This window comes from Salvelinus namaycush, chromosome 7, assembly GCF_016432855.1.
Source record: "Salvelinus namaycush isolate Seneca chromosome 7, SaNama_1.0, whole genome shotgun sequence".
Taxonomy (NCBI): domain Eukaryota; kingdom Metazoa; phylum Chordata; class Actinopteri; order Salmoniformes; family Salmonidae; genus Salvelinus; species Salvelinus namaycush.
The window spans coordinates 58,677,318-58,748,256 of record NC_052313.1 but is presented as its reverse complement, the minus strand read 5'-3'; the positions used below and the strand labels follow the sequence as shown (position 1 = coordinate 58,748,256).

Here is a 70,939-nt window from a genome sequence, read left to right as displayed (position 1 = left end):
GCAGTGTCTTATACAAGCAGCACCATGGAAGGGTTAACACTTATTTCAAATGTATTTAACCAGGTTACTCTCGTTGATATGAAACACATCTATTTTCAAGAGAGACCTGGAGACAATGCAGATTCTCAGGTTAGAATTGCTATAAAAGAAAAAAGAACAGAAATGAAACAAGTCTTGTCAGAGTACGATGCCTTGTGGGGTTAACTGTGTTCACAATACAGCCTTTATGGTGCACGAGATCACACACAACATTACCATGTATGTGTTCCATGCAGCTCAGTTGGTAGAACATGGCACAAAGAAAGTTTTTAAAATGTATGCACTCACTACTGTAAGTCGCTCTGGATAAGAGTGTCTCCGAAAATGTGCATGATGGTATTGAGAGGTAAAGTGTAACGGCTGTCGTCTTCCTCGTCTGAGGAGGATAAGTTAGAAGGATCGGAGGACCAATGCGCAGCGTGGTAATTGTTCATCTTGTTTTAATAAAGGTGAACACTCAAAATACAAAACAACAAAAGTGACAACCGAAACAGTTCTGTCTGGTGCAGACACACGAAGACTGAAAACAACCACCCACAAAACCCAACACAAAACAGGCTACCTAAATGTGGTTCCCAATCAGGGACAACGATTGACAGCTGCCTCTGATTGAGAACCATATCAGGCCAAACACAGAAATAGCAAAACATAGAAATACAAACATAGACTGCCCACCCCAACTCACGCCCTGACCATACTAAATAAAGACAAAACAAAGGAAATAAAGGTCAGAACGTGACATAAAGTCCCATTACTGGCCTAAACATGCCAGTCAGCTAAGTGGTTCCTGTTTTTTAAATCATGGTGTCAGATGACCAGTGCACCTAGGGTACACCTCATCTACAATACTGTGCTGCAGGAGTGTCAAACTCATTCCATTGAGGGCCTAGTGTCTGCAGGTTTTTGTTTTTTCCTTTCAATTAAGCCATAGACAAGCAGGTGAGGGGAGTTCCTTACTAATTAGTGACCTTAATTTATCAATCAACACGGTTAAAATGAAGTACTTTGTAATGCCAAAACTTGTGGCAACTGAGCTGCCACCAAATTGAAGGAGACGAAACCTTAACGTTGCTGGAGTATTGCAACACATCATCCTGAGATATTTTGAAACACGACACGGTGTGTTGTAACACCACTTAATCAAGTGCTGTGCAACACCTTGCCAGAGACTGAGAGCACTCACAGAAAAGGTTGTAAACACTATTCTGGTGTTTCGAGTCGTGTTTAGTGCAGAATTAGATCCCTTCTGTTTTGGTGCCGTTTCCTCTATTTAAAGCTTCTAAACTCCATTCGGATGTTTTGAATTCTGGCTAGTGCAGAATTAGATCCCTTCTCTTTTGGTGCCGTTTCCTCTATTTAAAGCTTCTAAACTCCATTCGGATGTTTTGAATCCTGGCTAGTGCAGAATTAGATCCCTTCTCTTTTGGTGCCGTTTCCTCTATTTAAAGCTTCTAAACTCCATTCTGATGTTTTGAATCCTGGCTAGTGCAGAATTAGATCCCTTTGTCTGAAGTGTCTTAATGTTTAACGTTGTTATGTATTTGATCATTTGCCTTTTATATACCGTTTTGGGCAGGCATTGTCAAGCACAGTGTTCAAATCCCCAGCAGTAACTGGAGGTTGAACTGCAAAAATGTGGGATTCTACACCACCATTAATAATCTCCACCATTAATAATCTCTCCCATTAATAATCTCCACCATTAATAATCTTGAATGTGGGAATGGGTGCTGTCCTCATTGAACGTCAATTTGCCTGACGGTTTAGATATCATGATCCATTACACTTCATGGCACAAGCTCAATACTAATATAGAAATATACTTGGATTTCATCAAACATGCATAAATCATCGTGTGAAAAAATCATAAAGTATAAAAAAAAACATGATAGAAAATGCAACGTGATTAAAACCAGACTTCTAATGAGTTCAATCACTAATTTTCTCTCTTTGGTTATAGTCATGAAAGATACTGACATTTTGAGCAACATGTTAAATTGGATTTATTCTTACATTATTTTGTTGAAATGAAATTAACAAATCATTGATATGATTGCATACTTTCATATTTTTTGAGGTATTTTTTATTGAGACAGTTATGAAATGACAGAGAGGATACAGATAGGTGGGAGAAACAGATTGAAGGGTTGGAGTGGAGAATTGAACCCCGTTCTTCGTGCTCTGCACAACTTGCATTCATTTTTATTAAGTATATGTATTTGGGGGGGGGGGGGGGGGGTTCAATTTCAATTCCCTCACGAATAATTTCTTACATTTACATTTAAGTCATTTAGCAGACGCTCTTATCCAGAGCGACTTACAAATTGGATGGTTCATACATATTCATCCTGGTCCCCCCGTGGGAAATGAACCCACAACCCTGGCGTTGCAAGATGCAAGCGCCAAGCTCCACCAACTGAGCCACACGGGACCGTGTTGTTTTACAGTGTGGCTGTGTGGGCGAGTGGGTAAAATTCCAACAAAATGTACCGTCTGCCTGCACCTCCTGATTCTAATCTGTCTAAATAAAGCATTGAAAAAAATAAAGGTAGAACTATTATCAATATTATAAAAAAAATATTATCCATAGGTCCTTATCATCAATCAATATTTAGGATTATTAACCATTTGCATTTCTAAACTATTAATTGCATGAGAAAAACAGTTTTTGTGTTTTGATGCTGACTTTTACATGAAAGGGTTTTCACAACACTCTCTTAAAAACACCAAGTCATGTTGATGAACCACTTTGGGTCTTTCAAAGTACTTCACTTCTGTTTTAAAACACATTCTCTGTATTTAAAACACTTTCATTGGGTTTACATTCAAACACCTTCCAAACACCAAATCTCAGTTTAGGTGCACTATTTTCCATGGTTTCGTTACACAATCATGCATGGTGTTCTGAGACATTCTTTTTTTACAGTGAAGTAGAATGGAGGAACAAAAACCCGCAGACACTCGGCCCTCCGTGGAATGAGTTTGACACCTGTGCTGTAAAACAACACAGTCTCAATCCCACCATGTCAGGTGTACTTCACAACACTGTGGTCAGCCCTGTGTTTCCTGTTCAAGGCCCTGTGTCTTTGAGATGGTTAGGAGATCACAATCACATATAGTAAAGCACACACTCATGCAAGCACATAAACACTCACATCCCATCTACTAAATGTGGTTACTTGGAAGTCGGGGGAACGTACATTTTTGGTTTCCCATTGCTTCTGCGAAGGAAGCCATACGTTTCCTGACCGGTAAAACAGAAAACTTTCTGGGAATGTTGATATTTAGCTTACAGGGAGGTTCTGAGAACGTTTACCATGGTTCCCTGAACGTTTTGGAATTAGTCCACTGCGTCACCAAGATGGAGCTAGCGTTCACAAAGCCGTTCATTTTAGTCTATTCAAACAGACCCCATTTCTAAGGAAACAAGCACCCATTAAGATCAACACACCTGAACACAGAGATAGAGGACAGAGAGAGTTTTGTTGATGTTGAGAATGGAATGTATATGTTTCTAAATAACATTCTTAGAATTTTACTAATGTTTGCTTGTGCTTTTTATGGAAAGTTTTCTTAATGTTCTGGGAACATGACTTTAAAGTAAAGATTCACCCATTTTGAATGTTATAATGTTTTTGTGCATCTCTGAGTGATGTTCTATCGATTCCCTGGGTCATTTCATGTGTGTCTGAGTTATTGCCGTTCAAGCAGGCAGAAATTCTGCCAGTATGATGTAGCATTGTGTTAAAGTGTCTCTCACTACACTGGAAGTTAATAGGAATATGGCTTTTACATCTTTAAAACGTCTATCATACATGTCAGATTCTAATACTGGCCGATGTCATAACGTGGAAGGATGTCTTCTCTCCAATGAGCCATTGACCATATTTTCATGATATTCCTACCTCAAGAAATGTGTAATTTAACAGAGGGTCTAACACATTTCTCCTATTTGTCTGCCTCTTCAGTCCAGGGTGCATTGCATGGGGCCGTTGCGAATGTCAGACTCCACTCTGTGAGGCACATCAATCTGCAGGTTAAACATGGTGAGATTGTAGACTCCTAAATTGATATTGCAGTTTGTTTAGGCAATTCTAAAGCTAACTACCTACTTCACATGCTGATATTGACTTTGGAATTATTGTGTGTAGCTACGTTTGCTCAGCTAGCTACTAGCCAGCCAGCCCATACATTGCATTGTGTTTTTTTTTGTCATTTTGAGCTGCAACAGATTTCCACATTGATTTTCACATTGCTACCAACTTTATTATAACGACAAAATGAAAAATGTGTTCACAAAAAATATTGTTCTCACATACTAGTGTTATGCAACACTGTAAATTATAGGAATGAGTGGTTTTGGGTGGATTTTTCCTTTAAATAGAACCATGAGGAAACCTGCAGAAAACATTATGCTGAAGTATGGTTCTTAGAACGTTATGTGCTAGCTGGGTATCCTGCACCATTCCCAGAACATTGTGGGAAGGCTGTGTGCAAAATAATCATAGGACAAACATACTCTCACCAAGGTCTAAGAAATATATGGTTCTCAGAACATTATGTGCTAGCTGGGATAACACATGCAAACACACATGCAGGAACAGTAGATCAGGCATGAACACACACACACACACACACACACACACACACACACACTGAAAGCTTCTCACTGCATCACAGGATATGTAACCGTGTGCTGCAGCATGTGGGGTTTTTGGTTTGTGTAGCACAGGAAACCTCCTAATCACATCCCAGCACAAGAGGTAAACTGCAAAACACCCTGCATAACGACAGTAACACCTCAACTAAACCCAAGGCCAGGGGATTGTCATCACTCACAGTGATTTCACTGAAACTGGTTGATTACAGTAAGGAATGGAGAATAGTAGCATTGCAGTGAAAATTATATTATAGTGAATCAAATCTGATTATTTGTTTAAATAGGAAACATGCAATCACAGACAAATGCATTAAAAAAACAATCAATCACAGTTACATTCACAGTCAACTGATGTTCACTTGATTACAGTGCAGTGGAATATTTGTTGTGGGCCTCAAGAATCAACCTCTGTCAGAAAGTTTTACCCAAAAGGCCATAGCTAAAACTGACGTTATCATTGGTGGAAGTTCAAAGTTCAGATGCAGTCAGCTGATCGATTTCTGTAATACCAAGTATGGGTGTCTGCAGCCCAATATGGCGACCGAAGTATGGGAGAGTGGGTGAATGGAAAGTGAATCAGCTAATTGGGCAGATTTGTTGCCACTGAATACCGTTTTACGTGGCTGATTGGGCTGCAAGACGAGTCGAGAAGCTGGACCAGTGCACCGGGGTTGTATCGACATGCCTGCCGACTTGCTTCCTACTGGGTATCATGCAGTGGAGGCTCCTCAGAGGAGGAAGGGGAGGAACATCTTCCTCAGTGAATTTCATAAAAATGTATATAGTAAAACATTTTTAAGAAGTTAGCCTTTTTAGATAAAACTATACTAAATGTATTCACGTCACCAAATAATTGATTAAAACACACTGTAGGTCTACAGTAGCCTAAACAGCACCATGGTGTAGCTTTCATTCATAGGTTGTAGCAACCTCATGATGGGTATAGGGAAAAATGTTGTATCATGTAGTAGCCTACACCTATCGATGTTACATTGAGCTGGGTGAATAGAATATGAATGACAGTCATCCAATAAGCTGTAACAGAAATAAGGCCATTCTCATCCCTCATCGGGGCTCCCGAGTGGCGCAGCAGTCTAAGGCACTGCATCTCCGTGCTTGAGTCATCACTACAGACATCCTGGTTCAATTCCAGGCTGTATCACAACCGGAGGTGATTGGAAGTCCCATAGGGCGGTGCACAATTGGCCCAGTGTCGTCTGGGTTTGGCCGGTGTAGGCCGTCATTGTAACTAAGAATTTGTTCTTAACTGACTTGCCTCGTTAAATAAAAATAATCTTAAACGGCACCACTGGTGTCATGTCGCAGGCGGCAGCTAACGTGGCAATGTTTTCTCTCAAATTATTTTATTTCAAGGAGGATAGCAGCCTACAGAAGAAGTAACTAGTATTGATAACCATCTAGATGTCACCTTGATACATACAGTACATACAGTCTACTACTCAATGGGGAGGGCACGCATGAAAAACAACAACACCGGGACACAGTACCATTCGCTCCCGCTTGACAGGCACTACTGTCTGGCAACGGCATGGGAAGTAGCTACCTAGTAGCCAATATCAGAGTGGCAGTCACAGTAATATATCAGTGACAGTCACAGTAACATATCAGTGGCAGTCACAGTAATATATCAGGGTGACAGTCGCAGTAATATATCAGAGTGGCAGTCACAGTAATATATCAGAGTGACAGTCACAGTAACATATCAGAGTGGCAGTCACAGTAATATATCAGGGTGACAGTCACAGTAAGAACATGTGTACAACCCATAAAGCAACAGTACACCCATCAATACCTGACATTTTTTACAGTGGGTTAACTGCGTTGTTCGGGGGCAGAACGACAGACTTGTACCTTGTCAGCTCAGGGATTTGATCTAGCAACCTTTCGGTTACTGGCCCAACGTTCTAACCACAAGGCTCCCTGCCGCCCCAATAAACAATCTTCAGTTTGAAACTGAAAAATGTACAATTATTTATGTAAATCTAACACTCAGACTCATCCTCTGGCTTAAAAACAGAAGTCCCAACTCTCGCAGTATGGTAGCTCAATGTGAGGTACACTCGTAGAAAAAAGGGTTCCAAAAGGGTTTTACGGCTGTCCCCATAGGAGAACCGTTTTTGGTTCCAGGTAGAACTGTTTTGGATTCCATGTAGAACCCTCTGTGGAAAGGGTTCTTCATGGAACCCAGAAGGGTTCTACCTGGAACCAAAGGGGGTTCTTCAAAGGGTTCTCTTATGAGGACAGCCAAATAAACCCTTTTTGGTTGTAGATAGCACCTAGTTGTGTGTCACAGTCTGGTTGAGTGGCAAGAAACGGAAGAGAAAAATACAGCTCAATCAAAACCGTCTGACCTATAGCAGAGCGCTTTGACACACCCACTCCTTTCCACACGCCCACTACTTCCCTTTCGACACACCCACTCGCCCATACTCCGGTCGCCATATTGGGACACAGCGACCCCCTTCCTGTAATCAGGGAGAAACAAAGACCAGTAGGACTGTGGCCCTCCGGGAAGAGGAGTTTTACTTCCTGGTTCCAGGGCTCAGGACACTCGTATGGCTGCGTACTCTGAGCCCTCCTCCTGAGGCTGTGCCGGGCGCGGCGCGGCTCGAGGCTTTACCTGATGGTTGAGCGCTGCGTACATGATATCACTCTCTTCCTCTTTCTCCTTCCCGCTGCTATAGGTATCGTCACTGTCCACTGAGACAGCTACCTGATTGGCTGCAGCTTGGACAGGTGCCGGATGAGTGCGACGTGGGCCCCTGGTAGGTGCGTTGTCATAGATACAGTCCGGTGGTGGGGTGGGCTGGGCTTGTGCCTGGGCTTGTGCCTGGGCTTGGGGCCGGGGCTGGGCTTGGGGCTGGTCCTGGGCTTGGTGGGATCGGATGCTTTGTCTGTGGTGGGGTTGGGGGTTGGGTCGTGGGAATGCTTGCTGGGTCATCGGTATAGCCATATACTGCAACAACAAGTAAGCAACTTTAATACTCTGTGTATTTGCTAACCCCACCATTGATTATAGTGGGCCACACCTGGGACTGACAGACAAGGAGCACACCAAAATACTCCACCATGTTACATACTGTAAACACATTAAAGACCATTCAGAATCTGTACTAATAGTACTAATACAGGACTAAATGAAAGGGAGATGTGTAGTGTATATCTGTTTGACCTGGTTCTCTGTTTGGTCCTCTTCCCTTGACTTCCTGGCCGGACAGGCATCTGCAATTTCAAGGGAATCATGAACAAAACATTGAAATTAGATGTCATGTCCTAGATATAAATGTCTGTATGAATATACTACGGTCATCATTACTCTGTATGAATGCACTATGGTCATCATTAGTCTGTATTAATGTGATATGGTCATCATTAGTCTGTATTAATGTACTATGGTCATCATTAGTCTGTATTAATGTGCTATGGTCATCATTAGTCTGTATTAATGTACTATGGTCACCATTAGTCTGTATTAATGTGCTATGGTCATCATCAGTCTGTATTAATGTGCTATGGTCATCATTAGTCTGTATTAATGTGCTATGGTCATCATTAGTCTGTATTAATGTGCTATGGTCATCATTAGTCTGTATTAATGTGCTATGGTCATCATTAGTCTGTATTAATGTGATATGGTCATCATTAGTCTGTATTAATATGCTATGGTCATCATTAGTCTCTATTAATGTACTATGCTCATCATTAGTCTGTATTAATGTGCTATGGTCATCATTAGTCTGTATTAATGTACTATGGTCATCATTAGTCTGTATTAATATGCTAAGGTAATCATGAGCATCTTACCTTTACAGCCATGCATTGAGAGCATGGATATGGTTATCACCACGATGACAAACACCATAATCCCAGCCGAGGAGTAAACATAAGGCCACACCCACTCCAGGAAGCTGTCCCTCTGACTCAGTGTACTGTCTATAAGAGAAAGAGGCCTAATTTCCACTATGAACAGGGGGGGAAATGTCCCCCCACCCCACATTTGAATTCATAAAAGCTATAGTCCCAAAAATATAAAAATGCAGGAAATTTGTTTTCAATGGCTAAATAATTCTGCCTAATTACACACACACACATTTCAAATCAAAATTAAACTCCTGAAGAGGTTTGTCTCAACATGGATACTAGGTTGCTAGTATAACTGGCTGTTAGGGTGTTACTGGTTACCACAGTGTATCAGAGCTAGGTGTGACATAGCATTGTGGTGTGTCTTGATGTATATTCATACTGCAGCACCTTTATGTCCTGTGTGCAATGCATGCTGAGCTATGAAGAGTCAAAATCTCCTCTTACTGGTTGTTTCGTTCTTCTGATACACATCTGTGGTGTCTTTGACTCTCTCTGAAATACATACAAAACCAGAACCCAGTTGCAGGAAGGTTTTGCCTCCATGAATACCAATTGCAAATTAACTAATCTAATGAAACTAAATGTAATAACTTGCTTACCTGAGACAGTTACATTGATAGAATGACTCACAGTGGGTCCATAATTACACCGATATAGACCTGCATCATCTACGGATATGCTTGTGAAAATCAGAAAAGACGTCCCCTCTTTGTCACGTCTACTGTTTGTCGAATCTCTCCACTGTGTTTCAATGTGGCCAGTTGTGTTGACAGGAAAGCAGTCATTTGCGTAATTTGATTGGCCCAATTTACACCACGAGACAGGTGATGGTGAGTTGGTACAGAAAGCAACAGAACAGTTAATCTTCAGGTGATCTCCAGATGAAGCCCTCCATACTGTGTTCCGTTTCAATCTAATCTCTGCGCAGGTAGCATTCTCTTGTCCTGGAGAGAAGGAAAAGGAATGAACATTAAACAAATCACAGACTGATGAATAGGTTCCCATATGTTCACGTTCCATGAATATCAAATCTTCCACAAACAGAAAACCAAACATATTTTCGTTAATAACAGCTATGAGATCAGCCTCAGACAGATCCTGTGTGTGGGAGAATACATTTTACTAGATGAGAGGATGTGATGGCTAACAGGAGAAAATCAAATCCCCCCTTGCATCATTCTGATGACTAACAGAAGGGAAAGACACAAAAAGTGACAAAAACATTTCACATCCTGAAGAGTTGGAACTCAATTAACATATGACAGAGGGGATACAGGTTCTAGGGAACTGAAATTCAACCCCACCTGTGCTTATTCAGAGTTGCATCCTCCCTCAGACTAAAATACACTATACTGTATATACAAAAGTATGTGGACACTCTTTCAAATTAATGGATTCGGCTATTTTATCGGCAGTAGAATGGCCTTACTGAAGAGCTCAGCTTTCAACATGGCACCGTCATAGAATGCCACCTTTCCAACAAGTCAGTTTGTCAAATTTCTCCCCAGCTAGAGCAGCCCCGGTCAACTGTAAGTGCTGTTATTGTGAAGTGGAAACATCTTGGAGCAACAACTGCTCAGCTGCGAAGTGGTAGGGTACACAAGCTCACAGAATGGGACTGCAGAGTGCAGAAGCGCGTAGCGCGTAAAAATCGTCTGTCCTCGGTTGCAACACTCACTCAGCACAAATACTGTTCGCAGGGAGCTTCATGAAATGGGTTTCCATACCATTGGACGCTGGAGCAGTGGAAACGCGTTCTCTGGAGCAGGTATTCCCAAACTGGAGTACGTGCAATGCCGTCGGAGGTACGCCAAATAAAAATGTGATACACTTTTTTTTTTAAATAAATAAATCACATTTTCAAACAGTCCATTTATATTTTCCAACGGGGCTATACATTTGGTTGAGTTTTTTTAATCACTTCACTGCCAAAAATAAAATGAAACCATCTAGTGTTCAGCGAGATAACAACACAATGTCAAATACAGGTAGCCTAGTCAAATAATTAACATCCAATCACATTAACTGTTACTCTCTCGTGGGAATTCCACTAACGGTCCGTATGTAGCCAAACGTCCATTCCATTTGCTCAAAAATGGTTAAAAAAAAGTAAGGCCGGCATCCACAGAGACACATACCAGCTCTACTGGAAGTACTGCTACTACCAGCAGTACTACACCTGCACCTGTCGATGACACAAGTTGTTCTGCTTCCACGAGCACATCCAATGCTAGCATCAGTAATTCTACATTTGTTGTTAGCCCAGCTAGCATGGACACTGACAGTTGGGAATCTGATGCAGCCGAAGAGCTACTGCCCCCTTACCCGTGAAAGCACCGAACAACAGACAGGGACGTTGGACCTAAGTCCTCCACAATAGTATGGGGCTTGCCTTTCCTAGCCACTCGGTAGCTCACCATATAGACCCTTCTTATTAATGGTATCTGTTGCTTTTATACATGTCTTACTACTCGAAAGTTGTCTTAATTATCGATCAAAAAACTCCCGTAGCTTATTGGCACAAATATGATGAGAACTACATTGATTTGGGGTTCACTTATACTGGGAGTAGTGCATTTCCTCAGCCACAGCGTGTTAAATGTGAAAAAGTACTATCTCACTCGATGAAACCTTCACTCTTGCGCAGACATTTAGAAACAAAACATGCCAATTAAAAAAATAAGCCACGGGAGTTTTTTGACCGATAATTAAGACAAATTTTGAGTAGTAATACATGTATAAAAGCAACAGATACCATTAATAAGAAGGGGCTAGAAGCATCTTATATGGTGAGCTACCGAGTGGCTAGGACAGGCAAGCCCCATACTATTGTGGAGGACTTAATTCTTCCTGCTGCCACGGATATGGCTGGGACAATGCTGGGAGAAAAGGCCCCAAAAAATATACAGACAATGTCTTCCTCAAACAACACTGTTTCACCACGCATCAGTGACATGGCAAGAGATGTTTTGAAACAATTACTGCTTCGCATACAAGCCAGTGAATTCTATGCACTACAGCTGGATGAGTCAACAGATGTGGCAGGCCTGGCACAGCTCCTGGTACATGTCTGTTACATTTATGGGGGGTCAATTAAGGAAGACATCCTCTTCTGTAAACCACTGTAAACCAGGACAACAGGAGAGGATATTTATTAAGTACTGGACAGCTTTGTGACATCAAATAGACTTTGGTGGTCAAGATGTGTTGGTATCTGTACTGATGGCGCAAAAGCCATGACAGGGAGACATAGTGGAGTGGTAACGCGCGTGCAAGCAGTTGCTCACGACGCCACTTGGGTACACTGCAGCATCCACCGAGAGGCTCTTGCTGCCAAGGGAATGCCTGACAGCTTGAAAGACGTTTTGGACACTACAGTGAAAATGGTTAACTTTGTTAAAGCAAGGCCCCTGAACTCCCGTGTATTTTCTGCACTATGCAATGATATGGGCAGCGACCATGTAATGCTTTTACAACATACAGAAGTGCGCTGGTTATCAAGGGGCAAAGTATTGACACGTTTTTTAAAATTGAGAGACGACACCAAGGGTGGCTATTTTGAAGAATCTAAAATCTAAAATACATTTTGATTTGTTTAACAGTTTTTTGGTTACTACATGATTCCATATGTGTTATTTCATAGATTTGATTTCTTCACTGTTATTCTACAACGTAGGAAATAGTGAAATAAAGAAAAACCCTTGAATGAGTAGGTGTGTCCAATTTTTTGACTGGTACTGTATATACCAAAGGTCTCAGTTTAACTCAGTATAACTGACCATCAATGAATTACGAATGTCAATTAGTGGCAAGGAGTGTCAGACTTCTCAGTATCAATGAGAGAACAGTAGAGGTGAAAAAACAATAACATCATACAGCTTGACTGTAGGCCTACCACACACAGCTCAATAATACCCTCCGACCACAGGAAAGCCACAGCAGTGTTATATTAATAGAGACCATGGGTGTGTTCACACAGAGAGATCTGACAGATATTGAACAACTCATACTCTGGTTAATAACAATCACTGACTGACTGAGGAAAAACCGGGCCCATATTTTCATCATGATCAAGTTATGATAAGTTAACTTTAATTCACACATGCCCTCATGACTGTTGTTGAAATCATATAAATTACAATACATGACAGAAGTATAACTGAGATGTGCAACCCAACAACAAAAAATTACGTTCAGTATGAGTAAGCTACAGTAGTGTATCTCTGTAATGTAAATTGAAAAATATTGATGTTGTTGATGGATTCAAAATGCCAGTGTGAAATGTATATTTGCTATTCAGTGGAAACAAAATGGAAGCCAGAAGTTAGAGCGATTTGTTTCAACAACAACAACTGGAAAACAGGGACGAGAACATTAATAACAAATTATTAATCTATAAGTAGGAGGATGGGGCGGAAATTAAGACAGAAAAAAGTGACTTTCGACTAATTTTCCTACCCCGCTAATCTCTTATTTTTTGTCCCCTAGTTTTTTTCTTCAACGGGATATCTCTTTACCTTCATCTAGGTCTCACACACACCTTTTTGCAAGGATGACAAAAACTGAAAGTCTTGAATATGAGGATGACATTTCAGATATTTACCAAAATGTTCACTCAAAGAGAACCACAATTGTTCTTCTACTTACCAGCAACACTTCTCTTACTATGTGATGAGACTGAACCAACCACAATACGCTGTCCTTTAATCATAAAAATGTTTCTAAATATGTTTTTTTTTCTGGGTCTAACTTACCATGGGCATCCTGGGGGAAGAGAAGCACAACCAGGATGGTGAGAGGTAGGCAGGTCCAGGACCAGCAGTCACGGGGCCCCATGGTGACTTGTAGCCCACAGGCCTTCTATAATCAACAGGTTACACCAGAGGTGGTTTAGGAAGACAGCCACAGCATTGGTAGATGATCATCTCTCTGTGTGTTTGTGTGTGTGTGTGAGAGTGAGTGAAATACACTGTCTGTTCTCTCCCTCTCGCTTCCTCAATTTTAAATGTCTCTCACATCAGTCTTAACACGCCCCAGTATCATAGTCTCTCCGTCACTGCACAAGTGTTTGTGGTAACATTTCTTCCGTTTTACTTCCTTTACCTACTCTCTCTTTCACTCTTTCTCTCTCCCCCCATGTGCTTTATCCTCTCTCATCTACATAAAATTGACTGTGGTGATCACTATAGATTAGATTAGGTTTATTAGTCATATTCACAAGGTTGCAGATATGATAGCAGGGTACAGTGACATTCTTCAGCTCTGAGCTCCAACAGTGCTGGTCAAAGAGAAGTGGATGAAACAATAATACAAATAATAATAATATATACATATTTACAACTGTAACAATTATAAATGTCCATTGGGGGGTGGGGGCAGGATAAACATCAGTTGGGGACACACAGGGGTAGCAGGTAGCTGACTAGTGGTGGCTATTCATCAGCCTGATGGTCTGGCGGTAGAAGTCTGACAGTTTTTGCCATGATGTACCTATACTGCCCACGTCTGAGTGATGGAAGCAGGGAGAACAGGCCGTGGCTCGGGTGGCTGAGGTCTTCTTATCACATACGACACCTGGTGTTGTAGGTGTCCTGGAGGGCAGGCCGTGGCTCGGGTGGCTGAGGTCTTCTTATCACATACGACACCTGGTGTTGTAGGTGTCCTGGAGGGCAGGCCGTGGCTCGGGTGGCTGAGGTCTTCTTATCACATACGACACCTGGTGTTGTAGGTGTCCTGGAGGGCAGGCCGTGGCTCGGGTGGCTGAGGTCTTCTTATCACATACGACACCTGGTGTTGTAGGTGTCCTGGAGGGCAGGCCGTGGCTCGGGTGGCTGAGGTCTTCTTATCACATACGACACCTGGTGTTGTAGGTGTCCTGGAGGGCAGGCCGTGGCTCGGGTGGCTGAGGTCTTCTTATCACATACGACACCTGGTGTTGTAGGTGTCCTGGAGGGCAGGCCGTGGCTCGGGTGGTTGAGGTCTTCTTATCACATACGACACCTGGTGTTGTAGGTGTCCTGGAGGGCAGGCCGTGGCTCGGGTGGCTGAGGTCTTCTTATCACATACGACACCTGGTGTTGTAGGTGTCCTGGAGGGCAGGCCGTGGCTCGGGTGGCTGAGGTCTTCTTATCACCTACGACACCTGGTGTTGTAGGTGTCCTGGAGGGCAGGCCGTGGCTCGGGTGGCTGAGGTCTTCTTATCACATACGACAACTGGTGTTGTAGGTGTCCTGGAGGGCAGGCCGTGGCTCGGGTGGCTGAGGTCTTCTTATCACATACGACACCTGGTGTTGTAGGTGTCCTGGAGGGCAGGCACCCAATGGTGCGTTCGGCTGAGCGTACCACCTTCTGTAGAGCCTTGCAGGCTGTTATCTAGCCGACAGTATGCTCTCGATGGTGCTCCTGTAGAACACTGTGAGGGCCCTCGGGAACAGGCAGGATTTCTTCAGCCTCCTGTCAGTGTGGTTTGAAGAGTCGCTGTCGTGATTTCACCACGGTGTCAGTGTGGGTTGATGAGTCTCTGTCGTGCCTTCTTTACCAGGGTGTCAGTGTGGGTTGAAGAGTCTCTGTCGTGCCTTCATCACCAGGGTGTCAGTGTGGGTTGAAGAGTCTCTGTCGTGCCTTCATCACCAGGGTGTCAGTGTGGGTTGAAGAGTCGCTGTCGTGATTTCACCAGGGTGTCAGTGTGGGTTGATGAGTCTCTGTCGTGCCTTCTTTACCAAGGTGTCCGTGTGGGTTGAAGAGTCGCTGTCGTGCCTTCTTCACCAGGGTGTCAGTGTGGGTTGAAGAGTCTCTGTCGTGCCTTCTTCACCAGGGTGTCAGTGTGGGTTGAAGAGTCTCTGTCGTGCCTTCTTCACCAGGGTGTCAGTGTGGGTTGAAGAGTCTCTGTCGTGCCTTCACCACGGTATCAGTGTGGGTTGAAGAGTCTCTGTCGTGCCTTCTTCACCAGGGTGTCAGTGTGGGTTGAAGAGTCTCTGTCGTGCCTTCTTCACCAGGGTGTCAGTGTGGGTTGAAGAGTCTCTGTCGTGCCTTCTTCACCAGGGTGTCAGTGTGGGTTGAAGAGTCTCTGTCGTGCCTTCTTCACCAGGGTGTCAGTGTGGGTTGAAGAGTCGCTGTCGTGCCTTCTTCACCACGGTATCAGTGTGGGTTGAAGAGTCTCTGTCGTGCCTTCTTCACCACGGTATCAGTGTGGGTTGAAGAGTCTCTGTCGTGCCTTCTTCACCAAGGTGTCCGTGTGGGTTGAAGAGTCTCTGTCGTGCCTTCTTCACCAAGGTGTCCGTGTGGGTTGAAGAGTCTCTGTTGTGTCTTCATCACCAGGGTGTCAGTGTGGGTTGAAGAGTCTCTGTCGTGATTTCCCCAGGGTGTCCGTGTGGTTAGACCATTTCAGTTCCTCTGAGATGTGTACCCGAGGAACCTGAATCTGTTTGACCCCCTCCACGGTGGCCCTGTTACTATAAATCAGCTATGATCATGAACAGATAGATACAGAATGTGTGACTGGTTATACATTAAATGAAACAAATGTACATTACAGTAGACTAATGTTATACACATTATAGTAGGCTAAAATTATACACATTAGAGTAGGCTAAAGTTAAGCACATTACAGAGTAGGCTAAAATGCTACACATTACAGTAGGCTAAAATGATACACATTACAGTACACTAAAGTGATACACATTAGAGTAGGCTTAAGTTATACACATTAGAGTAGGCTAAAGTTATACGCATTAGAGTAGGCTAAAGTTATACACATTACAATAGGCTAAAGTGATACACATTACAGTAGGCTAAAGGTATACGCATTACAGTACACTAAAGTGATACACATTCAGTAGGCTAAAGTTATACACATTACAGTAGGCTAAAGTGATACACATTACAGTAGGCTAAAGTTATACACATTACAGTAGGCTAAAGTTATACACATTACAGTAGGCTAAAGTTATACGCATTAGAGTAGGCTAAAGTTATACACATTACAGTAGGCTAAAGTTATACACATTACAGTAGGCTTAATATCTCATACAATATCTGTCAGATCTCTCTGTGTGAACATACACATAGTCTCTAATATAACCCTGCTGTGGCTTTTCTGTGTGGTTGGCGGGTAATATTGAGTCATGTGCCAACATTGTGTGGTGGCTTTAGGATCTATACTGTTGTTGTTTAGTCAGCTTTACTATCCTCTCATTGACTGATACTAGGAAGTCTGAAACCCCTTGCTACTAATTTACATTATGAATGGACGTTAGACAATGAAGTCATCTTCTTCTTCTTCTTCTTAAAACTTCTTCCCCTTCTTCATTCAGCATAGCATACATGCAGATATTTTCTACAGGGCCCTAAAACAGATGAAAGGGCTTCGGTTATCATAATCTTTGGCCCTATTCATGAAACCAAAATGGATGCAATTGCGCCCCCATGAGAGTATTAAGGGGATAGAAAGACAAGATAAGAGCGTATGCAAACGACAATGACGAAGAGCACAACTTTTGCCTCTATCAAAAAAGCGGCAAGTGTTGAATACATGACGTGGAGCACAGTTTAGTTGACAAACCGAAGATGGCGGAGTACCTGGCCTCCATTTTCGGAACAGAGAAAGACAAGTAGGTTATTTCGTCTTTTTGTGAAACTGCTGAAATAATAATGCTAGTAAAATGCCTCTTCTGTAGAACGTGCACGTTTTAACCCAACAAGCTACCAATTTACTTACAAATACGACTGCTGCTGCACCCGTTGCTTTTCATTCAGCCTTGTGTGGCTAGCTAGCGTAGCTTCCTGACTATACTGTAGAAGGCTAGTTAACTTGCTTGAATGGAGGAGGCGGCGGCTTGGTTTGAAAATGTGGCATGTGCTGCGTCGCGTCAGTATCCCTCCAAATCGGCCAGACTAAGCTAAATCAGTCTTTATTTTCTAGATTAATTTAGTATCAAATGTTTTACAAGTCAGTAGGTAAATAGTTTGCTAGTTAGTATAACCTCAAAGTTTGGCTTGCTAAGCTAATCTGCAGCTAACTAGCGTGCTACTGTAGCTAGCTAACTCTTTAGCATTGTCTCGAGACGACTCCAGTGGCTAGGTTGGCTACTGCACAAGCACATACCGAATTGTGTTTTTGTTTTCCATTGTAGCTAGCTAGATGCAGAAACAAAACTATACAAAGCAAACACTAACCTAGACATTTATCAACATCTAATTTGTTTACTTTCTTGTCCATGTTCAAGGGTCAATTGTTCATTCTACTTTAAAATTGGAGCGTGCAGACATGGGGACCGCTGCTCTAGGTTGCACAACAAGCCAACTTTCAGCCAGGTAAGCGTACCTTTTATGTCTTGAATATGATTAGCTAGCTAGGGTTTTATGGCAAGCAATGGCCCGATGCTTGTGATATAGCCCACTAGAATGTATCAGGACTTCCTTAGGTTTCTTTGTTAGCTAGCTCGCGTTACTGATTATACTCACATTTGATTGTTTACTTGTTTGTGTGGAGATTGGATTTAACCTTGTGTAGGATCAAATAATCATTCATGAAGTACTGAAACACACAGTGTTGTCAATTAGCCCTAATTCCATTCACGTTTGCAATGTTGCTTCCATGTTCCAATGGGCCTAGGTACATACTGCAATAGCATCATGTGGAAGAACAGGTTGCTGAGCAGATGTAAAGTAGACCTAAATGTTTGCTGATCTGTTTCCACTAACCCTGTGCACGTTTGCATTTCAGATTCCACGATTGGCTTACCTACAGAAGTGTGTGTGTATATAACGTTGTGTTCTGTTGCCTTTCAGAGAACCTGCATTATGATTGATGAGAATAGGGTTGGCAGCATGTCAATGCTTCTCAGTCAATATTTATCATCAGAAGAGAAGCAACTGCTGTTGGTAGGGTGACCACATTTCTTTAAATACCCAAATGCGAGACAACAGGATGATTTTGCGAGATGTTCGTGGGACAGTGTAGCATACATGAATACATGTTTTTTTGCAGCTGCACCAGGGTAATTGAAGCGCATGAAGCCTACTCTTTTTCCGGGCTCGCACAAAAGTTGGTGACACACAAGAGACCACATGTGTGGCTGTTATGAAAATCAGGGAATATTTGGCCAAGGAACCATTTCTGGTTTGTCAGAGAATTTAATACAGTTAGGAAGGAAGACTTAAAATGGGATTGAGTGAAGTAGCAGCAATTACGTTGAATGAGCAACTGAGTATGGAGTGCCTTACAAGTGTGACAAAATTACCTTAACTGTCAGTCTAATATTTACTCTTGTAGCTATTCATTTTTGTAAGTAGTTTACTCACTGTCAGCTGCAAATCCCGAAAGGATTTGGCAAATGTGATTTTGGTTGAAAATATGACATTGGCTTAAGTCTCGTCTTGCGCTGTGCAGAATATCAGAGATCCTCAACGATTGCAGAAGTGTTCAACGTTACCAGTACCACGGCCTTATAATATATCTTGTCAAAAGTGCAACATGTCTACAAAAGAGACGGGTAAGAATGTCAATTCTCATCATGAATAGGACATCTGACTAAAATACAGACATGTACCTTTTTTGTAAATTAGTGGTGTTTTCATTTAAATGTGGGATTGTCCTGCACAATCCGGGATATGTGGTCACCCTAGCCACTGGTAGGCTAATGCTGATTATGGAATGCATGATGCAATGGCAGATGGCACAACCTTGATGAAATGAAGTAGTGTTATCCTGAATGGTATATATTTTCCTCCAACCTGGGTCTTTTGACTATGCTCACAAGGACATGCGGCCAACCTGCTCCCCTCATTTAGTGACGGCTTGCCTGGCTCTTTGGTAGACATTTGATAGACACGATGGCAGCTCAATTCCCCTGTCCTTGTGCTTCATTAAACAGCTCAGCCACTTCATATCGAAAGACTCAATCTGACCCAACCCTAGGTTTCTCAGGATAGTTGTGCTTGGCCCTATGCCGAACCATGAGAAACAAAACAAAGCTTTCTATCAGTAGACTGATTGGATGATCCTCTACCAGAGCATGTGGGCGGAGTTGAGCCGGTCAGAAATCCCGCTCACGGAGTGGTGCTTGCGTGGCCATCCACGTCCTTTCCAATTGCTCCTCTAAAAAATGCTTCGCAGACACAGAAGAAGAAAGACAGCCGCTCCATTCGTTTAAATCACAATTTAACAAATAATCCTATCAAAATGGAAAGCTCCTTGAAAGAGGTAATATGCCAGACCTATTGGGCCAAAATCAATTATGGCCTATTGTATAGATAATAGAACCAAAGTGAACAAAACTTAGTTTATAAATACTTTGCTACAATGACACTCTTAGCTAGCTACCCACCTCGTTCCTTTCTGTTAGCATGTGCACGTAGTAAGTTCCCCATCGTGCTTTCGGGATTCCACAATGATTATTTTTTTGGTGTAATTTTTACCCCCTTTTTTCTCCCTGATTTCGTGTTCGCCATTTTGTCTCGTCGCTGCAGCTCCCCAACGAGCTCGGGAGAGGCGAAGGTTGAGTCGTGCGTACTCCGAAGGATGACCCGCCAAGCCGCGCTTCTTAAATTAACACCCGCTCGCTTAACCTGGAAGCCAGACGCACCAATTTGTTGGAGGAAACCCCGTTCAACTGATGACTGAAGTCAGCCTGCAGGCGCCTGGCCTGCCACGAGTCACAAGAGCGCGATGAGCCAAGTAAAGCCCCCCGGCCAAACCCTCCCCTAACCCAGATGACGCTGGGCCAATTGTGCACTGCCATATGGGACTCCCAGACACGGCCGGTTGTGACACGGCCGGTTGTGACACAGCCTGGGATCGAACCCCAGGCTGTAGTGACTCCGCAACACTGCGATGCGGTGCCTCAGACCCGGGAAGCCACCAAAATGATTCTTTAGTTGTGGACACTACATCACTGCACTCTCTTGGTCCTCCTTGTCTTTGTAAGTCACCTTGATTATTATTATTATTATTATTTATTTATTTTTGGAAATATGTAGCATACTTGATGACAGTAGCTTAAGCAAGGGGCTATAGCAGCACACAGGTAGACTACAAATGCATGCTGGGCTGGGCATGCCCTGAGCTCGGGAAGTGAGCGCTATTGGAATCGGGTGAGAAGGCTGACGCTCCAGCCTTTGGAAACTCGCTGCACACTCAAGTCAAATTGGGCTCGCTCCGTTCACATTCTGTCCTCTACCCCAACTTCTCTGAAATACAGCCCATAGATTCAAAAGCGAGATTCAACTCCTAAGTCAGTAAACACAGTGTATTTACGTCAATATTCAGGGACCTAGACTCATTTGGCGATTTACACAAATTGAATGATTTATCTCTTGTATTCTTGTCATCCCCGGCAGACCATCTTGATTCAAAACATCTACCGTAACCCCCAAAACAGTGCACAGACGGCCGACGCCTCTCGCTGTAAGTCCAAAGATCTGTTAGCCTCAGGGGTTCAGAAATCCCTCCTTTTCCCCCCTGCTGCTCCCCATATGTAGGTCACGTAGCAGCTGAGCTGTGAGGGACTGCCTCAGCACTGTTAGCAGGGAACCCAACGTTACAGTACCTCTCACACTTCGGCTACTGTAACTGCTCCTCCCAGTCCCCACCCTAAATGGCAAACCATTACTACCAGATAAATAAACAGGATGCTCCTCAATCTCTGTTTTGTATCGTCAAATATTTCTGTTTCCTCTGCCTCAGTCTTTGCCCTCTCATACACAATCTCTCAGCCACTCAAAACAAAAACATATTCTGTTCTGTTATAGGCTATGTTGACCAATTTTTAAATCCCAAACTACCTTGAGCACAAGTCCTATAGTTGGGTAGACCTAGTTGTAAACTTCTACTGTGTGAGCAGTACCTAGTGTTGAGCCCTGTCTTACCAGAGCTGACGCCTCTCCTCTCACACAGGTAGGTATGGCTGTGGACTCTCACAGGAGACTGTCTGGGCCACGGTTCTGTTCTCTTCTGATAACAAGGACCTCATAACTAGCCAAACACCTCCCTCCCTCCATAGCCCAGAGATGGCTTCACATGTGCTTACTTAGATAGCTTTTGTACTGTGACCTATTCACAAACAGCTATTACCTTTGGGAAAATGTGTTGGATTGAATGATCAACACATGAATACACCAGAGTCCTTGCTACTTCTCCAGTAACACTTGTCAGTAATGTCTCTTTTTAACTGGCATTACTTAGATTCGTTCAGAGTTCCTTGTGATTGCAGCCTCCTGTGAAGCCCTGGCAGAGACGTCTGTGGTCAGGAGACACACCGTTACCTTCTCTTTCAGCATTTCAGATCACACCATGCACTCTTTTGTTCAGAGCAGAGTTCCATAGAGGGGACGAATGAAGCTAGTTATGGCTTCAAATGTGTCCATTGAGGAAGTATTAGCTGACCCTCGTGTGTTCTCTTCAGGGCCTGTTGTAAGGAGCATGATACTGTATCTAATTTAACTTTCTTCCCCCAAAACCCCATTTCTGCTTGACCTGTATCACAAAAATGTCTGTTTTGTATTTCAGACCATTGCCCTCTTGAACATTTACCGTAACCCTCAAAACACTGCCCAGTCTGCCGATGGTATACGCTGTAAGTTCCCCCTACATTTGCAAGGCCCTGCGGCATGGACTACTCATTATATTATACTGTTATCTGGTGTACACCTACCTACACTACAACAACACTCCCATTATATTATACTGTAATCTGGTGTACACCTACCTACCTACACTACAACACCCCCATTATATTATACTGTAATCTGGTGTACACCTACCTACCTACACTACAACACCTCCATTATATTATACTGTTATCTGGTGTACACCTACCTACCTACACTACAACAACACTCCCATTATATTATACTGTAATCTGGTGTACACCTACCTACCTACACTACAACACCTCCATTATATTATACTGTTATCTGGTGTACACCTACCTACCTACACTACAACAACACTCCCATTATATTATACTGTAATCTGGTGTACACCTACCTACCTACACTACAACACCTCCATTATATTATACTGTAATCTGGTGTACACCTACCTACCTACACTACAACACCTCCATTATATTATACTGTAATCTGGTGTACACCTACCTACCTACACTACAACACTCCCATTATATTATACTGTAATCTGGTGTACACCTACCTACCTACACTACAACACTCCCATTATATTATACTGTAATCTGGTGTACACCTACCTACCTACACTACAACACCTCCATTATATTATACTGTTATCTGGTGTACACCTACCTACCTACACTACAACACTCCCATTATACTGTTATCTGGTGTACACCTACCTACCTACACTACAACACCTCCATTATATTATACTGTAATCTGGTGTACACCTACCTACCTACACTACAACAACACTCCCATTATATTATACTGTAATCTGGTGTACACCTACCTACCTACACTACAACACCTCCATTATATTATACTGTTATCTGGTGTACACCTACCTACACTACAACACCTCCATTATATTATACTGTTATCTGGTGTACACCTACCTACCTACACTACAACACCTCCATTATATTATACTGTTATCTGGTGTACACCTACCTACCTACACTACAACACTCCCATTATATTATACTGTAATCTGGTGTACACCTACCTACACTACAACACCTTCATTATATTATACTGTAATCTGGTGTACACCTACCTACCTACACTACAACACCTCCATTATATTATACTGTAATCTGGTGTACACCTACCTACCTACACTACAACACCTCCATTATATTATACTGTTATCTGGTGTACACCTACCTACCTACACTACAACACCTCCATTATATTATACTGTTATCTGGTGTACACCTACCTACCTACACTACAACACTCCCATTATATTATACTGTTATCTGGTGTACACCTACCTACCTACACTACAACACCTCCATTATATTATACTGTAATCTGGTGTACACCTACCTACCTACACTACAACAACACTCCCATTATATTATACTGTAATCTGGTGTACACCTACCTACCTACACTACAACACCTCCATTATATTATACTGTTATCTGGTGTACACCTACCTACACTACAACACCTCCATTATATTATACTGTTATCTGGTGTACACCTACCTACCTACACTACAACAACACCTCCATTATATTATACTGTAATCTGGTGTACACCTACCTACCTACACTACAACACCTCCATTATATTATACTGTAATCTGGTGTACACCTACCTACCTACACTACAACACCTCCATTATATTATACTGTTATCTGGTGTACACCTACCTACCTACACTACAACACCTCCATTATATTATACTGTAATCTGGTGTACACCTACCTACCTACACTACAACACCTCCATTATATTATACTGTAATCTGGTGTACACCTACCTACACTACAACACTCCCATTATATTATACTGTAATCTGGTGTACACCTACCTACCTACACTACAACACCTCCATTATATTATACTGTAATCTGGTGTACACCTACCTACCTACACTACAACACCTCCATTATATTATACTGTTATCTGGTGTACACCTACCTACCTACACTACAACACCTCCATTATATTATACTGTTATCTGGTGTACACCTACCTACCTACACTACAACACTCCCATTATATTATACTGTTATCTGGTGTACACCTACCTACCTACACTACAACACCTCCATTATATTATACTGTTATCTGGTGTACACCTACCTACCTACACTACAACACTCCCATTATATTATACTGTTATCTGGTGTACACCTACCTACCTACACTACAACACTCCCATTATATTATACTGTTATCTGGTGTACACCTACCTACCTACCTACACTACAACACCTCCATTATATTATACTGTTATCTGGTGTACACCTACCTACACTACAACACCTCCATTATATTATACTGTTATCTGGTGTACACCTACCTACCTACACTACAACAACACCTCCATTATATTATACTGTAATCTGGTGTACACCTACCTACCTACACTACAACACCTCCATTATATTATACTGTAATCTGGTGTACACCTACCTACCTACACTACAACACCTCCATTATATTATACTGTTATCTGGTGTACACCTACCTACCTACACTACAACACCTCCATTATATTATACTGTAATCTGGTGTACACCTACCTACCTACACTACAACACCTCCATTATATTATACTGTAATCTGGTGTACACCTACCTACACTACAACACTCCCATTATATTATACTGTAATCTGGTGTACACCTACCTACCTACACTACAACACCTCCATTATATTATACTGTAATCTGGTGTACACCTACCTACCTACACTACAACACCTCCATTATATTATACTGTTATCTGGTGTACACCTACCTACCTACACTACAACACCTCCATTATATTATACTGTTATCTGGTGTACACCTACCTACCTACACTACAACACTCCCATTATATTATACTGTTATCTGGTGTACACCTACCTACCTACACTACAACACCTCCATTATATTATACTGTTATCTGGTGTACACCTACCTACCTACACTACAACACTCCCATTATATTATACTGTTATCTGGTGTACACCTACCTACCTACACTACAACACTCCCATTATATTATACTGTTATCTGGTGTACACCTACCTACCTACACTACAACAACACCTCCATTATATTATACTGTAATCTGGTGTACACCTACCTACCTACACTACAACACCTCCATTATATTATACTGTAATCTGGTGTACACCTACCTACCTACACTACAACACCTCCATTATATTATACTGTTATCTGGTGTACACCTACCTACCTACACTACAACACCTCCATTATATTATACTGTTATCTGGTGTACACCTACCTACCTACACTACAACACTCCCATTATATTATACTGTAATCTGGTGTACACCTACCTACCTACACTACAACACCTCCATTATATTATACTGTTATCTGGTGTACACCTACCTACCTACACTACAACACCTCCATTATATTATACTGTTATCTGGTGTACACCTACCTACCTACACTACAACACCTCCATTATATTATACTGTAATCTGGTGTACACCTACCTACCTACACTACAACACCTCCATTATATTATACTGTAATCTGGTGTACACCTACCTACACTACAACACCTCCATTATTATACTGTAATCTGGTGTACACCTACCTACCTACACTACAACACCTCCATTATATTATACTGTTATCTGGTGTACACCTACCTACCTACACTACAACACCTCCATTATATTATACTGTAATCTGGTGTACACCTACCTACCTACACTACAACACCTCCATTATATTATACTGTAATCTGGTGTACACCTACCTACCTACACTACAACACCTCCATTATATTATACTGTAATCTGGTGTACACCTACCTACCTACACTACAACACTCCCATTATATTATACTGTAATCTGGTGTACACCTACCTACCTACACTACAACACCTCCATTATATTATACTGTAATCTGGTGTACACCTACCTACCTACACTACAACACCTCCATTATATTATACTGTTATCTGGTGTACACCTACCTACCTACACTACAACACCTCCATTATATTATACTGTAATCTGGTGTACACCTACCTACCTACACTACAACACCTCCATTATATTATACTGTAATCTGGTGTACACCTACCTACCTACACTACAACACCTCCATTATATTATACTGTTATCTGGTGTACACCTACCTACCTACACTACAACACCTCCATTATATTATACTGTTATCTGGTGTACACCTACCTACCTACACTACAACACCTCCATTATATTATACTGTTATCTGGTGTACACCTACCTACCTACACTACAACACCTCCATTATATTATACTGTAATCTGGTGTACACCTTCCTACCTACACTACAACGACACTCCCATTTGCCAGGAAACAGTAGCTATTCCTTAGATATTTTTCCTGGGAAACATTTAGTTTGTTTTTAGTAGCCTGGACCTGAATTCAATGTGCATTCATAAAAATTTGTAAAATACTTATTTGCATAAAATGGACAGAAACCAGTCTCAAAATCAATCAATCAATAGCGTTTATTCTCGAGAGTACTGATCATAGTACAATTTACATCAGGTTATATAATAAAAATGACGTCATAGGATTTAAAATGTCCTTCCTCCTCTCGGATACCATGGTAATATAGTTCACCAGCCTTCTCACATTGTCTGCCACCTGTTAAACAATCTACCAGCAGCCCAAGGTCTCTCCCCTCCCTGGGTAGAGACAGAATGTCCTGTAAGGATCACAGCATTCCAGCCTGTCTGACGATAGCTCCATTCGTTTCTAACAAGGAACAGACAGTCCTTGTTCTAATTCTTGATTAATATTACACATTATATTCAGCACTATGATTAGAATAATGTTCATACATCCATACAGTAACATAGTATTCTGTTTAATTATAGTTATAAGCTGAATGTATACATAATTGAGTCATTATTCATCAAAATCCTATAAGTTGGCACTCATTTTCAGCACCAGCCAGCTCCACTGTCATGCTAGCTTCGTTGGCACTCAATTTCAGCACCAACCAGCTCCACTGCCAGTGTTCTCAAACACCGTCATTGAAGCTGGCTTGTGCTGAGACACCGTCATTAAGGTTGTTGTTCCAAAGTGGTGTCATCTTAATGTATACACAAAGTTGGCTTAATTGATACAATTCTAATAGATTACTGGCCTGATTTACTAAGCTGTTGCACCATTGTAATGTTTATTTGGTGGTTTCCAAGGGGGATAAAGTAACAGGAAGTTAAAATGGTGGCTATAGGACAAATGTGAAACGTACACAAAGTTAACTTGTATGTTAGTTTCATGGTTTAGCTTGGTATGTTGTCTATATGTTCTCGTAAGTCGTTGGATGTGAAGTTGCACTGATGCAGATGCTTAGTGACTCTGCCTCCGCCTAGCTGCTTTCTGATTGGTTATTTGTTCATGGTTTTAGGTGCCGTCAGCGACGTGGAGATGCAAGAGCACTACGACGAGTTCTTTGAGGTGAGTGACCTCGGCATGAGAGACTTGTGATGTTTCACCTTATCTCTGCCGAACCTGCCTGTTGTGCACGGTATCAACTTCCTCTCTCCCATTCACTTTTCACAACAGGATCAATACTGCTGTGCCAATATTGTCCCTGTTCACTGATGTGAAAGGGGCAGTATTTGTACAGTAGAGGATATGTAGTTGGGTAATGGAAAAGACTCTCAGTGAGTCTGTCAGCTGTGTAGAAACCATGGGTATGTTCCACATTGCAGCTGACTTTGAAGGCGAGACGTGATAACGGGTCTAGTTATTAATGGATCTCTAAATAAAGTGTTGGTTTCATGAGCTGAAATAAAAAATCCCAGAAATGTTCCACACGCACAAATTTCTTTACAATTTTGTTTACATTCCTGTTGGTGAGCATTTCTCCTTTGCCAAGATAATCCATCCACCTGACCGGTGTGGCATATCAATAAGCTGATTAAACGGTATGATCATTACACAGGTGCACCTTGTGCTGGTGACAAAAGGCTACCGGTACTCTAAAATGTGCTGTTTTGTCACTCGACACAATGCCACAGATGTCTCAAGTTGGGGGAGTGTGCAGTTGGCATGCTGACTGCAGAAAATGTCCACCAGACCTGTTGCCAGAGAATTGAATGTTAATATCTCTCATAAGCCACCACTAACGTTGTTTTAGAGAACTTGGCAGTACTTCCAATCGCAGACCACGTGCATGGCATCGTGTGGGCGAGCGGTTTGCTGATGTCAGCGTTGTGAACAGAGTTCCCTATGGTATGGGCAGGCATAAGCTATGGACAACAAACACAATTGCATTTTATCCCTGGCAATTTGAATACACAGCAATACGTGACAAGATCCTGAGGCCCATTGTCGTGCCATTCATCCACTGCCATCACCTCGTGTTTCAGCATAATGCACTGCCCCATGTCACAAGAAGCTGTACACAATTCCTGGAAGCTGACAAGTGTCCTAGTTCTTCCATGGTCTGCATACTCACCATACATGTCACCTGTTCAGCATGTTTGGGATGCTCTGGATTGACGGGTACGACAGCGTGTTCCAGTTCCCGCCAATATCCAGCAACTTCGCACAGCCATTGAAGAGGAGTGGAACAACATTCCTCAGGCCATAATCAATAGCCTGATCAACTCTATGAGAAGGAGATGTGTCGTGCTGCATGGGGCAAATGGTGGTCCCACCAGATACTGACTGGTTTTCTGATCCACACCCCTACTTTTTGTTTTTAAAGGTATCTGTGACCAACCGATGCATATCTGTATTCCCAGTCATGTGAAATCCATAGATTAGGGCTTAATTAATTGATTTCAATGACTGATTTCCTTATGTAAACTGTAACTCAGTATAATCTTTGAAATTGTTGCGTTATGTTTTTGTTCAGTGTAGTTATTAGTGGATCTTTAAAGTGGGTCTCCATGGTGCTGCTTTACTTATCAATCAGTGATTGTTTTGTCACCCATGACCCTAACCCCATCTTCTGGCCCTGACCCTAACCCCATCTTCTGATCCTAACCCCATCTTCTGGCCCTGACCCCTACAGGAAGTCTTCACAGAGATGGAGGAGAAGTACGGAGAGGTGGAGGAGATGAACGTGTGTGACAACCTCGGAGACCACCTGGTCGGCAACGTCTATGTGAAGGTGAGGGTCAGAGATCCCATGTCAGCTATGTTAAATTCTCCCTGCATCCATCTTCAGTGTGTTGCGTTATTAATCTGTCTGGAGAAACAGGAAAAAGTCCTGTTTTATAGCCGCTCGTCTTTGGGTTCATCGACCTTCATCAGAGCATAAATCTGTCTAAAACATGGCCTCTTCTTCTCTCTCTGTGTGTATAGTTCCGTCGGGAAGAGGATGCGGAGAAAGCGGTGATGGACCTGAACAACCGCTGGTTCAACGGTCAGCCTGTCCACTCAGAGCTCTCCCCCGTCACTGACTTCAGGGAAGCCTGCTGTCGGCAGTATGAGATGGGGTCAGTGTCGATCTCTCTTTCTGATGAATATCTATACACTGCTGTGTGTGACAGTCGGTGTACCTGCAACAATAACAGACGCCTTGTTTCACCACTGCATCCCACCATATTTGTACAGTTCCACCATGTAATCAGTAGTTCTGAAACTGTTTTCAACGTAAACCATTTACACCAAACGTAAAACGTTTTACACCGAAAACTAGAGTTTGTATTGGACAAATTCAGAATCCTCTGTTTTGTTCCATTTCTTTCCTAGTTAATACACACCTGGCTTAAGGCTTAAGTTGCCACCTCTTATCCGACGGGAAGAATGTAGTCTTGTTTCCCTGCAGCATATAACTCAGGCAGTGTTGGGAAATGGCATCCTATTCCCTATGGGCCCTGGTCAAAGTAGTGCACTATATAGGGTGTCATTTGGGATGGTATCTCAAGTGTTTTTCCATTGGAACTACCCATTGTTTGCTTAGGCTACAGTTGAACTGTTTGGCTAACTCCAGCAGGAGAGATACATGTAGCTAGCTAGGCCTCTGCTTTGGAGTGTAGGGTGGTAAATGTGATTAGTCAGTGGATACAGGTGGTGATTGGAGAAGCTTTTCTCACGTTAACAGTATTAACCCTCTGCTTGCCTACCATCCACAGAGAGTGCACCAGAGGAGGCTTCTGTAACTTCATGCACCTGAAACCCATCTCCAGGGAACTTCGCCGGGACCTGTATGGACGCCGCAGAAAAGGGTAGGACACATTCTAGGGAATGTTTGTATTCCAGGAAGACCTTGTTCTGTGTCACTGTCAACGTTTGACTGTTTGAAGGGATTTAATGGTGACGCATCCAATACTGTACTTGGCAGTGGTGTAAAGAACTTAAAGTACTACTTAAGTAGTTTTTTGGGGTGTCTGTACTTTACTATTTATATTTTTGATTACTTTAACTCCACCACATTCCTAAAGAAAATAATGTGCTTTTTACTCCGTACATTTTCCTTGATACCTAAAGATACTCATTACATTTTGAATGCTTAACAGGAAAGTTGTCTAAATCACGCAAAGAGAACATCCCTGGTCATCCCTACTGCATTTGATCTGGCGGACTCACTAAACACAGATGCTTTGTTTGTAAATGATGCCTGAGTGTTGGAGCGTGCCCCTGGCTATTCGTAAATGTAAAAAAACAAGAAAATCGTGCTGTCTGGTTTGCTGAATATAAGGAATTTGAAATGATTTATACTTTTACTTTTGATACTTATGTATGTCTTAGCAATTACATTTACTTTTGATAAGTATATTTAAAACCAAATACTTTTAGACTATTACTCAAGTAGGATTTTGCTGTGTGGCTTTCACTTTTACTTGAGTCATTTTCTATTAATTAAGGTATCTTTTACTTTTACTCAAGTATGACAATTGGGTACTTTTCCCACCACTGGTACTTGTGTAGTTGACTAAAGTAAAAGCCTCCTTTTTAGTTGAGGTTTTTGAGTATTCTCTAGGCTGGTTAAGTCATGTGCTGCTGTTATGTGGTTCAAGCATTTTATTTCTCCCTTTCTAGCAAAGGAGGAGGTGGCGGAGGAGGAGGACACCGCTCTCGCTCGCGATCCCGGGAAAGGCGTTCTCGCTCCCGAGACCGTGGCCGTGGTGGCGAAGGCGGTAGAGGTGGTGGACGGGACCGCGAGAAACGGAGGTCCAGGGACCGGGAACGTTCTGGAAGGTTTTAAGATGAGCCAAGACCTAATTATCCCCCTCTTCCACCCCCTTGTCGCCCTCCTCCTACCTCTCTCTCCCGTGATGAAAAATGTGTGTAACATGTTGGAATCGTCGTTAATTTCATTTCTTTTATCCCTTTTTTTAAAGACACAAATACAAGCTTCCGTTGCTTTCTCAATAAAACAGACTTTGTAGTGATTCTCTGCTGTGTCCTCTTTCATTGCTGCAGCTGGTCGGTGTTGGAGTTACAATCTAGCAGGGATAAGACTGGGTGAAAGGGTTTACTGCGTAGGCCAGGGCTCGCCAACCATGTTCCTAGAGCGATACCCTCCTGTAGGTTTTCGCTCCAACCTCAGTTGTAACTAACAGCTTATCAACCCAGAGGAAGTTAGCGCTCTAGGAACAGGGTTGGAGAGCTCTGGCATAGGCAATGAGCTTAAGAAATCCCTCTGCATTTGCCACGTTTGAATGTAATGTATGCAGGGTTTCCCAAACTCGGTCCTGGGGCCCCATCTGGGTCCATGTTTTGGGTTTTTATCCTAGCACTACACAGCTGGACAGTTTGGGCCTAATGTCTGCTGGTTTTGGGGTTTTCCTTTCAATTAAGACCTAGACAACCAGGTGAGGGGTGTTCCTAATTAGTGACTTAATTCATCAAGTACAAGGGAGAAGCGAAAACCCGCAGACACTTGGCCCTCTGTGGAATGAGTTTGACACTTAGAGTAAAGCTACTGGGCATGTAAGAGCCAAACTTAAGCTCACTGACGTCATGATTTGACCTCGTATTTTTCAGAGTTCCCAGTTTTGAATGGAGCATTTGAACTTGGAAAAATATGAGGTCAAGTCATGACGTCATTTGGAGCTCTAGAAAACGGCCTGAGATCCCGGAGTTGGCTCGTTTTTTCCCCCCAAGTTCCCAGTTATTTTGAACGAGCCACCAGTTGTCTTGAACGCACCAATAGTTAAGTGTGTCATGAGTTGTACAGTTGCCCCATTCAAAACAACTGGGAACTACTGCAGTGTTTTCAAAACACCTGGGAACTCGGTGGGGGGAAAACGAGCTCCGACTGGGAAAAATCTTTTGAACGGTCATCCAACTCGGGAACTCGAGCCTCTATCTAGACTCCGACCTGAAGATCACTGACGTCATGATTTGACCTCGTATTTTTCGAGTACCTAGTTGTTTTGAACTCAGCAAATGTTATGACCGTGTACCCAAAAGTATCCATCCGTATTATGTCTAATGGTTACGCATGGACGAACAACTCCATGGAAATTACCTTGGACAACCAAGATCACCAGTTTGAAAAATACATAGTCCTCACAAAGAATAGTGACCTAAAAAAAATACGTATTTACGACCATAAACCATGCGTGAAAGGCAAGTTAACGCATTGAATGGCACATGGGATGCGCGAGTTGCGTTTAGGCTCCGATGTTTTTGAAAATAACATTTGAGAAGGTTTTTAACTTTTTGAAAGTGAATATAAATAGATCCCTGTTAAACCCCTAAACGTTTTCGCCATGTACTAACTTGTTTCACCAAATCTCCATCTCTTATTGGAGGAGGAGCTGAAATATACTCCCTCGCTGCAGCCTATCAAAGTGCGCCATAAACATGCATTCTTCCCCAACGATTGGCTAACCTCGCGCTGATAGCCCTCTTAATAATCTCACTGTTGTGCAAGTCTCTTTCTATCGCCGGAGGAAGATTCTTTACCTCTCCAGATTCCCAGACCATCAGACCATAGGTAAATTGAAACTGATCGACCACTTCCATGATGATGTTAGTGCTACTTTTTTTATGCACATTTATTTTATGCCATGTTCCATTCATCGAAATAAAGTTCTGTGTTCTTGTATAGTTTTATAATTATGCTGTACCTACCTACTGAGTCATGGCAATCAAAATAATAGTAAGAGGTGGGTATTACAATGACAGTTGGTGTTTTTAACAAGCACATGGTTTATTTCCGGGGGTCCATAAACCCCCGACCATATGGGGTCATGGCTAGAAGGGATCCAACGTTTGTCAGATATGTGGCTTTTCGTAGTACAGTAGGCTAGGATAATTAGGGTACATTTAGGAAAGGGGTTTGGGTTAGTTAAAATGCACACACAAACATCTGCCTTTGACTCACCATATGGAAATCTCTGGGTCCTACTGTCTACCAGTTACCTGAGTACAAGATCGCATTGTGTTGAGAAATGAAGTTATAATTTGCAGTATTGAATGAATTTACCTGTGAATCATCCATCACATTTGTTGTCTCTTTCTGTTCTGGTGACTGAGGGCTGCAGGTAATGAATTTGAGCTGCATTCTTAGTTCATTTTGCCCATCACAATTTGCCATAGTTGAGTGCACTCTTGTGCCATGGCCCTGATAGCTGACTAAACCAAACATATGTTTCTAGTATGGCCCTGAGAGCTGACTAAACCAAACATATGTTTCTAGTATGGCCCTGAGAGCTGACTAAACCAAACGTGTTTCTAGTATGGCCCTGAGAGCTGACTAAACCAAACGTGTTTCTAGTATGGCCCTGAGAGCTGACTAAACCAAACGTGTTTCTAGTATGGCCCTGAGAGCTGACTAAACCAAACATATGTTTCTAGTATGGCCCTGAGAGCTGACTAAACCAAACATATGTTTCTAGTATGGCCCTGAGAGCTGACTAAACCAAACATATGTTTCTAGTATGGCCCTGAGAGCTGACTAAACCAAACATATGTTTCTAGTATGGCCCTGAGAGCTGACTAAACCAAACATGTTTCTAGTATGGCCCTGAGAGCTGACTAAACCAAACATATGTTTCTAGTATGGCCCAAAAAAGACATTGCCCAATGTCTGTCATAACTATTCAGAGGCAGAGCCAATCTAGTCAGAGCTAATTCCACAAAGCCTGATCTCTGCTCCACTCTGGTGGAGTCATCAGGAACCTCCTTCACCATGGAGTTTAGTCCACTCTCTGCTCCACTCTGGTGGAGTCATCAGGAACCTCCTTCACCATGGAGTTTAGTCCACTCTCTGCTCCACTCTGGTGGAGTCATCAGGAACCTCCTTCACCATGGAGTTTAGTCCGCTATGGGCTTGATGGCTCTGAATAGTTATGACAGGCGTTATTAGACACTGTCTTTTTAGGGCAGTTTTAAGTATTATTATAGGGTTGTAAATATTGACCTTTTTGTTATTTTACCAGTGTTTTTAGCCAGGCTAAATGTCATCACACACTATCTTTTAATTCCACAACTTTTGGGAAATAACATACTTTTTGGTAGAAGGTATTGAGAATATCTGTTGAGAGAAGCTCCAAAGGCAGTTTATCTCATGTAGTAACTGTTACAACCGGTGGGTTGGGTCTGGAGGGCGTCTGCTCAACTGGTTTGGTTACACACCCAAGGCCAGCTGTGACGTAACTCAACACTCTGAACATTTCAGCCTCAACTCAGCCTCATTGCCACTCAGTGAACCTGTCTTCAAGGGGGATCAGATTGCAAATGAACTCACCCAAGGAACAGTCAAACATCTGCTCCCATATCTGCCATAGCAGTAGTTAGACAGACGCTGTAACAGCAGTAGTTAGACAGACGCTGTAACAGCAGTAGCATGACCAGCAGTAGTTAGACAGACGCTGTAACAGCAGTAGCATGACCAGCAGTAGTTAGACAGACGCTGTAACAGAAGTAGCATGACCAGCAGTAGTAGTTCCATTAAGAAATGTGCCGGCTCAGAAGGGAACATTTCCTTTGGTCTCTCTCTGTCTCCAACCGTACGTTGTTTTCCTAAGGACACAATGCTCTCCGGTGGGTTTATTGTGTGCTGGTCATTTGGTGTCAAGCCACTCAGGCGAGGTTTGTGTCTTCAGTGCAGTTCAGAAAGAGGTCCATTTGAACAGCTGCTTGGAAGTGTACACTGTCTATTAGTATTAGACAGGGGCAACCAAACGGACTGAACTCTCTGTCTGGGAATCCAAATAATTAGTACCATTTAATACGTTAGGGACAGTATGTTGTCTTGTTAATACATTAGGGACAGTATGTTGTCTTGTTAATACATTAGGGACAGTATGTTGTCTTGTTAATACATTAGGGACAGTATGTTGTCTTGTTAATACATTAGGGACAGTATGTTGTCTTGTTAATACGTTAGGGACAGTATGTTGTCTTGTTAATACGTTAGGGACAGTATGTTGTCTTGTTAATACGTTAGGGACAGTATGTTGTCTTGTTAATACATTAGGGACAGTATGTTGTCTTGTTAATACGTTAAGGACAGGACGTTGTCTTGTTAATACGTTAGGGACAGTATGTTGTCTTGTTAATACATTAGGGATAGGACGTTGTCTTGTTAATACATTAGGGACAGTATGTTGTCTTGTTAATACATTAGGGACAGTATGTTGTCTTGTTAATACGTTAGGGACAGTATGTTGTCTTGTTAATACATTAGGGACAGTATGTTGTCTTGTTAATACGTTAGGGACAGTATGTTGTCTTGTTAATACATTAGGGACAGTATGTTGTCTTGTTAATACGTTAGGGACAGTATGTTGTCTTGTTAATACGTTAGGGACAGTATGTTGTCTTGTTAATACGTTAGGGACAGTATGTTGTCTTGTTAATACATTAGGGACAGTATGTTGTCTTGTTAATACGTTAAGGACAGGACGTTGTCTTGTTAATACGTTAGGGACAGTATGTTGTCTTGTTAATACATTAGGGATAGGACGTTGTCTTGTTAATACATTAGGGACAGTATGTTGTCTTGTTAATACATTAGGGACAGTATGTTGTCTTGTTAATACGTTAGGGACAGTATGTTGTCTTGTTAATACATTAGGGACAGTATGTTGTCTTGTTAATACGTTAGGGACAGTATGTTGTCTTGTTAATACATTAGGGACAGTATGTTGTCTTGTTAATACGTTAGGGACAGTATGTTGTCTTGTTAATACGTTAGGGACAGTATGTTGTCTTGTTAATACGTTAGGGACAGTATGTTGTCTTGTTAATACGTTAGGGGCAGTATGTTGTCTTGTTAATACATTAGGGACAGTATGTTGTCTTGTTAATACATTAGGGACAGTATGTTGTCTTGTTAATACGTTAGGGACAGTATGTTGTCTTGTTAATACGTTAGGGACAGTATGTTGTCTTGTTAATACATTAGGGACAGTATGTTGTCTTGTTAATACATTAGGGACAGTATGTTGTCTTAATACATTAGGGACAGTATGTTGTCTTGTTAATACGTTAGGGACAGTATGTTGTCTTGTTAATACATTAGGGACAGTTTGTTGTCTTGTTAATATGTTATGGACAGTATGTTGTCTTGTTAATACATTAGGGACAGTATGTTGTCTTAATACATTAGGGACAGTATGTTGTCTTGTTAATACGTTAGGGACAGTATGTTGTCTTGTTAATACGTTAGGGACAGTATGTTGTCTTGTTAATACGTTAGGGACAGTATGTTGTCTTGTTAATACATTAGGGACAGTATGTTGTCTTGTTAATACATTAGGGACAGTATGTTGTCTTGTTAATACATTAGGGACAGTATGTTGTCTTGTTAATACATTAGGGACAGTATGTTGTCTTGTTAATACATTAGGGACAGTATGTTGTCTTGTTAATACGTTAGGGACAGTATGTTGTCTTGTTAATACGTTAGGGACAGTATGTTGTCTTGTTAATACATTAGGGACAGTATGTTGTCTTGTTAATACATTAGGGACAGTATGTTGTCTTGTTAATACATTAGGGACAGTATGTTGTCTTGTTAATACATTAGGGACAGTATGTTGTCTTGTTAATACGTTAGGGACAGTATGTTGTCTTGTTAATACGTTAGGGACAGTATGTTGTCTTGTTAATACGTTAGGGGCAGTATGTTGTCTTGTTAATACATTAGGGACAGTATGTTGTCTTGTTAATACATTAGGGACAGTATGTTGTCTTGTTAATACATTAGGGACAGTATGTTGTCTTGTTAATACGTTAGGGACAGTATGTTGTCTTGTTAATACGTTAGGGACAGTATGTTGTCTTAATACATTAGGGACAGTATGTTGTCTTGTTAATACGTTAGGGACAGTATGTTGTCTTGTTAATACATTAGGGACAGTTTGTTGTCTTGTTAATACGTTATGGACAGTATGTTGTCTTGTTAATACGTTAGGGACAGTATGTTGTCTTGTTAATACGTTAGGGACAGTATGTTGTCTTGTTAATACGTTAGGGACAGTATGTTGTCTTGTTAATACGTTAGGGACAGTATGTTGTCTTGTTAATACATTAGGGACAGTATGTTGTCTTGTTAATACATTAGGGACAGTATGTTGTCTTGTTAATACATTAGGGACAGTATGTTGTCTTGTTAATACATTAGGGACAGTATGTTGTCTTGTTAATACATTAGGGACAGTATGTTGTCTTGTTAATACATTAGGGACAGTATGTTGTCTTGTTAATACGTTAGGGACAGTATGTTGTCTTGTTAATACATTAGGGACAGTATGTTGTCTTGTTAATACATTAGGGACAGTATGTTGTCTTGTTAATACATTAGGGACAGTATGTTGTCTTGTTAATACATTAGGGACAGTATGTTGTCTTGTTAATACGTTAGGGACAGTATGTTGTCTTGTTAATACGTTAGGGACAGTATGTTGTCTTGTTAATACGTTAGGGGCAGTATGTTGTCTTGTTAATACATTAGGGACAGTATGTTGTCTTGTTAATACATTAGGGACAGTATGTTGTCTTGTTAATACATTAGGGACAGTATGTTGTCTTGTTAATACGTTAGGGACAGTATGTTGTCTTGTTAATACGTTAGGGACAGTATGTTGTCTTAATACATTAGGGACAGTATGTTGTCTTGTTAATACGTTAGGGACAGTATGTTGTCTTGTTAATACATTAGGGACAGTTTGTTGTCTTGTTAATACGTTATGGACAGTATGTTGTCTTGTTAATACGTTAGGGACAGTATGTTGTCTTGTTAATACGTTAGGGACAGTACGTTGTCTTGTTAATACGTTAGGGACAGTACGTTGTCTTGTTAATACATTAGGGACAGTACGTTGTCTTGTTAATACGTTAGGGACAGTACGTTGTCTTGTTAATAGATTAGGGACAGTACATTGTCTTGTTAATACATTAGGGACAGTACGTTGTCTTGTTAATACATTAGGGACATGACGTTGTCTTGTTAATACATTAGTGACAGTATATTGTCTTGTTAATACATTAGGGACAGTACGTTGTCTTGTTAATACATTAGGGACATGACGTTGTCTTGTTAATAGATTAGGGACAGTACGTTGTCTTGTTAATACATTAGGGACAGTACGTTGTCTTGTTAATACATTAGGGACATGACGTTGTCTTGTTAATACATTAGGGACAGTATATTGTCTTGTTAATACGTTAGGGACAGTATGTTGTCTTGTTAATACATTAGGGACAGTATGTTGTCTTGTTAATACATTAGGGACCGTAGGTTGTCTTGTTAATACATTAGGGACCGTAGGTTGTCTTGTTAATACATTAGGGACCGTAGGTTGTCTTGTTAATACATTAGGGACAGTATGTTGTCTTGTTAATACGTTAGGGACAGTATGTTGTCTTGTTAATACGTTAGGGACAGTATGTTGTCTTGTTAATACAGTAGGGACAGTAGGTTGTCTTGTTAATACATTAAGGACAGTATGTTGTCTTGTTAATACATTAGGGACCGTAGGTTGTCTTGTTAATACATTAGGGACAGTATGTTGTCTTGTTAATACATTAGGGACCGTAGGTTGTCTTGTTAATACAGTAGGGACAGTAGGTTGTCTTGTTAATACATTAGGGACCGTAGGTTGTCTTGTTAATACAGTAGGGACAGTAGGTTGTCTTGTTAATACATTAAGGACAGGACATTGTCTTGTTAATACGTTAAGGACAGGACATTGTCTTCTATAACCTTGGGTCTTTAGGCAAGACAAATTAGCTGGGCACACAAGTTCACTGACTTAAACATCAAACGTGATGAGGTAGTGCGTCTGCCTGAGTAATTTGTAACTGAACTGTGGGGCTCCCAGTACCACTCTTCAGAGGGACATACAGCATAGCATGGGGGTGTCAGGTGTGCATGTTAATATGCACCTCACTAGGCCTCTTGGGGTCAAACGTTTTAGATTTATTGTGTCATTTTTGTCAGGAATGTTCTTAATGGCTTCCTGGCTGTAATTAGTTTGAAGTCTTCAGTCTGTCCAGCAGTGTGTAGTATAAAACAGACAACAGCAGCAGCTCCTCGAATCCCTCAAACATTCTGAAGAGTGGCCTTTTGCTGCTCCTGTTCCTCAGACCGCTAGGTGGTGTTGACGTCTGAACGTTGGACTCTTAAGTAGCCCCAAACCACGGATACAGGTTCAGATCACTTATTGTCCCGCTAACGGTTACAATTAGGACTGGGGTCAGGGGAATCTGATCCTAGATCTGTGCTAAAGAGCAGGACAGAGGCTATGTACCATTTACTAGCCCATGTGCCATTTACCTTCTTAGGTGAGACATGCCTGTGGTCCCCTCCCTTAAAGACAGCAGCGTCCTGGGCCCTATTGGCCCTGTGTGCCCGCACGTTGCCAGGCTACGCGTCACCAACGGCAATGGGGATGCCAACGGATCCTCCAAGATCCAGGAAGGGCCGTTACAACTCCCAACCAAGGGGGGCGTCAGAGACAAGCTAGAGGTGGAGGACGTGACTGAAACCATCCAGGCGGTGGGGGAGAGGAAGTGGATCCGTCCCGACCTGCCCAGCCGGTGCACCTGGAGGCTGGGGGGCAGCCACGTCGACTCCCCCCACACCCATCCTCAACAGTAAGACTGGTAACCCTAACCGTAACCCTCAACAGTAAGACTGGTAACCCTAACCGTAACCCTCAACAGTAAGACTGGTAACCCTAACCCTCAACAGTAAGACTGGTAACCCTCAACAGTAAGACTGGTAACCCTCAACAGTAAAACTGGTAACCCTAACCCTCAACAGTAAGACTGGTAACCCTCAACAGTAAGACTGGTAACCCTAACCGTAACCCTCAACAGTAAGACTGGTAACCCTAACCCTCAACAGTAAGACTGGTAACCCTCAACAGTAAGACTGGTAACCCTAACCCTCAACAGTAAGACTGGTAACCCTCAACAGTAAGACTGGTAACCCTAACCGTAACCCTCAACAGTAAGACTGGTAACCCTAACCCTCAACAGTAAGACTGGTAACCCTAACCGTAACCCTCAACAGTAAGACTGGTAACCCTAACCCTCAACAGTAAGACTGGTAACCCTCAACAGTAAGACTGGTAACCCTCAACAGTAAAACTGGTAACCCTAACCGTAAGACTGGTAACCCTCAACAGTAAGACTGGTAACCCTAACCGTAACCCTCAACAGTAAGACTGGTAACCCTAACCCTCAACAGTAAGACTGGTAACCCTCAACAGTAATACTGGTACCCCTCAACAGTAAGACTGGTAACCCTCAACAGTAAAACTGGTAACCCTCAACAGTAAGACTGGTAACCCTCAACAGTAAGACTGGTAACCCTAACCGTAACCCTCAACAGTAAGACTGGTAACCCTAACCCTCAACAGTAATAAAGGTAACCCTCAACAGTAAGACTGGTAACCCTCAACAGTAAGACTGGTAACCCTCAACAGTAAGACTGGTAACCCTAACCGTAACCCTCAACAGTAAGACTGGTAACCCTAACCGTAACCCTCAACAGTAAGACTGGTAACCCTAACCCTCAACAGTAAGACTGGTAACCCTAACCCTCAACAGTAAGACTGGTAACCCTCAACAGTAAGACTGGTAACCCTCAACAGTAAGACTGGTAACCCTAACCCTCAACAGTAAGACTGGTAACCCTCAACAGTAAGACTGGTAACCCTAACCGTAACCCTCAACAGTAAGACTGGTAACCCTAACCGTAACCCTCAACAGTAAGACTGGTAACCCTCAACAGTAAGACTAGTAACCCTCAACAGTAAGACTGGTAACCCTAACCCTCAACAGTAATCTGATAACCCTCAAAAGTAAGACTGGTAACCTTTTATGTTATTCCTTCCACCTGTCTCCTCCTTCTCTACTCATTTCCACTTTGTTCTATTATCCATATTGGAGTCAGATTCATGTCAATGTGGTATGAGCATTGATCATTCATCAACGTCAATGAGATGTCAGTGACATCTAAACTCCCTTCTTCCAGGACCAAAGCTCCTAAAATCCTCACCAACATCCTCCGGAGGATCGGTGACACCCCGCTGGTGCGCATGAACAAGATCCCCAAGACCTTCGGCCTCAAGTGTGAAATCTGTGAGTTTATCAGGGAGTCTTTTCTCAGAACTGTTTTGAGATGAATGGAGAAACCTTAACTTGCTACATGGGTGCAAATGTTTCCCACTCAATGTTTCAGCCTTGTTTGTGCACTTTTCTCACGGAGAGTTACCAATTTATCTGTTGCCACCACGATAAAACCTTTCCTTCACCCATTTATTCCTGCCACCATGATAAAACCTTTCCTTCACCCATTTATTCCTGCCACCATGATAAAACCTTTCCTTCACCCATTTATTCCTGCCACCATGATAAAACCTTTCCTTCACCCATTTATTCCTGCCAGCATGATAAAACCTTTCCTTCACCCATTTATTCCTGCCAGCATGATAAAACCTTTCCTTCACCCATTTATTCCTGCCACCATGATAAAACCTTTCCTTCACCCATTTATTCCTGCCACCATGATAAAACCTTTCCTTCACCCATTTATTAGTGCCACCATGATAAAACCTTTCCTTCACCCATTTATTCCTGCCACCATGATAAAACCTTTCCTTCACCCATTTATTCCTGCCACCATGATAAAACCTTTCCTTCACCCATTTATTCCTGCCACCATGATAAAACCTTTCCTTCACCCATTTATTCCTGCCACCATGATAAAACCTTTCCTTCACCCATTTATTCTTGCCACCATGATAAAACCTTTCCTTCACCCATTTATTCCTGCCACCATGATAAAACCTTTCCTTCACCCATTTATTCCTGCCAGCATGATAAAACCTTTCCTTCACCCATTTATTCCTGCCACCATGATAAAACCTTTCCTTCACCCATTTATTCGTGCCAGCATGATAAAACCTTTCCTTCACCCATTTATTTGTGCCACCATGATAAAACCTTTCCTTCACCCATTTATTTGTGCCAGCATGATATGCTTGAACCTTGCATTATCTGCCAGTTAGACGTAGTCCAGAAAACACTGTTCAGACAGTATTCAAGGCTGTCTTCCCCTCCACGTCTCTTTCTGTTGAGGCAGACATAGAACACAGGCAGTCCAAACCTTTTTCATTGGTCGGTTTAAGAAGTCGTGTGAATTGGATTTACTTTGGGGCGTCTGTGTTCATCTGACGTCTTTGTAGAATTCTTCATGCTTGACTCCATAATCCCATTTAGGATTTATTGACAGTTATATTGTATCCAATGTAACAGTCTAATTATATTGTTGGCTTAGGACTTTTGCACAGCAAATGACCCCACTTGTGCTTCATACATTTGATGGTACAATGGAACCAATGGACTAGCTCCAAAAGTGCAAACTCTAAACTAATTGAAATGAACATGTTTGACCCAGGTCTGGTTACATTATCAGTTGTTTTCAGACAAGGTGGTATTTTAATTCAGAATTAAAAACATTGTAATCTGTGTGTGTGTGTGATCCAGTGTGATAATCCAGTGTGTACCATTCTGTTTTGTCTCTGTGCAGTGGCCAAGTGTGAGTACTTCAACGCGGGCGGCAGTGTGAAGGATAGGATCAGTCTGCGTATGGTGGAGGATGCAGAGAGGGCAGGACATCTCAAACCAGGAGACACCATCATAGAGCCCACCTCAGGGAATACAGGTAACTGTGTTACCGCAGTAAATGAATAGGAATGTCTCACTAGTAGTAGATTCACTGATTAATACCTGTGTGTGTGTGTGTGTGTGTGTGTGTGTGTGTGTGTGTGTGTGTGTGTGTGTGTGTGTGTGTGTGTGTGTGTGTGTGTGTGTGTGTGTGTGTGTGTGTGTGTGTGTGTGTGTTACCTCAGTAAATTAATAGGAATGTGTCTCATTAGTAGTAGATTCACTGATTAATACCTGTGTGTGTGTGTGTGTGTGTGTGTGTGTGTGTGTGTGTGTGTGTGTGTGTGTGTGTGTGTGTGTGTGTGTGTGTGTGTGTGTGTGTGTGTGTGTGTGTGTGTGTGTGTGTTACCTCAGTAAATGAATAGGAATGTGTCTCACTAGTAGTAGATTCACTAATTAATGTGTGTGTGTTTGTGTGACAGGTATTGGTCTGGCCCTGGCTGCAGCTGTGAAGGGTTACCGCTGTATCATTGTCATGCCTGAGAAGATGAGCATGGAGAAGGTAAGACTGCTGTATGCCTGCCTCATCAATCTTCCCTCTGGGAATTTGACAGGACCTATTTGATTGTGAAATCTGCACAAATGATCATGAGTACGCTGCCTGTCTGTGTGTTTGCATGCACCCAGGTGGATGTTTTGAGAGCCCTGGGCGCAGAGATCGTCCGTACGCCCACCAGCGCTCGTTTCGATTCACCAGAGTCTCACGTGGGCGTGGCTTGGCGTCTGAAGAACGAGATCCCCAACTCTCACATCCTGGACCAGTACCGTAACCCTAGTAACCCCCTGGCCCACTATGACACCACAGCAGAGGAGATACTGGAGCAGTGTGATGGTGAGACAGACTTCCTCTCGGCTCCCTCCCTCTATTCCTCCCTCTCTTGTTCTCTCTTTCCTTCTCTCTTGTCTTGCTGGCATTCTCTATCTCTCACTCTCTCTCTCTATCTCTCACTCTCTCTCTCTCTCTCTCTCTTAAAATACTGTGATTGAAGAAAAATTGTTGAGAGATTAAGTTATTTAGAGATGTAAGTTCATTATTTCTACACACTTCTACCTGGTTTAGGTTCAGACTGGACTATTTTTTTTCATAGAATAAGTAATAATAAAAAATATATAAAAAACACGTCTTTTCTTTTACTCAGACACCCGCAACCCATTCAAAACCTCATCGTCATCCACTAGCTGAGAATCGCTGTTATACAAGCGTGTGTGTCTGAATAAGGTTTAACTCATGGTTTTGGTCAACAACAAAGCATTGTCTGAGCAGTTGTGTGGGCTTGTATCCCTCACATATGACCTAACCTGACCCCCTCCACATCTGTGACCTGGCAGGGAAAGTGGACATGCTGGTGGCAGGCGCTGGCACAGGCGGCACCATCACTGGCATTGCCCGCAAACTGAAGGAGAGGTGCCCCAACATCAAGGTGAGTGAGCTCTGGGTGTCCACCTGGAATCAATTCCCATCCCCAGGTGCCATCTGACTAAGGTTGGGGACAGTTCAATTGAAATTCCTATTCAAGTATGGAAAGATCCATACAAATAGAATCAGTCTCAAGTTGGATCTTCACATTCACTACTTCAACATGACTGATTAGAAACGGTTCTGGTTCTGATCAGAGGCTATGGCTGTCCTTACTGGGTGTTAACTTGTATCTGGCGTGGTTCTGTGTGGTGTGGTTCTGTCTGGTCTTGTGTGGTTCTGTCTGGTGTGGTTCTGTCTGGTCTGGTGTGGTTCTGTCTGGTGTGGTTCTGTCTGTTCTGGTGTGATTCTGTCTGTTCTGGTGTGGTCTGTCTGGTCTTGTGTGGTTCTGTCTGGTGTGGTTCTGTCTGGTGTGGTTCGGTGTGGTTCTGTCTGGTCTGGTGTTGTTCTGTCTGGTGTGGTTCTGTCTGGTGTGGTTCGGTGTGGTTCTGTCTGGTGTGGGTCTGTCTGGTCTGGTGTTGTTCTGTCTGGTGTGGGTCTGTCTGTGTGTGTGGTCAGATCATCGGTGTGGACCCTGAAGGCTCCATCCTGGCTGAACCAGAGGAGCTGAACAAGACAGACAAGACCCAGTACGAGGTGGAGGGCATCGGATATGACTTCATCCCCACTGTACTGGACAGATCAGTGAGTCAGATGGACACACACACACACACACACACACACACACACACACACACACACACACGTACACGTACACGTACACGTAAACACACACACACTACCTCACCAGTGTGTGTCTACCTGTAGGTGGTGGATAGCTGGTACAAGTCTAACGATGAGGAGTCCTTCAACATGTCCCGTATGCTGATCAGAGACGAGGGCTTGCTGTGTGGTACGTTTGTCACCGTTCTGTCTCTCTGTCATTCATCTCACTGTCACCAGTGTGGACTCTATGGCTGTGTTCTCCAGGGACGCTGGGATATCTGCACATTCCCACTTCAATGAAGACCACCTAGAACATGTTGTCATGTTCTATGTCATGTTCTGATTTGTGGGTTGACCTGGCCAAGGGTCATCATGCCAACCAGTGTGCCCGTCTCTTGTCTCCTGTGCCAGGTGGCAGCTCGGGCACGGCCATGGCAGCGGCGGTGAGGGTGGCCAAGGACCTGAAGGAGGGCCAGCGATGTGTGGTCATCCTGCCAGACTCCATCCGCAACTACATGTGAGGAACCAGGGTCTAGAATATACTGTTATATTATGACTATAATATACTGTAGTCCTATAGTGAATCTAATGATCTGTCAGTGTTTAGCTTAGCCTGACCCCTTGTGGCCATGTCTGAATATTGCAGCTGTTGCCTCATGTGGGTATCACTGATTCATGATCCCCTCTTTAATCTGAACCTATAACAGCTGTTCCCAGTGGATGAAGTAACTAACAACCCTTCTCTTTAATCTGAACCTATAACAGCTGTTCCTAGTGGATGAAGTAACTAACAACGATCTCTTTAATCTGAACCTATAACAGCTGTTCCTAGTGGATGAAGTAACTAACAACCCTTCTCTTTAATCTGAACCTATAACAGCTGTTCCTAGTGGATGAAGTAACTAACAACCCTTCTCTTTAATCTGAACCTATAACAGCTGTTCCCAGTGGATGAAGTAACTAACAACCCTTCTCTTTAATCTGAACCTATAACAGCTGTTCCCAGTGGATGAAGTAACTAACAACCCTTCTCTTTAATCTGAACCTATAACAGCTGTTCCTAGTGGATGAAGTAACTAACAACCCTTCTCTTTAATCTGAACCTATAACAGCTGTTCCTAGTGGATGAAGTAACTAACAACCCTTCTCTTTAATCTGAACCTATAACAGCTGTTCCTAGTGGATGAAGTAACTAACAACGATCTCTTTTTTTCAGGACCAAGTTCCTGAGTGACAAGTGGATGTTCCAGAAAGGCTTCCTGAAGGAGTCAGACATCATGGTAAACAAACCCTGGTAGGTCTGAACAAACTCTGGTGGGTCTGTGTCTCTGAACAAACCCTGCTGGGTCTGTGTCTCTGAACAAACCCTGGTAGGTCTGTGTCTCTGAACAAACCCTGGTAGGTCTGAACAAACACTGCTGGGTTTGTGTCTCTGAACAAACCCTGGTAGGTCTGTGTCTCTGAACAAACCCTGGTGGGTCTGTGTCTCTGAACAAACCCTGGTAGGTCTGTGTCTCTGAACAAACCCTGGTGGGTCTGTGTCTCTGAACAAACCCTGGTAGGTCTGTGTCTCTGAATAAACCCTGCTGGGTCTGTGTCTCTGAACAAACCCTGGTGGGTCTGTGTCTCTGAATAAACCCTGGTGGGTCTGTGTCTCTGAACAAACCCTGGTGGGTCTGTGTCTCTGAACAAACCCTGGTGGGTCTGTGTCTCTGAACAAACCCTGGTGGGTCTGTGTCTCTGAACAAACCCTGGTGGGTCTGTGTCTCTAAATAAACCCTGGTGGGTCTGAATAAACCCTGGTAGGTATGTGTCTCTGAACAAACCCTGGTGGGTCTGAACAATCCCTGGTGGGTCTGAATAAACCCTGGTGGGCCTGTGTCTCTGAATAAACCCTGGTGGGTCTGTGTCTCTGAACAAACCCTGGTGAGTCTGTGTCTCTGAATAAACCCTGGTGGGTCTGTGTCTCTGAACAAACCCTGGTGGGTCTGTGTCTCTGAACAAACCCTAGTGGGTCTGTGTCTCTGAACAAACCCTGGTAGGTCTGTGTCTCTGAATAAACCCTAGTGGGTCTGTGTCTCTGAACAAACCCTGGTGGGTCTGTGTCTCTGAACAAACCCTGGTGGGTCTGTGTCTCTAAATAAACCCTGGTGGGTCTGAATAAACCCTGGTAGGTATGTGTCTCTGAACAATCCCTGGTGGGTCTGAATAAACCCTGGTGGGCCTGTGTCTCTGAACAAACCCTGGTGGGTCTGTGTCTAAATAAATCCTGGTAGGTCTGTGGGTCTGAATAAACCCTGGTGGGTCTGTGGGTCTGAATAAACCCTGGTGGGTCTGAATAAACCCTGGTGGGTCTGTGTCTCTGAGCATGTCTTCATCTAGTGCTCCATTGTCTATTTGTTTGTAGTTTTCTCTTAAAGGTGCAATATGTAGCTCTATGGGCTACCTGACCGAACTCACATAGAAATGTGAGTTATAGATCTGTCATTCTAATTGGAAGAACGTCTAAGAAGCAGTAGATCCAGTCTATGTGCTATTTCTGTGCTTCCTGTCCTTAAGTGTAGTTTTGCGTCTTTTTACTTTCGGTTTGGTACACCAGCTTTAAACAGTTAAATACTATATCTTTTGTTAAATGAAAATATGTTTCACAGCGGTTTAGATGGTACAATGATTTTGCACATTGCTTGTTTTGTCACAAACTGTTATCAGGCGTAAATTGTAGAATTTTAGCAACCAGGCAATTGTGTGGTGATTTCTGTATAGTGTGCCTTTTTAAAGGTTGTATTTTGTTTTTATTTATTTAATTGGTTGTCTTTCTCTCTCTCTCTCTCCCTCCCCAGGTGGTGGAACCTGAAGCTGCAAGGGTTGAACCTCTCTGCCCCTCTGACCGTCCTGCCCACGGTCAGCTGTCAGAAGACCATCAAGATCCTGAAGGAGAAAGGCTTTGACCAGGCCCCTGTAGTGGACGAGGCTGGGTGGGTGTCCTCCTTCACTGTCTCATCTCCTGCCTCTTTCATTAACCAGAGGCTGTATCCCAAATGGCACCCTATTCCCTTCATAGGGCACTAATGTTGACCATGTAGGGAATAAGGTGCCATTTGGGACGCGTCCATTATCTTTGTGTCGTTTACTAGTTCATGGTGAAGAAATGAAATTATTGTAGAGAATCTGAAGATAACTTCCATAGAAATAACACTGGAATTCAATTCATTAGTATTGTTGATTTGTAAATGTTGTAAACCCATGTTTCACTTCTGGACACTGACCATCTGATTCAAGTCCTTCAACTGTTCTGGTGACATAATCCATGGGTTAGTGTTGTTCTGCTGCTAAAATAACTGTGTGTGTGTGTCCGTGTGTCCGTGCGTGCGTGTGTGTGTGTCCCTGCGTAGGCTGATCCTAGGAATGGTTACTTTGGGGAACATGCTGGCCTCTGTGCTGGCTGGGAAGATCAAACCCTCAGACCCAGTCAACAAGGTGATCTACAACCAGTTCAAACAGGTCAGTCACACACACGTGTTCGCAAGCACACACTTTTTCTGGAAGTAGTGCAAATAGGTGTCACACACACTGAAATCACCCATGTTTGTTTATATGATGAAACGGTCCTCTCTGTCATACGTCTGACTGATAACCTCACGTCTCATCCTATTCTCAGATCCGTTTGACTGATAACCTGGGGAAGCTCTCTCGCATCCTGGAGACGGACCATTTTGCCCTGGTGGTACACGAACAGATCCAATGTAAGTCTTTCTGCCTGCTGTAATGGTGGAGAACATGTTGCGATAAGAGGAGTGAAGGTTCATTGACCTTTTCTGAAGGCAGTAACAAGGTGGCAAGGTGGCTGGTCTGAACCCATTTTAAACCAGCCCGGTGTAATGTCTGCTGTGTGCATGTGACTGGTATACAGTGCAAAGTATTCAGACCTCTTGACTTTTCCCACATTTTGTTACGTTACAACCTTATTCTAAAATGGATTAAATAAATAAAAGTTCTCATCAATCTACACACTATCTCATAATAACTGAAAACCGGTTTCAAGAATTTTTAGCACATTTATAACAAAAAACAAATACCTTATTTACATAAGTATTCAGAGCCTTTGCTATGAGACTCGAAATTGAGCACAGGTCCATCCTGTTTCCATTGATCATCCTTGAGATGTTCTACAACTTGATTGGAGTCCACCAGATCTGGAATGACACACACCTGTCTCTATGTAAGGTCCCACAGTTGACAGTGCACATCAGAGCAAAAACCAAGCCATGAGGTTGAAGGAATTGTCCGTAGAGCTCCGAGACAGGATTGTGTCGAGGCACAGATCTGGGTAAGGCTACCAAAAAATGTCTGCACCATTCTTAAATGGAAGAAGTTTGGAACCACCAAGACTCTTCCTAGAGCTGGCTGCACGGCTAAACTGAGAACCTGATGGTCACTCTGACAGAGCTCCAGAGTTCCTCTCTGGAAATGGGAGAACCTTCCAGAAGGACAACTATCTCTGCAGCACTCCACCAATCAGGCCTTTATGGTAGAGTGGCCAGACGGAAGCCACTCTTCAGTAATAGGCACGTGACAGCCCGCTTGGAGTTTGCGAAACAAGATTCTCTGGTCTGATGAAACCAAGGTTGAACTCTTTGGCCTGAATGCCAAGTGTCACGTCTGGAGGAAACCTGGCACCATCCCTAAGGTGAAGCATGGTGGTGGCAGCATCATGCTGTAGGGATGTTTTTCAGCGGTAGGGACTGGGATCGAGAGAAAGATGAACGGCGCAAAGTACACAGAGATCCTTGATGAAAACCTGCTCCAGAGCGTTCAGGACCTCAAACTGGGGCGACGGTTCACCTTCCAACAGGACAACGACCCTAAGCACACAGCCAAGACAGCGCAGGAGTGGCTTCCGGACAAGTCTAAGAATGTCCTCAAGTGGCCCAGCCAGAGCCCAGACTTGAACCCGAGCAAACATCTCTGGAGAGACCTGAAAATAGCTTTGCAGCGATGCTCCCCATTCAACCCGACATAGCTTGAGAGGATCTGTAGAGAATAATGGGAGAAACTCCCAAAATACAGGTGTGCCAAGCTTGTAGCGTCACACCCAAGAAGACTCAAGGCTGTAATCACTGCCAAAAGTGCTTCAACAAAGTACTGAGTAAAGGGTCTGAATATTTATGTAAATGTGATTTTAAAAAACAAACATTCTTAGCAAACATTTATTAAAACCCTGTTTTTGCTTTGTCATTATGGGGTATTGTGATGTCATTATGGGGTATTGTGTGTAGATTGATGAGGGGGGGGAAACGATTTAATACATTTTAGAATAAGGCTGTAACGTAACAAAATGTGGAAAAAGTCAAGGGGTCTGAGTACTTTACGAATGTACTGTATGTGCCAGTCTCAAAGTCCTCAGTTGTTTGGTCCCAAAATTGATTTGGGCCTGCAACCAACCATAACCCCACCCTCCCCTGGTCCAATGATGGCTGTAGGAGGGAGCTAATTCCACCCTCTCTATCCTTCCCTCTCTCCTACTCTCAGACTTGACGGACGGCTCCCCCAGCCTGAAGCAGATGGTGTTTGGTGTGGTGACGGCCATCGACTTGCTCAACTTCGTCACGGCCAGGGAGAAGAGGGAGAGGTCCTTCTCTGAGTGCAGTGACCTGTGACCGTGTCCCCGTGACGGCTGGGTCATGTGCGCACAAACACCTCGTGTACACACACCTCGTGTACACACACTTGGAACACATTAATTAAACATACAGCTCACAACCATACACAAACACACTGTGACATTAATGACAATATAAAGAACATGAGGTCGTATGAACTTGATTGGTGGACAAACTGTTGTTGCTGCTTTCTCATGACATGTGAGTCATTTAGCAGATGCTCTTATCCAGAGCGACTTACAGATAGTGAGTACATACATTTTCATACTGTTTCCCCCCAGCTGGTCCCCCGTGGGAATCCAACCCACAACCCTAGCGTTGCAAGCAAAATGCATTCATATGAAAGTCTTAAATCTTTGCTATATTTTTCTAGCTTGATCATAGAATGTAGACACTGCCTACAGAGGGAATTGCCATGTTGCTCTGTAGTGTTTATTTAAATGATCAGACTGTACCTCTTCCCATGTACTGAATCAATAATTGTGAAGCCAATCTTTACTGGGGGAAAAAACGGTTTTAATTGTGATCAATCAATCAACTCATTTTAACGCTATGCATAATGACGTAACACTGCACAATTACAAAAAGGTTTGGGAAACAGACCTGTATGTAGATGTATTTTTAAAGGTCCAATGCAGCTGTTTTTATCTGGATATCAAATCATTTCTGGGTAACAAATAAGTATTTTACTGTGATTGTATTCAATTGAAACAAGTAGCTTCTTAGCAAAGAGCAATTTCTCAAGCAAGACTTTAGCTAGGACAGTTTGGGAGTGGTCTGAGTGGGGAGGGGAAAACTCAAAACTAGCTGTTGTTGGAAGAGAGATTTGACTTTAGCTAGGACAGTTTGGGAGTGGTCTGAGTGGGGAGGGGAAAACTCAAAACTAGCTGTTGTTGGAAGAGAGATTTGGAACATTTTGCTGTTGGTCTATTTAAAAATGTAGCGCATGACGATGTCACCATGGAAAGTCGAAACTCCCGCCCATGCTAACCTGCTGATTAGAAGGTCCTGTGTAGATTACATTTTCAACCAGCAACTATCAGGAAATAACACTAATAAAATGTCTTCACATTTTTACAGTGTCAGTTTCATCATGTATGATATAAATCACAGGAAAAACTGCATTTTCAGACAGTGTTTTTCCTGTGTTTACATGCTGTTGCACCAAAACAGGCTGGAATTTCAGGCGGCCTTTTCAAACAGCTCTGACACTAAAAGGGCATCAGAATTTTAGCAATTTACATTTGAGTTATTTAGCAGACGCTCCTATCCAGAGTGATTTACAGTAATGAGTGCATACTTTTTCAGTCAATCTAATGTATTTATAAAGCTCTTTTTATATCTGCAGATGTCACAAAGTTCTTACACAAAAAACTCAAAGAGCAAGCAATGCAGATGTAGAACATATTAATTGTACTGTACTTTTCAACGTCATACTTAATGAAAAATCTGAAGTTTTGTTTCTGGAATGGTCAAATATGTCTAGCTAGTAGCTACCAAAATATCATTTTTTACAAGATCATATGAAATTAAATAGTATGATTCATATGCCAGTATAATACAAGGTCAGAGATAATTTGGTGTGCCAACAATGTATTTGTACGGTTGTTTATGCTTTTCACTTTGGATGTATCAGAGTAAAAAGTCTTATCGGGATTTGTGTACTATAAAATCACTTTATAATCTTATGAAAAAATAAAGTTGTTAAAACATCTCTGAATTTATATTTGCTATGCAATCATTTTATTTGTTTGTATAATGTGTATAGTGAAAATGCATGAGCTTTTAATAGTAGTTTGAGATTCCATTGTGATTAAGATAAATGGTACTCTAATTATGTTGACCTTAAGCCATTACCTGTTTAAAATGTACAAAGTGGCTGCGTGGCCGAATTCTCTGGACATCTCTTCTTGATAGCTAAACAACCGAACCTTCTGTGATAAAATGTATAGCCGAGCTGTGCATATGAATAACAGTATCAGCAGTTATACCACCCTACCACTAGGTGGCAGTGGAAGAGCATAGATTTGGTTGGTCTAACGTTCCATGTATGACTGCTCTTGAGTCTGCTTGGGCTTGCAACAATTCATTATTTAATGTACTGTTTAGGGTTTTAAAGGGTACATCCATTTTTGGACTTTTAATTAGTTACATTTCTTGAATACAACTTATAAATGCCCCATGAGCTTAGTTCAACTGACACTCTACCAGGGGTACTCAACTCTGACCCTACGAGGTCCGGAGCCTGCAGGTTCTCTTTTCTACCTGATAATTAATTGCACACACCTGGTGTCCCCGGTCTAAATCAGTCCCTCATTAGAGGGAAACAAGGAAACAATGCAGTGGAACCAGCTTTGAGGTCCAGAGTTGAGTTTGAGGGTCATATATCATCCAAACACGGTTAAAACCATAATATTGATATCATGGATGGTGAGTCCTCGCATAATTGTCAGTCTTGTAGGCTAGAAATTTCCTTCAACCATGAAAACAGCATCTCTCGCAGACAGAAAGCTGTTTAGTTATTACATGTTAACACATTATGACCAATCCAAATCACACTTCAAATATCAATGGAACATATAAACTCAATGATCATTTCAACCATTGAAATATAGACCGCTCCTTGAGTTTTGAATAACAGTGACTTATTAATGCCTAAACTAGTCAATTCCTGAAGTATTTTAGCCACTGTACAACTAGGTAGAGTAGGGTAGGCAACACTGCTCCTGCAGTGCCACTTTATATTTTTGATTTAACCAGCCTGGAAGATCAGGTGTATTGAAGTTAGGCCATCACTGAACTGACCAATTAGCTCAGTTGGCCAGGTGTGGTGTCAAGCTGGAACACCATCCTGCAGTACCTGCAGCCTCCAGGAACAGGGTTGCCTGCCCCTGAGCTAGAGCAAGCACACTACGCAAGGCCTCTAAAGGCTTCCTTCTTTCCTTATATCTATCCAGCCTTCCATCCTTCCTTCTTCCCTCCCATCTTTCCTTCCATCCTTCAGTAATGGTGGTTCAGTGAATCACACTTGTGTGGTGAGTAACCTTTCCAGAGGCCCAAACCCCCAATTTAGCTCAGAGTGCTAAAACAGTCTTGTTGTGCACAGGAGACCTGGATTCAAACCTTGTCTACCACATTTCCTTCCTTTCCTATTTCCCTACTCACTATCATTTTGTGATCACCTAAAGGAAGGAATACAAATCAGACTGTATTGGTAGCGTACACAGTCGGCATGTATTAAAGGTGCAGTGAAATGCTTGTGTGCTAGTTCCCTCAACATTCCAGTACAATAATCAATATCCCCAACACCCTCAGGTTAGCCCCAGGTTAGGTTACACACCGATGTTCCAACCAGAGCTGACGATGAACAGCCTGACCTGTCTAGCGTACTGAAGGATATACACAGACCAGGGCTTCCATTGTCTGACCCATTGATAAAACCCTCTCTGCCCCTAAACCTGCTGACAGGGCTGTAACAAGCCACAACCCCCGCTGCGTCCGGCACCCCCATCCCCCCTCTGGCCTCCATCCAGCCCTACAATGTCCCCTAAGCGCTCGGCCCTGGCCGAGGCCGGTTGGTCTTGGCGGGTGAGTCTGTGGGCTGGAAAAAGGGCCTGGCTGCTGCTTTGTGTAAGTCTCTGTGCTGGACCGGGTGAAAGCCCAGCGGGATTAGGTTAATACAGCAGTGAGCGAGGCCCGGAGGGAAGTCACCGGGAGAGGGATCAGAGCCATGGGAACTGGGGGTGGGTGCAGGGGGCGTGGAGGGGTCTGTTTGGGTGCATAGCTCCTCTCTCTGAGTTCTTAGGCTTTAATACACACACACTGGTTCAGACACACACACACAATGGTTCAGACACACACACACACACACACACACACACACACACACACACACACACACACACACACACACACACACACACACACACACACACACACACACACACACACACACACACAGGTTCAGACACACACACACACACACACACACACAATGGTTCAGACACACACACACACACACACACTGGTTCAGACACACACACACAATGGTTCAGACACACACACACACACAGGTTCAGACACACACACACTGTTGCTTTAGAAATGATTTTGCACGCTATTTCACACAAACACAATGATACAGACACACACAGATCAGACAGACATAAACAAAGAACGGCTCTCTCTCTCACGCACACACACACACACACACACACACACACACACACACACACACACACACACACACACACACACACACACACACACACACACACACACACATCAATAGAGACAGAAACTGTAAGAAGGCTACTGTATTTATTCATGTACATGACCCATGATACTGTAGGCTACATAACCCTGGGCCTAACATCACCCATGATACTGTAGGCTACATAACCCTGGGCCTAACATCACCCATGATACTGTAGGCTACATAACCCTGGGCCTAACATCACCCATGATACTGTAGGCTACATAACCCTGGGCCTAACATCACCCATGATACTGTAGGCTACATAACCCTGGGCCTAACATCACCCATGATACTGTAGGCTACATAACCCTGGGCCTAACATCACCCATGATACTGTAGGCTACATAACCCTGGGCCTAACATGACCCATTATACTGTAGGCTACATAACCCTGGGCCTAACATCACCCATGATACCGTAGGCTACATAACATTGGGCCTAACATCACCCATGATACTGTAGGCTACATAACCCTGGGCCTAACATCACCCATGATACCGTAGGCTACATAACATTGGGCCTAACATCACCCATGATACTGTAGGCTACATAACCCTGGGCCTAACATCACCCATTATACTGTAGGCTACATAACCCTGGGGCCTAACACGGCCGATGACACTGTAGGCTACATAGCCCCATTCAGTTGCACCCATCCCCTGCTGTTCCCCTGCTGTTTCCCCTGCTGTTTCCCTGCTGTCTCCCCTGCTGTTCCCCTGCTGTTTCCCCTGCTGTTTCCCTGCTGTCTCCCCTGCTGTTCCCCTGCTGTTTCCCCTGCTGTTTCCCTGCTGTCTCCCCTGCTGTTTCCCTGCTGTTTCCCCTGCTGTTTCCCTACTGTTTCCCCTGCTGTTTCCCTGCTGTTTCCCTACTGTTCCCCTGCTGTTCCCCTGCTGTTTCCCTGCTGTTTCCCCTGATGTTTACCTGCTGTTTCCCCTGCTGTTTCCCTGCTGTTTCCCCTGCTGTTTCCCTGCTGTTTCCCCTGCTGTTTCCCTGCTGTTTCCCTGCTGTTTCCCCTGCTGTTTCCCTGCTGTTTCCCTGCTGTTTCCCCTGCTGTTTACCTGCTGTTTCCCCTGCTGTTTCCCTGCTGTTTCCCCTGCTGTTTCCCTACTGTTTCCCCTGCTGTTTCCCTGCTGTTTTCCCTGCTGTTTCCCCTGCGGTTTACCTGCTGTTTCCCCTGATGTTTCCCTGCTGTTTACCTGCTGTTTCCCTGCTGTTTCCCCTGCTGTTCCCCTGCTGTTCACTTGCTGTTTCCCTGCTGTTTCCCCTGCTGTTTCCCTACTGTTTCCCCTGCTGTTTACCTGCTGTTTCCCTGCTGTTTCCCCTGCTGTTTACCTGCTGTTTCCCCTGCTGTTTCCCTGCTGTTTCCCCTGCTGTTTCCCTGCTGTTTCCCCTGCTGTTTCCCTGCTGTTTCCCTGCTGTTTCCCCTGCTGTTTCCCTGCTGTTTCCCTGCTGTTTCCCCTGCTGTTTACCTGCTGTTTCCCCTGCTGTTTCCCTGCTGTTTCCCCTGCTGTTTCCCTACTGTTTCCCCTGCTGTTTCCCTGCTGTTTTCCCTGCTGTTTCCCCTGCGGTTTACCTGCTGTTTCCCCTGATGTTTCCCTGCTGTTTACCTGCTGTTTCCCTGCTGTTTCCCCTGCTGTTCCCCTGCTGTTCACTTGCTGTTTCCCTGCTGTTTCCCCTGCTGTTTACCTGCTGTTTCCCCTGCTGTTTCCCCTGCTGTTTACCTGCTGTTTCCCCTGCTGTTTACCTGCTGTTTCCCTGCTGTTTCCCCTGCTGTTTCCCTGCTGTTTCCCTACTGTTTCCCTGCTGTTCCCCTGCTGTTTACTTGCTGTTTCCTCTGCTGTTTCCCTGCTGTTTCCCTGCTGTTCCCCTGCTGTTTACTTGCTGTTTCCTCTGCTGTTTCCCCTGCTGTTTCCCTGCTGTTTCCCCTGCTGTTTACCTGCTGTTTCCCCTGCTGTTTACCTGCTGTTTACCTGCTGTTTCCCTGCTGTTTCCCCTGCTATTTAGCTGCTGTTTCCCTGCTGTTTCCCCTGCTGTTTCCCCTGCTGTTTCCCTGCTGTTTCCCCTGCTGTTTCCCCTGCTGTTTACCTGCGGTTTCCCCTGCTGTTTCCCCTGCTGTTTCCCTGCTGTTTCCCCTGCTGTTCCCCTGCTGTTCACTTGCTGTTTCCCTGCTGTTTCCCCTGCTGTTTCCCCTGCTGTTTCCCTGCTGTTTCCCCTGCTGTTTCCCTACTGTTTCCCCTGCTGTTTCCCTGCTGTTTTCCCTGCTGTTCCCCTGCTGTTCACTTGCTGTTTCCCTGCTGTTTCCCCTGCTGTTTACCTGCTGTTTACTTGCTGTTTCCCTGCTGTTTTCCCTGCTGTTCCCCTAATGTTTCCCCTGCTGTTTACTTGCTGTTTCCCTGCTGTTTCCCCTGCTGTTTCCCTGCTGTTTCCCCTGCTGTTTCCCTACTGTTTCCCCTGCTGTTTCCCTGCTGTTTTCCCTGCTGTTTCCCTGCTGTTTCCCTGCTGTTTACCTGCTGTTTCCCCTGCTGTTTACCTGCTGTTTCCCTGCTGTTTACCTGCTGTTTCCCCTGCTGTTTCCCCTGCTGTTTCCCCTGCTGTTTCCCCTGCTGTTTACTTGCTGTTTCCTCTGCTGTTTCCACTGCTGTTTCCCTGCTGTTTCCCTGCTGTTCCCCTGCTGTTCACTTGCTGTTTCCCTGCTGTTTCCCCTGCTGTTTCCCTACTGTTTCCCCTGCTGTTTCCCTGTTGTTTTCCCTGCTGTTTACCTGCTGTTTCCCCTGCTGTTTACCTGCTGTTTCCCTGCTGTTTCCCTGCTGTTTCCCCTGCTATTTAGCTGCTGTTTCCCTGCTGTTTCCCCTGCTGTTTCCCCTGCTGTTTCCCTGCTGTTTCCCCTGCTGTTTCCCCTGCTGTTTACCTGCGGTTTCCCCTGCTGTTTCCCCTGCTGTTTCCCTGCTGTTTCCCCTGCTGTTTCCCCTGCTGTTTCCCCTGCTGTTTCCCTACTGTTTCCCCTGCTGTTTCCCTGCTGTTTCCCCTGCTGTTCCCCTGCTGTTCACTTGCTGTTTCCCTGCTGTTTCCCCTGCTGTTTCCCCTGCTGTTTCCCTGCTGTTTCCCCTGCTGTTTCCCCTGCTGTTTCCCTACTGTTTCCCCTGCTGTTTCCCTGCTGTTTCCCCTGCTGTTCCCCTGCTGTTCACTTGCTGTTTCCCTGCTGTTTCCCCTGCTGTTTCCCCTGCTGTTTCCCTGCTGTTTCCCCTGCGGTTTCCCTACTGTTTCCCCTGCTGTTTCCCTGCTGTTTTCCCTGCTGTTCCCCTGCTGTTCACTTGCTGTTTCCCTGCTGTTTCCCCTGCTGTTTACCTGCTGTTTACTTGCTGTTTCCCTGCTGTTTTCCCTGCTGTTCCCCTGCTGTTTCCCCTGCTGTTTACTTGCTGTTTCCCTGCTGTTTCCCCTGCTGTTTCCCTACTGTTTCCCCTGCTGTTTCCCTGCTGTTTTCCCTGCTGTTCCCCTGCTGTTTACTTGCTGTTTCCCTGCTGTTCCCCTGCTGTTTCCCTACTGTTTCCCCTGCTGTTTCCCTGCTGTTTCCCCTGCTGTTTCCCTACTGTTTCCCCTGCTGTTTCCCTGCTGTTTTCCCTGCTGTTTCCCAGCTGTTTCCCTGCTGTTTCCCTGCTGTTTTCCCTGCTGTTTCCCAGCTGTTTCCCTGCTGTTTCCCTGCTGTTTCCCCTGCTGTTTCCCGGCTGTTTCCCCTGCTGTTTCCCTGCTGTTTCCCCTGCTGTTTCCCCTGCTGTTTACCTGCTGTTTCCCTGCTGTTTCCCTACTGTTTCCCCTGCTGTTTCCCTGCTGTTTTCCCTGCTGTTCCCCTGCTGTTCACTTGCTGTTTCCCTGCTGTTTCCCCTGCTGTTTACCTGCTGTTTCCCCTGCTGTTTCCCCTGCTGTTTACCTGCTGTTTCCCCTGCTGTTTACCTGCTGTTTCCCCTGCTGTTTACCTGCTGTTTCCCCTGCTGTTTCCCTACTGTTTTCCCTGCTGTTTCCCTGCTGTTTTCCCTGCTGTTCCCCCTGCTGTTTCCCTGCTGTTTCCCTGCTGTTTCCCTGCTGTTTCCCCTGCTGTTTACTTGCTGTTTCCCTGCTGTTTCCCCTGCTGTTTCCCTACTGTTTCCCTGCTGTTTCCCCTGCTGTTTACTTGCTGTTTCCCTGCTGTTTCCCCTACTGTTTCCCTGCTGTTTCCCTGCTGTTTCCCCTGCTGTTTCCCCTGCTGTTTCCCCTGCTGTTTCCCTACTGTTTCCCCTGCTGTTTCCCTGCTGTTTCCCTGCTGTTTCCCTGCTGTTCCCCTGCTGTTTACTTGCTGTTTCCTCTGCTGTTTCCACTGCTGTTTCCCCTGCTGTTTCCCTGCTGTTTACCTGCTGTTTCCCCTGCTGTTTCCCTGCTGTTTCCCTACTGTTTCCCCTGCTGTTTACCTGCTGTTTCCCCTGCTGTTTACCCTGCTGTTTACCTGCTGTTTCCCCTGCTATTTACCTGCTGTTTCCCTGCTGTTTCCCCTGCTGTTCCCCTGCTGTTTCCCCTGCTGTTTCCCCTGCTGTTTCCCCTGCTGTTTCCCTGCTGTTTCCCCTGCTGTTTCCCCTGCTGTTTCCCTGCTGTTTCCCCTGCTGTTTCCCTGCTGTTTCCCTGCTGTTTCCCCTGCTGTTTACTTGCTGTTTCCCTGCTGTTTCCCCTGCTGTTTCCCTGCTGTTTCCCCTGCTGTTTCCCTGCTGTTTTCCCTGCTGTTTCCCTGCTGTTTACCTGCTGTTTCCCCTGCTGTTTCCCTGCTGTTTCCCTACTGTTTCCCCTGCTGTTTACCTGCTGTTTCCCCTGCTGTTTCCCCTGCTGTTTACCTGCTGTTTCCCTGCTGTTTCCCCTGCTATTTACCTGCTGTTTCCCTGCTGTTTCCCCTGCTGTTTCCCCTGCTGTTTCCCCTGCTGTTTCCCTGCTGTTTCCCCTGCTGTTTACCTGCTGTTTCCCCTGCTGTTTCCCTGCTGTTTCCCCTGCTGTTTCCCTGCTGTTTCCCCTGCTGTTTCCCTGCTGTTTCCCTGCTGTTTCCCCTGCTGTTTACCTGCTGTTTCCCTGCTGTTTCCCCTGCTGTTTCCCTGCTGTTTCCCCTGCTGTTTCCCTGCTGTTCACTTGCTGTTCCCCATTCTGTTTCCCCTGCTGTTTCCCTGCTGTTTACCTGCTGTTTCCCCTGCTGTTTCCCTGCTGTTTCCCTACTGTTTCCCCTGCTGTTTACCTGCTGTTTCCTCTGCTGTTTCCCCTGCTGTTTACCTGCTGTTTACCTGCTGTTTCCCTGCTGTTTCCCCTGCTGTTTACCTGCTGTTTCCCTGCTGTTTCCCTGCTGTTTCCCCTGCTGTTTCCCTGCTGTCTCCCCTGCTGTTTCCCTGCTGTTTCCCCTGCTGTTTCCCTACTGTTTCCCCTGCTGTTTCCCCTGCTGTTTACCTGCTGTTTACCTGCTGTTTCCCTGCTGTTTACCCTGCTGTTTACCTGCTGTTTTCCCTGCTGTTCCCCATTCTGTTTCCCCTGCTGTTTCCCCTGCTGTTTACCTGCTGTTTACCTGCTGTTTCCCTGCTGTTTCCCCTGCTGTTTACCTGCTGTTTTCCCTACTGTTTCCCCTGCTGTTTCCCCTGCTGTTTACCTGCTGTTTACTTGCTGTTTCCCTGCTGTTTCCCTGCTGTTTTCCCTGCTGTTCCCCATTCTGTTTCCCCTGCTGTTTCCCTGCTGTTTCCCCTGCTGTTTCCCTACTGTTTCCCCTGCTGTTTCCCCTGCTGTTTACCTGCTGTTTACCTGCTGTTTCCCTGCTGTTTCCCTTGCTGTTTACCTGCTGTTTCCCCTGCTGTTTCCCCTGCTGTTTACCTGCTGTTTACCTGCTGTTTCCCTGCTGTTTCCCCTGCTGTTTACCTGCTGTTTTCCCTACTGTTTCCCCTGCTGTTTCCCCTGCTGTTTACCTGCTGTTTACCTGCTGTTTCCCTGCTGTTTCCCCTGCTGTTTCCCTGCTGTTTTCCCTGCTGTTCCCCATGCTGTTTCCCCTGCTGTTTCCCTGCTGTTTCCCTACTGTTTCCCCTGCTGTTTACCTGCTGTTTCCTCTGCTGTTTCCCCTGCTGTTTACCTGCTGTTTCCCTGCTGTTTCCCTGCTGTTTACCTGCTGTTTCCCCTGCTGTTTCCCTGCTGTCTCCCCTGCTGTTTCCCTGCTGTTTCCCCTGCTGTTTCCCTACTGTTTCCCCTGCTGTTTCCCTGCTGTTTTCCCTGCTGTTTCCCCTGCTGTTTCCCAGCTGTTTCCCTACTGTTTCCCCTGCGGTTTCCCTGCTGTTTCCCCTGCTGTTTCCCTGCTGTTTCCCCTGCTGTTTCCCTACTGTTTTCCCTGCTGTTCCCCTGCTGTTCACTTGCTGTTTCCCTGCTGTTTCCCCGCTGTTTCCCCTACTGTTTCCCTGCTGTTTACCTGCTGTTTCCCCTGCTGTTTACCTGCTGTTTTCCCTGCTGTTCCCCTGCTGTTCACTTGCTGTTTCCCTGCTGTTTCCCCTGCTGTTTACATGCTGTTTACTTGCTGTTTCCCTGCTGTTTTCCCTGCTGTTCCCCTGCTGTTTCCCCTGCTGTTTACTTGCTGTTTCCCTGCTGTTTCCCCTGCTGTTTCCCTACTGTTTCCCCTGCTGTTTCCCTGCTGTTTTCCCTGCTGTTCCCCTGCTGTTTACTTGCTGTTTCCCTGCTGTTTCCCTGCTGTTTCCCTACTGTTTCCCCTGCTGTTTCCCTGCTGTTTTCCCTGCTGTTTCCCAGCTGTTTCCCTGCTGTTTCCCTGCTGTTTCCCCTGCTGTTTCCCGGCTGTTTCCCCTGCTGTTTCCCTGCTGTTTCCCCTGCTGTTTCCCCTGCTGTTTACCTGCTGTTTCCCTGCTGTTTCCCTGCTGTTTCCCCTGCTGTTTCCCTGCTGTTTTCCCTGCTGTTCCCCTGCTGTTCACTTGCTGTTTCCCTGCTGTTTCCCCTGCTGTTTCCCTGCTGTTTCCCCTGCTGTTTCCCCTGCTGTTTACCTGCTGTTTCCCCTGCTGTTTACCTGCTGTTTCCCCTGCTGTTTCCCTACTGTTTCCCCTGCTGTTTCCCTGCTGTTTTCCCTGCTGTCCCCCTGCTGTTTCCCTGCTGTTTCCCTGCTGTTTCCCTGCTGTTTCCCCTGCTGTTTACGTGCTGTTTCCCTGCTGTTTCCCCTGCTGTTTCCCTACTGTTTCCCTGCTGTTTCCCCTGCTGTTTACTTGCTGTTTCCCTGCTGTTTCCCCTACTGTTTCCCTGCTGTTTCCCTGCTGTTTCCCCTGCTGTTTCCCCTGCTGTTTCCCTACTGTTTCCCCTGCTGTTTCCCTGCTGTTTCCCTGCTGTTTCCCTGCTGTTTCCCTGCTGTTCCCCTGCTGTTTACTTGCTGTTTCCTCTGCTGTTTCCACTGCTGTTTCCCCTGCTGTTTCCCTGCTGTTTACCTGCTGTTTCCCCTGCTGTTTCCCTGCTGTTTCCCTACTGTTTCCCCTGCTATTTACCTGCTGTTTCCCCTGCTGTTTACCCTGCTGTTTACCTGCTGTTTCCCCTGCTATTTACCTGCTGTTTCCCTGCTGTTTCCCCTGCTGTTCCCCTGCTGTTTCCCCTGCTGTTTACCTGCTGTTTCCCCTGCTGTTTCCCTGCTGTTTCCCCTGCTGTTTCCCCTGCTGTTTCCCTGCGGTTTCCCCTGCTGTTTCCCTGCTGTTTCCCTGCTGTTTCCCCTGCTGTTTACCTGCTGTTTCCCTGCTGTTTCCCCTGCTGTTTCCCTGCTGTTTCCCCTGCTGTTTCCCTGCTGTTTTCCCTGCTGTTTCCCTGCTGTTTACCTGCTGTTTCCCCTGCTGTTTCCCTGCTGTTTCCCTACTGTTTCCCCTGCTGTTTACCTGCTGTTTCCCCTGCTGTTTACCCTGCTGTTTACCTGCTGTTTCCCTGCTGTTTCCCCTGCTATTTACCTGCTGTTTCCCTGCTGTTTCCCCTGCTGTTTCCCTGCTGTTTCCCTGCTGTTTCCCCTGCTGTTTACCTGCTGTTTCCCCTGCTGTTTCCCCTGCTGTTTCCCTGCTGTTTCCCCTGCTGTTTCCCTGCTGTTTCCCCTGCTGTTTCCCTGCTGTTTCCCTGCTGTTTCCCCTGCTGTTTACCTGCTGTTTTCCCTGCTGTTCCCCATTCTGTTTCCCCTGCTGTTTCCCCTGCTGTTTACCTGCTGTTTACCTGCTGTTTCCCTGCTGTTTGCCCTGCTGTTTACCTGCTGTTTTCCCTACTGTTTCCCCTGCTGTTTACCTGCTGTTTACCTGCTGTTTCCCTGCTGTTTCCCCTGCTGTTTCCCTGCTGTTTTCCCTGCTGTTCCCCATTCTGTTTCCCCTGCTGTTTCCCTGCTGTTTCCCCTGCTGTTTCCCTACTGTTTCCCCTGCTGTTTCCCCTGCTGTTTACCTGCTGTTTACCTGCTGTTTCTCTGCTGTTTCCCCTGCTGTTTACCTGCTGTTTCCCCTGCTGTTTACCCTGCTGTTTACCTGCTGTTTCCCTGCTGTTTCCCCTGCTGTTTACCTGCTGTTTTCCCTACTGTTTCCCCTGCTGTTTCCCCTGCTGTTTACCTGCTGTTTACCTGCTGTTTCCCTGCTGTTTCCCCTGCTGTTTCCCTGCTGTTTTCCCTGCTGTTCCCCATGCTGTTTCCCCTGCTGTTTCCCTACTGTTTCCCCTGCTGTTTACCTGCTGTTTCCTCTGCTGTTTCCCCTGCTGTTTACCTGCTGTTTACCTGCTGTTTCCCTGCTGTTTCCCTTGCTGTTTCCCTGCTGTCTCCCCTGCTGTTTCCCTGCTGTTTCCCCTGCTGTTTCCCTACTGTTTCCCCTGCTGTTTCCCTGCTGTTTCCCCTGCTGTTTCCCAGCTGTTTCCCTACTGTTTCCCCTGCGGTTTCCCTGCTGTTTCCCCTGCTGTTTCCCTGCTGTTTCCCCTGCTGTTTCCCTACTGTTTTCCCTGCTGTTCCCCTGCTGTTCACTTGCTGTTTCCCTGCTGTTTCCCCTGCTGTTTCCCTGCTGTTTACCTGCTGTTTCCCCTGCTGTTTACCTGCTGTTTCCCCTGCTGTTTCCCTGCTGTTTCCCTGCTGTTTCCCCTGCTGTTTCCCCTGCTGTTTCCCTACTGTTTCCCCTGCTGTTTCCCTGCTGTTTTCCCTGCTGTTCCCCTGCTGTTTCCCCTGCTGTTTCCCTGCTGTTTCCTTGCTGTTTCCCCTGCTGTTTCCCTACTGTTTCCCCTGCTGTTTCCCTGCTGTTTCCCCTGCTGTTTACTTGCTGTTTCCCTGCTGTTTCCCCTGCTGTTTCCCTGCTGTTTCCCCTGCTGTTTCCCTGCTGTTTACCTGCTGTTTCCCCTGCTGTTTCCCCTGCTGTTTCCCTGCTGTTTCCCTACTGTTTCCCCTGCTGTTTACCTGCTGTTTCCCTGCTGTTTCCCCTGCTATTTACCTGCTGTTTCCCTGCTGTTTCCCCTGCTGTTTCCCCTGCTGTTTCCCTGCTGTTTCCCCTGCTGTTTCCCCTGCTGTTTCCCTGCTGTTTCCCCTGCTGTTTCCCTGCTGTTTCCCCTGCTGTTTACCTGCTGTTTCCCTGCTGTTTCCCCTGCTGTTTCCCTGCTGTTTCCCTGCTGTTCCCCTGCTGTTTACTTGCTGTTTCCCTGCTGTTTCCCCTGCTGTTTCCCTACTGTTTCCCCTGCTGTTTCCCTGCTGTTTTCCCTGCTGTTCCCCATTCTGTTTCCCCTGCTGTTTCCCTGCTGTTTACCTGCTGTTTCCCCTGCTGTTTCCCTGCTGTTTCCCTACTGTTTCCCCTGCTGTTTACCTGCTGTTTCCTCTGCTGTTTCCCCTGCTGTTTCCCCTGCTGTTTACCTGCTGTTTCCTCTGCTGTTTCCCTGCTGTTTCCCCTGCTGTTTACCTGCTGTTTCCCTGCTGTTTCCCTGCTGTTTACCTGCTGTTTCCCCTGCTGTTTACCTGCTGTTTCCCCTGCTGTTTCCCTGCTGTTTCCCTGCTGTTCCCCTGCTGTTTACTTGCTGTTTCCCTGCTGTTTCCCCTGCTGTTTCCCTACTGTTTCCCCTGCTGTTTCCCTGCTGTTTTCCCTGCTGTTCCCCATTCTGTTTCCCCTGCTGTTTCCCTGCTGTTTACCTGCTGTTTCCCCTGCTGTTTCCCTGCTGTTTCCCTACTGTTTCCCCTGCTGTTTACCTGCTGTTTCCTCTGCTGTTTCCCCTGCTGTTTCCCCTGCTGTTTACCTGCTGTTTCCTCTGCTGTTTCCCTGCTGTTTCCCCTGCTGTTTACCTGCTGTTTCCCTGCTGTTTCCCTGCTGTTTCCCTGCTGTTTACCTGCTGTTTCCCCTGCTGTTTACCTGCTGTTTCCCCTGCTGTTTCCCTGCTGTTTACCTGCTGTTTCCCTGCTGTTTCTCTGCTGTTCTCCCTCTGCTTTACATTCCATACTGGTCAATCGGACAAATACCATCCTCACAATGTTTGACCGCTGTTGTTGTGATGTTGACCGCTCCACGCCCTCACACAGCCACCCCCAGACTGTACTGTGACTGAAGTCTGCTCTTCATCCCAACAAAGTACCAGAACAATACTGTGTGTGTGTGTATGTGTATGTGTATGTGTATGTGTGTGTGTGTGTGTGTGTGTGTGTGTGTGTGTGTGTGAAAGACAGAGAGAGAGAGGATGAGCATGTCGGTGCTCCACATCCAGACAGGTTTAATTCCCATCCCCCGTATCCAGTGTCAGAAACCCCACCAACCACAGGAGGCTGCTGAGGGGAGGACGGCTCATGATAAACCATGTTTTTGATTTGTTCAATACCATTCTATTTATTCTTTCCAGCCATTACTATGAGCCAGTCCTCCACAATTAAGGTGCCACCAACCCATTTTTTTTCACCCCTGACCTCCTGATTCTCTCTCTCTCTCCCTTGCTCTCTCCATCTCCCCCTTTTCCTCACCATCTCGACAGGCCAAGCCTCGGCTTGTTTTGTCAGACCCTTGTCGTCCGGTTGGCGCTGGCACAGGTCCCGCCACGTTACGAGGGCCAGGCTGTAGATGAACGGGCCAGCGTGCACACCACCCACCAATTCTGCTGACTGAGCCCGTCCCACCATGAGATAATGCCATTCCACAGAGATCCGCACTAAAGCCCCTCTTTTCTGCCCCACAGGTATATAAAGAGGGGGCGGCTGCAGAGGAGAGGATATGCATCACTTGGGACCCCTACTCCTCTCTACTACTACTGCTGCTTTTGTTTCTCTCCCACGGCATCTCTAGTCCTCCCTCACGCCTCTCTCTCTCTACTCCTAACAGAACACAGACACTAGCGAGCCGAGCTAAAGCCGAGCAGCAAGAACCTGCCTGTATCGAGTTTGGGCCCGTCGAGCTAAAACCTAACCTACGCTAGTATGGATATTCCCATCCAGCACCCCTGGTTCAGACGTGCCATGGGTTCCATGTATCCCGCCCGTCTCTTTGACCAGTTTTTCGGGGAGGGCATGTTCGACTATGACCTGTTCCCCTACGCTGCCTCCACCATCAGCCCCTACTACAGACAGTCGCTGTTCCGCAACTTCCTGGACTCCACCAACTCTGGCATGTCTGAGGTAACAACTAACCTGTTCCACCTGACTGATTGATCACTGTGCGCAGCATTGGAAGTGTTCAGTCTGGTTTACCAGGCTCACCTGCTCCATCCTCTGGGGAAGAATAGGATCCACTAAGACCTATTCATTCACCATCATTCTAAATCTGTGGTCACTTTAGTTTAGTTCAAACTACCCAAATGTATAATTTGCATGTTTTTTGTTGTCTATTTTTATGGATAGAAAGCAGACTTGGTTGTCAGTGTTTGATGGGGAAAGATGTAATATATCATAGACAGAAGAGCCTGCATGTTGTCCTAGCTTACAGAGAGAGCTTGTGTGTCCTTGGGGGAATCGAATCATCCCCAGCTTACAATCGGCTCATTCATCCCCCCCTCCTCTCCCCTGTAACTATTCTCCAGGTCGTTGCTGTAAATGAGAATGTGGTCTCAGTCAACAGACCTGGTAAAATAAGGGTACAATAAATCAATTGAAGCTGGGTTATTAGTGCCATGATGCATTGGTTACATCCTCTACAGTTTTCATTAAAAAAGAGGATTCGCAAAATGGACTGAGATTGGACAGATTTGAATTGCACTGTAATTGCCCCTAAGGTGGTCTATGTGTGCATATCTTTCACAGAGAAACTCAATGTATTTAATCTAGGAGGCCTACACTGAATTCGTTACTAATACAGGGAGATGTAACAGTTATAGAGAAGAGAAAGCTGAGTGGGGAAGGCAAGGACATGACCCTGGGGAAGTCCCTATACCAAATCAGAGAGAAGCAGTAGCGCTAGCCAGGTCTGTTATTGAATGGCTATGACAGCAGTAGCGCTAGCCAGATCTGTTATTGAATGGCTATGACAGGAGTAGCGCTAGCCAGATCTGTTATTGAATGGCTATGACAGCAGTAGCACTAGCCAGATCTGTTATTGAATGGCTATGACAGCAGTAGCACTAGCCAGGTCTGTTATTGAATGGCTATGACAGCAGTAGCACTAGCCAGGTCTGTTATTGAATGACTATGACAGGAGTAGCGCTAGCCAGATCTGTTATTGAATGGCTATGACAGCAGTAGCACTAGCCAGATCTGTTATTGAATGGCTACGACAGCAGTAGCGCTAGCCAGGTCTGTTATTGAATGGCTATGACAGCAGTAGCGCTAGCCAGATCTGTTATTGAATGGCTATGACAGCAGTAGCGCTAGCCAGATCTGTTATTGAATGGCTATGACAGCAGTAGCGCTAGCCAGATCTGTTATTGAATGGCTATGACAGCAGTAGCGCTAGCCAGATCTGTTATTGAATGGCTACGACATCCTGCTATCCTATACAGCTGTAGTAGATGTTGCTGATTGTCATAAGAGAGTACAGAGAACAGAGAGGTCAAATATCCCCACTGCTGGAGCTGTAAACAACGATAAGAAGTGCATTTTGCAGTTTGCAAGATTATTGCAAGTACGTTGAAAATGTGCAGCAAATGGAATGCACTAATCTTGAGTGATTCTCAGCAGGGAGGAGCTCAGAGACTGCTGCAGTGTTATCCACCTAGTCTAAACCAGGCCAAACAGAGTCATGCTCTGTCCTGCCCATAATATACTGACTCATTCCATTACTAGCTCAAACTGCATTTCAACTTGGGTTATATGCCAGGATAGCAGAATTTCGATGTCCAAACAACATCTAGTGTTTTGGTGACGAGTGACACACATTTTGTTTTGCAGCATCTATATACACACTTTAGAAATGGATAATCTTCTTCATATCTCTCTGAGATATGACTCCATGACAACATATAGAACTGAACTTATATGGGGGAAAAAACTACATTTCAGAAGATGAGCATCACTGTGGTTACCAGGTTCCCGCCACCTGTGACCTTTAACCTTCAACCCCTTTCCCTCTATCTCTCCAGGTGAGGTCCGACAGGGACAAGTTCTCGGTCTTCATGGATGTGAAGCACTTCTCTCCTGATGAACTCAACGTAAAGGTGACTGATGACTACGTGGAGATCCAGGGCAAGCATGGAGAGAGACAGGTGAGGCCTCCCACCATCGGTGACCCCTGGTTGGATGGGTTAAGATTTCATCCCCATCCAAGCAGCACACACCCTAATCTCTCTGGACAGACAGGCCGAGCTAGCTCAAAACTTTAACTATGACTTGTGGTAGTACACCCACTCCTGAGTTCAAACACAATCCGTCTACTATGGCTTGGAACACCAAAGCCTGGTTTCTCACATGTGCACATATATATCAGTGGGGGCTGTTGATGGTTCATAATAATGTCTGGAACGAAACAAATAGAATGGAATCAACACCTGGAAACCATGGAAACCACGTGTTTGATATATTTGATACCATTCCACTGATTCCGCTCCAGTCATTACCACGAACCCATCCTCCCCAATTAAGGTGTCACCAACCTCCTGTGACATACTGTATATACTGTACAGGTATAGTGTGAGTGCCTGCACATCTGTCACATGGAAACAACCTGTGGCAGTAATACCAGCAACAAGCACACCAGATACTGTCATCACTGTGCTTTCCAGGTCAGTGCATTCATCCTTAGGCAGGTTGCTCATTCCAACTACCTAGACAGAGCCACTGCTACAACAACCAGCTTTAACCAGCCACGTCCTCAAAGAGATGCTAACAAGATGTGTTATTAGATTCAACATTTTGAGTCAGAGGAGAATTTCTCAACCGAATGAATTCAAAGAATGTGTGTGTGTGTGTTGTTCACACGTGCGTTAAGTGAGTGTTTTGTTTACTCTGGGAATTGGTCGGCTTAGGCGCATTGCCCCTCATACAAATTCAATTCAACCCTTTTCAAGGCCCATGTTCAGCCAGGATGAAGTCAAACAACCAAGCAGTTACGTGTCCTCAGACTAAACTATACACACTGACACACTTTGCTGGGAAAAACATCTCCAATGATAGGGATTCCTACATAAACAATGGGACACATTGTTCGGGATCATTTAATTTCCTTGGCCACACGGTGACACAGAACAAATGTGATGTATGTTAGTCATAGAGGTGAACGTGACCCACAATGTTTTGAGTTTTCCTTTGTAAGATTTAAGCGTCATTAAATTAGATTACAATATGCTACTTATCTCTCTCTTCTCTCTCTTTCTTCTCTCTTCTCTCTCTTCTCTCTCTCTCTCTCTCGTCATTTATTTTCATTCTGGATGTTAGTGGCCTCCAGGGACAGGCTGAGTGGGGGAGCCGTTGTAACTAAGGAACGTTTTGCTTTCTCTTACGTCCTTCCCAGCCGCCGCAGATGTTTTTTTCAGAGAGGGCTGAATTCATATGGTTAGGCCTACATTTGACAGACAGTGCGAAGGGATAATGATTTAAAAAGCACTACAAAAACCTTCATAATTTTCCATCTAAAGTGTTGAACGTGGACACTCTATATCGTTACTCTCATCCTCATTTCTCTCTCTCTTGTCTCCAGGACGACCACGGTTACATCTCGCGTGAGTTCCACCGCCGCTACCGCCTCCCCTCCAGCGTGGACCAATCGGCTATCTCCTGCACACTGTCCACCGACGGCCTCCTGACCCTTTGTGGCCCAAAGGTCACCGGTGGCGGTGGCGACCTCGGCCGGGGCGACCGCAGCATCCCCGTCACCCGCGACGACAAGACTAACGCTGCCCCCTCCTCTTAAGAAGACGGGCGTGCTGCCAGCCGGGTTGCACCGGGGATGCAGGGGGGTGTCGAAGGGCGGGAGGGGGCATGCAGAGGGGGGCTTCTCTTCCAAATAAAGCAGCCATGTGGCTGGGGCAGGGTTGAACAACATATTCCTTTACCCCCAGAGTCTCCCCACCCCCTCGCCCCTCTCCCTTCCCCTCACCACCCTACCCCAATCCCTCTCTCCCTGACTCCACACTTAGAAGATATCAGTGTATTTCTAGTCTAATATTTTCTCCTTTTTTAGACTACGCTAGACTATTATGGCAGTATTAATATTCTGGTTCTGATTATGATTCATGACCCATG

General features: G+C 44.6%; 4 protein-coding genes across 5 annotated transcripts; 3 read left to right on the top strand and 1 right to left on the bottom strand.

The window, feature by feature from the left end:
* Window positions 1–7,072: 7,072 nt before the first annotated feature.
* Window positions 7,073–8,647, bottom strand: LOC120050581 (pleckstrin homology-like domain family A member 1). The gene is made up of 3 exons (XM_038997175.1): window positions 8,525–8,647; window positions 7,893–7,942; window positions 7,073–7,676 (listed from the first exon to the last, which is right to left on the bottom strand). The coding sequence occupies exons 1-3, from the start codon at window positions 8,580–8,582 to the stop codon at window positions 7,263–7,265; spliced, it is 522 nt and encodes a 173-aa protein (XP_038853103.1). The 5' UTR covers window positions 8,583–8,647; the 3' UTR covers window positions 7,073–7,262.
* Window positions 8,648–17,111: 8,464 nt separating this feature from the next.
* On the top strand, window positions 17,112–31,563 carry LOC120051528 (splicing factor U2AF 35 kDa subunit-like). 2 transcript variants are annotated; one of them, XM_038998451.1, is made up of 8 exons: window positions 17,112–17,193; window positions 17,809–17,896; window positions 22,092–22,158; window positions 27,616–27,665; window positions 29,233–29,331; window positions 29,526–29,659; window positions 30,299–30,391; window positions 31,206–31,563. In XM_038998451.1, the coding sequence occupies exons 1-8, from the start codon at window positions 17,150–17,152 to the stop codon at window positions 31,369–31,371; spliced, it is 741 nt and encodes a 246-aa protein (XP_038854379.1). In that variant the 5' UTR covers window positions 17,112–17,149; the 3' UTR covers window positions 31,372–31,563. The 2 variants fall into 2 exon arrangements, with proteins under 2 accessions (XP_038854379.1, XP_038854380.1); XM_038998452.1 differs by lacking the exons at window positions 17,112–17,193; window positions 17,809–17,896 and adding an exon at window positions 20,340–20,990.
* Window positions 31,564–32,989: 1,426 nt separating this feature from the next.
* On the top strand, window positions 32,990–52,806 carry LOC120051527 (cystathionine beta-synthase-like). Its single transcript, XM_038998450.1, has 15 exons — window positions 32,990–33,111; window positions 39,912–40,223; window positions 41,611–41,717; window positions 43,168–43,302; window positions 43,727–43,806; window positions 43,932–44,136; window positions 44,634–44,725; window positions 45,280–45,405; window positions 45,529–45,613; window positions 45,838–45,943; window positions 46,643–46,720; window positions 48,267–48,401; window positions 48,819–48,927; window positions 49,085–49,169; window positions 50,956–52,806. Exons 2-15 carry the CDS (start codon window positions 39,919–39,921, stop codon window positions 51,081–51,083), a joined length of 1,776 nt encoding a protein of 591 aa, XP_038854378.1. The 5' UTR covers window positions 32,990–33,111; window positions 39,912–39,918; the 3' UTR covers window positions 51,084–52,806.
* A 13,942-nt stretch (window positions 52,807–66,748) lies between these two features.
* On the top strand, window positions 66,749–70,637 carry LOC120050580 (alpha-crystallin A chain-like). The gene is made up of 3 exons (XM_038997174.1): window positions 66,749–66,946; window positions 68,842–68,964; window positions 70,395–70,637. The coding sequence occupies exons 1-3, from the start codon at window positions 66,749–66,751 to the stop codon at window positions 70,605–70,607; spliced, it is 534 nt and encodes a 177-aa protein (XP_038853102.1). The 3' UTR covers window positions 70,608–70,637.
* Window positions 70,638–70,939: the final 302 nt, after the last annotated feature.

Bases quoted from the DNA above. Each gene is read 5' to 3' on its own strand.
- LOC120050580 (XM_038997174.1), top strand. From the start codon at position 66,749: ATGGATATTCCCATCCAGCACCCCTGGTTCAGACGTGCCATGGGTTCC. The intron at 66,947-68,841 runs GTAACAACTAAC...CTATCTCTCCAG, and splicing joins CCAACTCTGGCATGTCTGAG to GTGAGGTCCGACAGGGACAA. The intron at 68,965-70,394 runs GTGAGGCCTCCC...TCTTGTCTCCAG, and splicing joins GCAAGCATGGAGAGAGACAG to GACGACCACGGTTACATCTC.
- LOC120051528 (XM_038998451.1), top strand. From the start codon at position 17,150: ATGGCGGAGTACCTGGCCTCCATTTTCGGAACAGAGAAAGACAA. The intron at 29,332-29,525 runs GTGAGGGTCAGA...CTGTGTGTATAG, and splicing joins TCGGCAACGTCTATGTGAAG to TTCCGTCGGGAAGAGGATGC. The intron at 29,660-30,298 runs GTCAGTGTCGAT...TACCATCCACAG, and splicing joins TGTCGGCAGTATGAGATGGG to AGAGTGCACCAGAGGAGGCT.
- LOC120051527 (XM_038998450.1), top strand. From the start codon at position 39,919: ATGCCTGTGGTCCCCTCCCTTAAAGACAGCAGCGTCCTGGGCCCTATT. The intron at 46,721-48,266 runs GTAGGTCTGAAC...CTCCCTCCCCAG, and splicing joins ATCATGGTAAACAAACCCTG to GTGGTGGAACCTGAAGCTGC. The intron at 49,170-50,955 runs GTAAGTCTTTCT...TCCTACTCTCAG, and splicing joins GGTACACGAACAGATCCAAT to ACTTGACGGACGGCTCCCCC.
- LOC120050581 (XM_038997175.1), bottom strand. From the start codon at position 8,582: ATGGTGTTTGTCATCGTGGTGATAACCATATCCATGCTCTCAATGCAT. The intron at 7,943-8,524 runs GTAAGATGCTCA...TTGAAATTGCAG, and splicing joins CTCAATGCATGGCTGTAAAG to ATGCCTGTCCGGCCAGGAAG. The intron at 7,677-7,892 runs GTCAAACAGATA...TTGTTGTTGCAG, and splicing joins AGGACCAAACAGAGAACCAG to TATATGGCTATACCGATGAC.